The following is a 72,089-nucleotide window of genomic DNA, read 5'->3' as shown; positions in this document are numbered from 1 at the left end:
AAGTTGCTATAAAGTCTTGAGAAGCAGGATACAGATGGTTTTTCTAGTAATTGAGAAAATAGAGATAGGGCTTAATAAATGATAAGAGAAAAGGAACTGAAATTCATAATGGTAATTAATTTTGTTTGTAGGTGTGGTTTCGGCTAGATTTATTTTGGTTTATTCGGTCTTTCTTTGGCCAGAAAGGAGCTCGATATTACAAGAAAATGAATTTAGGGTATTCATCGTTATCCTTCTTAGACTCACAACCATCTTTCAAAATTTGTATTTTGGTCATATTCTTTTTTTTTTTTTAATATTTTTATTTTTTTATTGCATTTTAGGTTTTGGGGTACATGTGCAGAGCATGCAATACAGTTGCATAGATACACACGTGGCAGTGTGTTTTGTTTGCTTTCTCCCCTTCACCCACACTTGGCATTTCTCCCCAGGCTATCCCTCCCCACCTCCCCCTCCCACTGGCCCTCCCCTTTTCCCCCCAATAGACCCCAGTGTTTAGTACTCCCCTCTCTGTGTCCATGTGTTCTCATTTTTCATCACCCTCCTATGAGTGAGAATATGCGGTGTTTCATTTTCTGTTCTTGTGTCAGTTTGCTGAGAATAATGTTCTCCAGATTCATCCATGTCCCTACAAATGACACTAACTCATCATTTCTGATTGCTGCATAATATTCCATGGTGTATATGTGCCACATTTTCCCGATCCAGTCTATCATCAATGGGCATTTGGGTTGATTCCAGGTCTTTGCTATTGTAAACAGTGCTGCAATTAACATTCGTGTGCATGTGTCCTTATAGTAGAACGATTTATAGTCCTTTGGGTATATACCCAGTAAGGGGATTGCTGGGTCAAATGGAATTTCTATTTCTAAGGCCTTGAGGAATCGCCACACTGTCTTCCACAATGGTTGGACTAATTTACACTCCCACCAACAGTGTAAAAGTGTTCCTTTTTCTCCACATCCTCTCCAGCATCTGTTGTCTCCAGATTTTTTAATGATCGCCATTCTAACTGGCGTGAGATGGTATCTCAATGTGGTTTTGATTTGCATCTCTCTGATGACCAGTGACGATGAGCATTTTTTCATATGATTGTTGGCCTCATATATTCCTTCTTTCGTAAAGTGTCTGTTCATATCCTTTGCCCACTTTTGAATGGGCTTGTTTTTTTCCTGTAAATCTGTTTGAGTTCTTTGTAAATTCTGGATATCAGCCCTTTGTCAGATGGGCAAACTGCAAACATTTTTTCCCATTCTGTTGGTTGCCGATTCACTCTAGTGACTGTTTCTTTTGCTGTGCAGAAGCTGTGGAGTTTCATTAGGTCCCATTTGTCTATTTTGGCTTTTGTTACCAATGCTTTTGGTGTTTTGTTCATGAAGTCCTTGCCTACTCCTATGTCCTGGATAGTTTTGCCTAGATTTCCTTCTAGGGTTTTTATCGTGCCAGGTCTTATGTTTAAGTCTTTAATCCATGTGGAGTTAATTTTAGTGTAAGGTGTCAGGAAGGGGTCCAGTTTCTGCTTTCTGCACATGGCTAGCCAGTTTTCCCAACACCATTTGTTAAATAGGGAATCCTTTCCCCATTGCTTGTTTTTGTCAGGTTTATCAAAGATTGTATAGTTGTAGATATGTTGTGTTGCCTCCAGTGCCTCTGTTTTGTTCCATTGGTCTATATCTGTTTTGGTACCAGTACCATGCTGTTTTGATTACTGTAGCCTTGTAGTATGTTTGAAATCCAGTAGTGTGATGCCCCCTTCTGTGTTCTTTTTGCTTAGAATTGATTTGGCTATGCAGTCTCTCTTTTGGTTCCATATGAAGTTCATGGTGGTTTTTTCCAGTCTGTGAAGAAAGTCAATGGTAGCTTGATGGGGATAGCATTGATTCTGTAAATTACTTTGGGCAGTATAGCCATTTTATTGGTCATATTCTTAAAGAAAACAAGGGAGAAAGTAACACCTAAACAGGTCAACAACAATCGCTACACTATTATTACAGTATAGCAATGTCTCCTAGTATCTAGAAAAGTAATTTTCCTAATTTCTCTCTCTTCCCCGCTTCTCCCCGCCAAGAGGGGGTTTTGCTCTTATGCCCAGGCTGGAGTGAAGTGGTACGATCTCAGCTCACTGCAACCTACACAACCCCCTCCCACACCTCCGCTTTTCAAACAATTCTCCTGCGTCACCCTCAGAGTTGCTGGGATTACAGGCACCCGCCACAATGCCCACCTAATTTTTGTGTTTTTAGTAGAGACGAGGTTTTGCCATGTTGGCCAGGCTAGTGTCAAACTCCTGACCTCAGGCGATCCACCTGTCTCGGCCTTCCAAAGTGCTGGATTACAGGCATGAGCCACCACACCCAGCCCGCCATTCTCTTTAACTCTGTTTTTCTATTTTATTGGAACCATTCACTGCCCTGATGCAGTTTTATTCCTTCAAGAAGCGAAGTTCTCTCACACATTTTCTTTGAAGTTCATGATCTACACCAAGTTGCCTAACCTTCTTAGATCAACTGTTAGGTGTCTAGTTGCCATGACAATATGTATAATCCGTTGTGCAGGAAAATAAATCACATACATTAATAACAATATGCAAGCAAACCTCTGAGTGGTCTTGGTACACCAGTGTTCCATGACACACCAGTTGAAGACCACTGCAATAAGCCAGAGATACAATATTGGCCAATATATTACTCAAGTTCCTTGCGGTGTTATTTACATAACACATACCACGTTTGCTGTGTACAAAAGACATGCATGAATTCTCATTCCTTATCACTTTGTATGTCATGCTCTTAGGTGCTTGGGTTTTTATAATGTAAGTATAACATACCATGTACCATATGTTAATAGGACCTGATACATACTCAGTGCTCAATAAATGATAGTTTGTTGTTAGTTTCTTCAGGAAAACAATCTTGTCTCTGATTAATCCAAAACCTTTTTTAACTAGATTCTCCACAACTTCCTAGCAAATTGAATGCAATAATATAAAGACAGAATAAACCTAAGGTCATGAGGATGGAATCAGTAAATGGACACAGGGTATAATGAAGATAAAATGAAATTACTGTATATCTAATTCCCACATTTGGGCATTCCACCATAGTGTGGATACTTGACAACTGAATAATATCCCATCTAATATTGTATAACTAATTTTACTTTCATAAATATGTTAAAGCAAATCCCTAGGATTGCAAACTAAAACAAGTGCTTTTGTCTAAATTCATCAAGACAGTATCATATGATATTTAAAGAAACTAAAAGGTTGTATTATAGGGTTATTACAGTGACCTCACTCTAGCATAACACTTCATATTATCTCTGATTTTATATCCTTTTTATTCAGACATACTTTATCCAGTTTACATAGAATCAGGGTCTCTAATATCATAAAGAATACTAAATGCATTTCATGAAGCAAATTTATTTTTAGCAGAAATAGTTGTTTTCTAAAAAAAGTTCATTGCAGACATGCTAATGCCTACATGATGTTTCCTTGTATTAATCCAGTGTGTTATTCTCCTATTGTTGGACATTGAGAAAAATGAAAATATAGTCTCACTATAGGTAACTCAATAATAAATCAATTTGCAAACATATTTTTAAGTATTTATATATATCATAGGTTTCTTATAAGTTATCTAATTAAATTAGCTGACTTTTAGAGCAATGCCTATATTTTTCTTTGCATTTTCTCTTTTAGTCCTGTCCCATAGGCCACATTCTAAAGACTTGAATATATTTACTTTTAACTTAGAAAAAGTTTATCAAGTTTTTCATTATATCCAACTAAGATTTGGATTAGAATTATATATTGATTTCTTACTGTTTTAGCTGTGTCTCACAAGCACTGATCTATAGTGTTTTTATTAATCACTTCAAAAAAAACTTTTTTAATTTCATTAGAAATTTTTTTAGCAAATGTGTTATTTCCTCGCTTAAAAACATATGGAATATTTTAGTTATCTTTTTGCTTTAATATGTAAGTTTATAGTATTTTGCAAGAAAGCTCTGTTACTTATAATTTGAAGTTAATTGAAACTTCTTTTGTGGTTTAACAATAAATAGGTTTTTGTTAATATATTAATTCTGCTAAAAATGTTTACTTTCTCTTAAATGTAGAATTTGACATACATCTAATATATTAAACTTATAAATTAGAATCCTGGTATTAATGCTTAAGTTTAATCTTCTTGTACCTAGATTCCAAGGTAATTACTAACATGGCATATATTTCTACTTGCAACTGTATCATTTGATGCTTACTATGACTTGAGGAATTTGTGCATATATCTTGTGATATTTATTTCTAATTTTTCTCTCTTTATGTATATAATATCCTTTCATTATATACTGTATTTATATTGTATTTTGCTTTAAATTTTACTTCATCATATAAGATTGTTACCCCAGCTGTCTTTGTTTATATTTATATTTACCTGGTATAATTTTTCAATATTTGATTTTCAACCATTATTATGCCTTTTTTATCTAAATGCATCCCATAGATATTATTGTATTTTGTGTAGTTTAAATAAAACCAAATAATCACTGTCTTTGAATTGATGTTTAACCCATTTATATTATTATTTTAAAAATGATTCTTGCTATTTTAGTTCATACTTTTCATCTATTGTGTCTTCCTATTCCTCTTTTTCCTTCATTATCACTTTCTATTGATTGATCAAGTTTTCTTTTGTTGGACATATGTATATAAAATAGAAAAAATATTAGTTATATGGTTTGTTTTATTTGTATTTGGTGATTTTTTAAACATCATTATTCATTTTCTTCCTATAGTAGCAAGCATTTAAAGGATTTTGGGTATAGATCCAATATAATAAGCATACCTTTGCACCAAAAAAATATGTATGAGAAAATTTTAGCAACTTTTTTTTGGCATAGTAGCAAAAACTAGAAACAACTAGAAACCATTAAGAGTATAATAAAAAATTGATATATTTATATGTAATATTCCATAAACTATTATATGCAATAAAATAATAAATAATGTATAATAAGTAATACATATCTTAGTCTGTCCAGAATACTAAAATAAAATACGTTACACTGGGTAATTTATAAACAACAGAAATTTATTTCTTGCAGGTCTAGGTGCTGGGAAGTCCAAGATCAAACTGCCAGCAGATTTGTTGTCTAGTAAGCCTTCTGCTTATAGGTGGTGCTACATGCTGCATCCTCTCATGGCAAAGGAGCCAAAGAGCAAAAGAGGGCCTAAAGGACTTCCTCAAGTCCTCTTATAAGGGCGCTAATTATATTCCTGAGGACAGAGCCCTCATGACCTAATCATCTAGTAAAGTCCCTACCTCTTAATATTATTGCATTGGGGATTAAGTTTCAATAGGAATTTTAAAGGGATGCAAACCTTCAAACAATAGAAATATGTAAATAATAAATATGATATAACAAACAAAATATTAATAATAAAGATACAAATCAATAATTTTTAAAACTACTGATGCATAATAATTTTTAGAACGAATGTCTGAATCCTTCCATGTAACTTTGAGCTAAACATACCACATACAAAAGGGTATGACTCTACCTAGATAGGGAAGTTCAAAACAGTCAAAAGTTAGTTACTGACTTCTCTGGGGAGAGTAGCCCAGGATGGGGAAGGGAACGCCCATAAATAATACCCTGAGTGTTGGTATTATTTATGCTGTCTGGACCTTGATGCTGGCAATGTTCCCTGTCTTGAACTGAAAAGTACTTACCTTGGTGATTGCTAAGTTGCATACTTAGTATGTTTTATAATACGCATGCAATTTTTCAGTAAAAAGTTAAGAATAAAAGCTTACCTCTGGGCCAGACACAGTGGCTTACACCTTGTAATGCTAGCACTTTGAGAGGCCGAGGTGGGTGGATCACAGGGTCAGGAGCTCAAGACCAGTCTGGCCAACATGGTGAAATGCTGCCTCTAATAAAAATACAAAAATTAGCTGGGTGTGGTAGTGTGCATGTGTAATCTCAGCTACTAAGGAGGCTGAGGCAGGAGAATCGCTGGAACGTGGGAGGCAGAGGTTGCAGAGAGCCAAGATTGCGCCACAGCTCTCCAGCCTGGGCAACAGAGCAAGATTGTCTCAAAAAAAAAAAAACAAAGGCTTACCTCTGGTTAGCCCTATCCCTGCTGTTTCCCTCTCCCTCTTCTTTTGCTGCCTTCAGCCACTCACATTCCAGACATAAACTGCTCAAAACACATTCCATGCTCTGAAGAGCTTGCTTAGATTTTTTGTTTCTTGATGGCATTTGAATTTCCCTTTTGTTTCCCCAGTTGCTCCAGGATTGGATTTAATGAAGGAAATCAATAGCTAGTCCTTGTTTATCATCACAGAACTAACCAACAGCTTCCTCAAGTGAGTCTTATAAACATTTGTAATGGCCTTTGATGTGCCAGATTGCTTTTGAAAATGGCCATTCTACAATCAGTACAGCAGCACTAAAGATTTAATGTGCTATCACTAGCTTTTGGTAACATATGTCATTTTAAATTGCATGCCTTGTAAATTATACCTCAATTTTGCTTTAATTTGCATTCATCGCAATAGTAGCAAAATTAAACAATGTCTGTTATTTGCATTTGCTTTTCAGTCATTTTGCTGTTCGTGTTTTTGCATATGCATTTATTAACATCATGATGTTGGTCTTATGACTGGGGTTAAACATTTCACACTATTTAGATATTCTGTTTTTTACTTGTGATAGAATAAATGAAAACATTTTGAAATGTTATGAACTCAAATATAAGATTAAGTAAACCAGACCACCTGTCTGTCAGGAGCAGGGAGTAAGGAATGTGATATTTTAATCATTGAAATCACACATGCCTCTACATCTGCAAACTGCAGTTATCATATATAGTTTATTCAGCTCAGAACCCCATTTTTGAGTTAATGGTACTTTTTGTTCAGAAAGGAGGTAAGACAGTGGGAGTTCCAAATTTCTATGTAGTCTCACTTTACTTGATTCAATTTTGGCACTGGGGCATCTGTCAAGTACAACAGATGTGTCAGGAGCAGAATATTCTCTATTACCAAGTTTCAATCTGTTATTTACATGTGCTGCTCAGCACACAGATAGCAGTTTCATTTCGACAGAAGGAAGACAATGTATTTTACCTGCAAGTGTATTTCCCCTTTAGCTCCTTGAGAGAGAATAGCAGTTGATTTTCTTCTTGCTATTCAAAAAAAATAGAGAGAATAATTTCCAAAAGAAATTCATAGCTCTGATTGTTTCCTACTAAGATATAATGTTGAAGTGAATTTTTTAAACCTAGGCAATGTTGAATAGAAAAAATTATCTTCTTCGGTTGCATTGTAAGATTAGGTATATGAGGTGCTAATCTTATTGAGCAGGTTTTTTTAGAATCTTAGAGTTAACTTGTATAATAACATGGTTTGTCATTACATGGTTTTATAGTGACTTAAGTAAAATATAGGCAGACTTCATTTTGCTGTTCTTCACTTTCTTGCTCTTGGCAGATATTGAGATTTTTACAAATTGAAAGCTTGTAGCAACCCTGGATCAAGCAAGACCAATGGTACCATTTTTATCAACATTATGTGCTCACTTGGTGTCTCTGTGTCACATTTGAGAATTATCTCAATAGTTCAAATTATTCATGATTATTGTATCTGTTGTAATCTGTGATCAGGGACCTTTGATGTTACTATTGTAATTGTTTTGAGCATCACAAACCACACCCACATAACATGGCAAACTTAATATGTTATGTGTGTTCTGACTGCTCCACCATTTCCCACCTCTCTCCCTCTCCTTGGGCCTCCCTATTCACTGTGACCCAACAATATTGAAATTAGACCAATTAATAACCCTACAGGGGTATCTAAGTATTCAAGTGAAAGAAAGAGTGGAGTGTAATATACTTTAAATCAAAAGCTGAAAATAATTAAGCTGGGTGAGGAAGGCATGTCAAAAGGTGAGAAAGGCTAAAAGCTAGGCCTCTTGAACCAAACCACCAAGTTGTAAATGCAAAGGAAAAGTTATTGATGGAAATTAAAAGTGCTTCTCCAATGAATATATGAATGATAAGAAAGCGAAACAGCCTTATTGCTCATATGGAGAAAGTTTCAGTTGACTGGATAGAAGATCAAACCAACCACAACATTTACTTAAGCCAAAGCCTAATTTAGGGCCAGGCTCTAACTCTATTTAATTCTGTGAAGACTGAGAGAGGTAATAAAGTTATAGAATAAAAGTTTAAATCTAGTAGAGGTTGGTTCATGAGGTTTAGGAAAAGAAACTGCCTCCATAACACAGAGCACCAGGTGCTCTACACTAAACCAAAGTTTTTTATGTGGACGAAGCAGCATTATATAAGAAGAAAATGCCACCTAAGACTTTCACAGCTAGAGAGATGTCAATGCCTGGCTCAAAAGTTCAAAGGGCAAGCTGATTTTCTTGTTAGGAGCTAATGCAGCTGGTAACTTTAAGCTGAAGACAATGCTTATTTACTATTCTGAAAATCCCCTAGGGCCCTTAAATGTTATGCTAAATCTACTCTGCTTGTGTTCTATAAATGGAACAATAAATACTAGATATCAGCACCTCTGTTTACAACATGGTTTACTAAATATTTTAAGCTTCTGTTGAGACCTACTGCTCAGAAAAAGAAATTTCTTTCAAAATATTACCACTCATTTACAATGCACCTGGTCATACAAGAGCATTGATGAAGATGTACTAGAAGATTAATGTTTTCAAGCCTGTTAACACAAGGTTCATTCTATAGGCCACAGATCTAGGAATAATTTTTACTTTAAAGTCTTATTATTCAAAAAACACATTTAATGAGGCTATTGCTGCCATGGTGATTCCTCTGAAGAAATCTGGAGAAAACCTTCTAAAAAGTATTCACCATTCTGGATGCCATAGTGACCATTCATGATTCATGGGAAGAGGCTGAACTATCAACATGAAGAGGAGTTTGGAAGAAGTTGATTCCGACTTTCACGGATGATTTGAGGGATTCAAATTTTGGTGAAGAAAATAACAGAGTAATTAGTGGAAATAGCAAGCAAAGAAAAATTAGAAGTGGAGCCTAAAGATGTGAGGAATTGATGCAATCTTCTGACAAAAATTGAATGAATGAGGAGATGTTTCTTATAGATAACAAAGAAAGTGGTTTCTTGATATAAAATCTACTCCTGGTGAAGATGCTATGAATGTTATTGAAAAGACAACAAAGAATTTAGAATACTACATAAATTTAGTTGATAAAGCAGTGGCAAAATTAGTGAGGCTTTTGACTCCAATTTTGAAGGAAGTTCTACTGTGAGTAAAATATGGTATATACATACAATAATGTTTTTCAGCATTAAAAAGGAATAAAGTTCTGATATATGTAACAACATGGAATAACCTTGATACTTCTATGCTAAAAGAACCTACAGAATGTTGTACAAAAGGACAGATACTTTATGGTTCCATTTATGTGAAATATCTTGAATAGACAAATTCACCTGTTGATTATCCATTCACCTGCTGATGGACACTAGGGTATTTTCCACCTTCTGACTACAAGGAATAATGAAACCATAAACACTGGCAAGAAAGTACCTATTTAAGTCCTTGTTTTCAATCATTTTGAATATACAGTCATACACTACATGATGACACTTTGGTCAATGACCAATGGATAGCATGAAAGACAGTAGTCCTATAAGATTATAATGGAGCTGCTCTATACAGGTGCATCTTTCTCATCTTTTATGGCTGTATGTTACCATATCTTTTCTATTTTTTGATACATAGATACCTACCATTGTGTTACAATTACCTACAATATTCAGTACAGTAACACTGCACAGGTTTGTAGACTAGAAGCAATAGGCCATACTATCTATAGTAGGTCATAATGTCTAGGTTTGGGTAAGTGCACTCTATAATGTTCATATAATGACAAAATCACTTAATAGTGCATTTCTGTGAAGGTATTCTCATCATTAAGCAACACATGACTGTATGTCTATAAGCAGAATTGCTGGGTCATATGGTAATTCTATGTTTAGCCCTTTGAGGAGCCATTTCTTTTCCCTCAGGTTTTAAGGTAGCATGTGGCTTATTTTATACAACATGGGGACAAAAAGGTTGACTTTGCACCTCCAATATACTTATCTCCCATTATGTCATTGCAATGTCTTTGTGAATCTTGATGAGGACAAAAGATGGAAAGATGAAAATTGTGTTAGACTATTTAATTGTCTTCAAGTGCTATTTAATATGAGGGTGCAAGTGTTAGTGTTTATGAGGGCTTCCTATTTGGGCCTCCTAACTAGAGATCAAATGTAATGTCTTTTTCGTCCACTTCCTGGGCCCATCTTTTTTATTCCTTTCCACCCATGACTACAGAAGAAAGAAAATAAGCCAGCCAGGTTTCCAGTGATCCACACATTTTCCATATGTGTGTGTGTTTGGGGCAGGAGGAGCATTTTATGGTATAAAAAATCCATATTTTTTATACACACACACACACACACACAAATGATAGTGTAAGTGAATTTCTTATTCTATATTTTTGCAAAACATGCTTCTCATGCCACACCAAGTTTAGGCTAAAATGAGGGTCTAAGGCCGGATGCGGTGACTCAAGCCTGTAATCCCAGCACTTTGGGAGGCCGAGGCGGGTGGATCACGAGGTCAAGACATTGAGACCATCCTGGTCAACATGGTGAAACCCCGTCTCTACTAAAAATACAAAAATTAGCTGGGCATGGTGGCATGTGCTTGTAATCCCAGCTACTCAGGAGGCTGAGGCAGGAGAATTGTCTGAACCCAGGAGGCGGAGGTTGCGGTGAACCAAGATCATGCCATTGCACTCCAGCCTGGGTAACAAACACAAAACTCCATCTCAAAAAAAAAAAAAAATGAGGGTCTAGTAGAATATTTTTCTGTGACACTTCCTCTGTTTTCTGGATACACTAGACTTTATTCTTTCAAAATAGTTTTGGTCTTCCCTAAGACCCTCACTGTTATTTTGGAATTGGTTTGCTTAAAAATTAGCAAACTCTGCCATCTTCCTTTTCCACTTTTCTAGATCACCATGATGGTTTCTTTAGTCACAAGCAGGAGCTATTGAGACCCACAGAAATCACCACCATTATGACCAGTGCTCAAGCTTGAGTCACTTAAGTCTTCTCTAATGTTATTGGTATGAATGTTGGTGATAGCACAGCATGTCCAGTTAGAAGCTGCTAGCTGTGGCTAATGTTTTATGTGAAGAAACATTTTCTTTTATTATTATTATTATTATACTTTAAGTTCTAAGATATATGCGCAGACATGCAGGTTTGTTACATAGGCATATGTGTCATGGTGGTTTGCTGCACTGATCAACTCATCAATCTATATTAGGTATTTCTCCTAATGCTATCCCTCCCTTAACCTCCCACCACCCACACCGACAGGTCTCGGTGTGTGATGTTTCCCTTCCTATGTCCATGTGTTTTCATTTTTCAACTCCCACTTATGAGTGAGAACATGCAGTATTTGGTTTCCTGTTCTTGTGTCAGTTTGCTGAGAATGATGGTTTCCAGCTTCATCCATCTCCCTGCAAAGGACATGAATTCATCCTTTCTAATGGCTGCATAGTATTTGATGTAGTATATATGCCACACTTTCTTTATCCAGTCTAACACTGATGGGCATTTGGGTTGGTTCAAAGTCTGCTATTGTGAACAGTGCTGTAATAAACATACATGTGCATGTATCTTTATAGTAGAATTATTTATAATTCCTTGAGTATATACCCAGTAATGGGACTGCTAGGTCAAATGGTATTTCTTGCTCTGGATCCTTGAGGAATCACCACACTGTCTTCTGCAGTGGTTGAATTGTTTTACACCCCCACCAACAGTGTAACAGATTTCCCATTTCTTCACACCCTCTTCAGCATCTGATATTTCCTGACATTTTAATGATCACCATTCTAAGTGGCATGAGATGGCATCTCATTGTGGTTTTGATTTGCATTTCTATACCAGTGATGATGAGCTAATTTTTGTATGTTGGCTGGCCACATAAATGTCTTCTTTTGAGAAGTGTCTATTCATCTCCTTTGTCCACTTTTTGATGGGGCTGTTTTTTTCTTGTAAATTTGTTTAAGTTCTTTATAGATTCTGGATATTAGCCCTTTGTCAGATGGGTAGATTGCAAAAATTTTCTCTCATTCTCTAGGTTGCTTGTTCACTCTGATGATAGTTTCTTTTGCTGTGCAGAAGCTCTTTAGTTTAATTAGATCCCATTTGTCTATTTTGGCTTTTGTTGCCATGGCTTTTGGTGTTTTAGTCATGAAGTCTTTGCCCATGCCTGTGTTCTGGATGATACCGCCTAGGTTTTCTTCTAGGGTTTTTATGGTTTTAGGCCTTACATTTAAGTCTTTAATCCATCTTGAGTTAATTTTTGTATAAGGTATAAAGAAGGGGTCCAGTTTCAGTTTTCTGGATATGACTAGCCAGTTTTCCCAACACCATTTATTAAATAGAGAATCCTTTCCCCGTTGCTTGTTTTTGTCACCTCAGTGGACAAGCCAAGGTCTTGCTCCTCCTGGGTTAGTCCTTGATCATTACAAGATAGTGGTACACGACCCTAGAGATATCTATCAATCTATCTGTCTTTCTATCTGTCTGTCTATCTATCTATCTATCTATCTATCTATCTATCTATCTATAGATCAGGTGACCCTGCTTCCATCCACTGCTAGAACTCCACAAACAGTTCTACCATTGGTAAGTGTTTGACTTTGGATTACGTAGGTAGACACAAAGCAATACAGGACTAAACTGCTAACTCCACATGCTATTTCTTAATTATCATTTCTGACTTTTTCTTTTTATATCATAGAACTTGAGTTTTCTAGTCAGCCCTCTTTTATTCCTCTAGACTAACCAATAAAATTTAAGTTCTTACCCTTGAAAGTATGTCTAATTGCTAGTTTAAAAGAAAAGCTACAGAAGGTAAGAAAAAACATTCTCTCTTAATCTGCATCAAAGAATGTCTTTAAAAAATGCTAAATCCAATAATGAGACATTGTTAAAAAAAAAAAACACACTTCTGATATTATTGTTGCATCTTATTAAATTAACCTTCAAACTCTGAGGTAATTCCAATAGCTTGCTTTACTTAATAACATAGTGTCCTAAAATGATATTTAAATGAAGATCTCTATTTTCTCAAAAGTATAAATACTTTTCTTTTCTCAAGGTATAAATAATTTTCTTTGAAGAGGCATAAGTTAGTCATTGGGTTTTCTTTTTTCTCACATGCATAGAGAGAAGGAAATGAAATGACACATTGTTTTTGTTATTTAAACAGATTTTGAGAGTCTTGTCTAAAATTTTATCATCTATAAACTGAGAAAATTATTAGCTTCCACATAGACCAATTAGATGATAAAATTATTAATTGATAGACTGCTCATGAAGCACCTGACTCTTAGCCTTGTGATAGATGCTACTTCATCCCCAGACTCAATGCTATATCTTTCTCCTCTGACTTGTAGGTCATTACTTTTTTCTAGCTCTTTCCTTGTTCCTGATAATTGATGTGCCTTTTGTTTTTGCAGAAACCTCTCTTTCTTTCTTCCCCTAAATTGTATGTGTCTTTTGAAAGATGGTATTCTTTTAGGCATACTTTTTTTTTCTCTTATCTCTCCCTCAGAAAGATAATATATTCAAAGCTATAGTACAAGGTTGTTAGAAGGAATAAATGAAAGCTCTTAATCTGTGTGTGTTATAAGCATTTGTATCATTTGTACCTGACACTCTATTTGCTTATTTACATGATATTGCCCAAAGAAGTGCCTTAAACAGATAAGTATTCAGTAATGTAATTTAACTCATAACACAGTCTTTCAGTGAAGCAGCTTTCTTTGTCAACTGATATACAAAATATCCAATAAGGATAAAAGGAAAAGAAGTCATTTTTGTTTTCAGATGAAGTGTAACAAGGTATAATATTCCATCACCTTAGTTTTTTACCTTCATGATGAAAACTGCTTCTGGATTGAGCTGTAAGATCTTTTGAAGCTTTGTGAATGCAGACAGTTGTGAAATGGACAACGGTAGTCCTCCCTTTGGTGATTCTAAATAATTAATATGTATTTAAAATGTAGTTTCTATTCTCTAATTTTTTTCTAAGTTGGGGATGTGAAGTAAATATTTTGAGGCTTAAATGTATTCACCTTCTGGAGAGGTTACTGATTACTTTTCCCATAAATTATGTATCAGTACTTTATTACTGACTCTGAAATTAAAATCTGTAAAATTAAAAACAAATCTATCAATCACTATATGACACTAAAAATGACAAAATCTTAATATTTAATAAATCAATAGCTATATTATCAAACTGAGTTTCTATTTGCCAAACAACTCTTTAATTAACTCTAAAGGATACCTATTCTTGGGTGAAACAGTCTCAGAAGTATATTCTATTCACATTTGATATGTAAAAACACAAGGAACTAGAATGTAGGGAAAAGAACAAAAGTTTAAATAGAATGTATTGAACTTATCCAGGCTCTTTATCTTTCTAGACATGTCTTTTTACATAGTCATGGCATTGACTGTAGCAAAAAAAAAAAAAAAAATCTCTCCTGAAATACACACAAAGGCAATTTTAAATGTAGATAATCCAATTTTGCTTAATTGTATGTTGATAGCATTAATCAATTGTTTGCAATTGGGAATTCACTTTAGAAAGAGCTGAAGAATGTTTTTAACATATTCATCATTAGAATTGATATCTAGGGTTTCCAGTAGTATTTAGGCAAGAAGATTTTGAGAAAGCTTCCCATATGTTCAATTTTGTACCAAAGATTAAAAAAAGTATATAAAATTATTATATCAGAACATATGTCACTTCTATTCACTTTCTGATAAAACAGTTTGCTTTGAAAGGGAGCAGTGAATATTGGGTTAGATAACTGTGAGTGTGTTCTTGTGTTCTTCAAGGGCAGTACTAATACCCATCTGGATCAGCCACACAGAAGGAATATTAGCCCAGTAAAAAGATTGAAGTGGAAGGATCACTTGATCCCAGAAGGTCGAGGGTGAAGTGAATAGTGATTGTGCCACTGCAACCCCAGCCTGGGTGACAGAGACAGACCCTGTCTCAAAAAAAAAAAAAAAAAAAAAAGAATACTTTGCTTAAAACTTCTCCTGTAGTTATAGTTCAAAATCTCGACACATAAAAATGTAGTAAATGTAATATTGGCTTTGCCTCTTTAAATAAAAAAATCAACAAATCAATATTTTTTGCTTAACTGATTTATTGGCCTTCATGTCTTTAATACTCAAGCATATGATTATTGTAGTGATCTGAGAAATGGCACGTTTCAGATGGAATTTCTTGAATCTACATCTCTAATTCAATTCTTCTTCCTCTTTCAAAGAGGTAAAGAGTATAATAATTTAAAGATTTTCTCATACTTTTTAGTATGTTTACTACATATGCATGAATCTATAATCAATATATAGTAATGTTTTTTATACTTTAAACATCACTTAAAAGCAACTGTCTATGCAGCTTTTTGAAATTTACAGATATATACACATATATATACACACATACACACACACACACACACACACACACACACACACACACATATATATATATATATACACTATTTTTTTTTTTGAAACAGAGTCTTGCTCTTTTGCCCAGGCTGGAGTTCAGTGGCCCAAGCTCAACTCACTGCAACCTCCACTTCCCAGATTCAAGCGATTCTCCTGTCTCAGCCTCCTGAATAGCTGAGACTACAGGTGTGCACCACCTCACCCAGCTAACTTTTTGTATTTTTAGTACAGATAGAGTTTCATCTTGTTGACCAGGCTGGTCTTGAACTCCTGACATCAAGTGATTCCCACACCTTGGCCTTCCAAAGTACTGGGATTACAGGAGTGAGCTGCCACATCTGGCCTGCAATTTATACTTTTATCCCAAATTATGTTTGTGAGATTCATCTTCACTGATAGAGCTCTAGGTCATCATTGTCACTGCTATTTACTATTCACTAAATGGATAATCTTCGATGTGTATATCCATCTTTCTGTTAACAGATAATTAGGTTTTTTTTCTATTTTTCCTATTAGAAACAATGTTGCAGTAAGCATTTTTGTACATATCTCTAGGCTATCCATATGGAATTGGATTTGTTGAGTCCTGTGGTATGGGTGGCTTTGCCTTTATTAAATATGAGCAATCTGCTCTTTCCTGAGTAATGTACAATTTATACTCATAGCAGTGTGTAAAAGTTTATATTGCTCCTCATCTACTCAAACACTTGTACTGGTTGACTTTAAGTCTTACCAATTGGATAAAAATGAAATAGTACCTCATGTTGCTTTGATTGCCAAGGCCCCTGACTACTAGTGAAGTAAAGTGTGTTCTATATATTTAATCATTATTTGTGTCTCCTCTTTTATGAATCAATTGCCTGTTCCCATGGTTTGTAAATTTTTTAAGGCTTATTTTTTTTCTAATTGACTTACAAGAGCTCTTGATACATTCATATCTTTATATATCATGAGACTGAATGACTTCTGTTAAGTCTGAGTTTTCCCAAGATTACTTTTATTTTAGAGAATTACCATAGCATGAGCTTAAGGTTTGTAGGTTTAGATTCTATTGACGTCAGGATCCAGCTGGATCCAGCTGTCAAGGATGACCTCATATATATCCAGCTTGTAATCTGTAAAGTGATATGGAAACAAGCTATAGAGTGAGTGGAAATAGATCCAAATGCTGATCTTGCCACATACCAGCTATAAGATTAGGAGGTAAGCTTTTTGTGGGCAAGAATTTTTCACTCTTACATTAACTGCTGTATCCTCAGAACTCTGAATGACTGGCCCATAACAAATAACATGCCTGTGTATAGAATCTCAGAGTGCAGATAGTTTCTCCCAATGTGCAGATGATTTTTCACTCATGGTACCTCTTTTAACCTACACAAACTTTCAATTTTAATGTAACAAACTTCATTTCTAATATATTTTATATTTTTGGTATCCTTTAAAATCATTAGTGAGACTAAGTTCATAAGGATATTTTCCCCTATTTCCTTCCATTAATTTCACTTTTCTCACAATTGCCTCTTACATCCATCTGGAATTAATTATTCATTTATGGAAGATCCACATTTCCAATTAATTATTTTCCATGTGATAACCCCTTCCCCTAGTGCCATATTTTGAGTTTATTCTTTTCCATTTTACTTCTACCAATGTTTTCCATCTCTATAATTTATCCAATTTCTCTATATATACATGTATCTCTTTGCAGGTTTTAACATTTGATTTTGCAGGTCTAATTTCCCCATAGTTATATTAATACCACAAAATTTTAATTATTTTAAATTTAAATTAGACTAGATATTTTCTTGGAAGTACAAACCCTACCACCTCCCACCACATACACATTCACATCCCTGCCTTCCTCATATGCAGGTTCATTTGAAACTTTTCCTGAATATTCATGGTCTTTTATCCTTCCACAAAAAATTCAGATTAAGCCTGAATCTTCCACAAAATTCTCTCAGAATAATTATTATAATTTTAACCCTGCATCTTACTATTTCTGAACTTGTATGTATCTATTCATGCATTATAGATCAGGTTTAAATTCATTAAAATAACATTTTGTAATTTTAAGATTTTTAATAACCATTATTAAAATAATTTCTAGAAATCTTATACTTTTAATGGCTATTGTAAATGATATATAGTCATGTGTTGCTTAAGAATATGTTCTGAGAAATGCATTAGGCAATTTCATTGTTGTACCATCACAGAGAATACTCATGGAAATCTAGTGATATAGCCGACTGCACATCTAGGCTATATGGTATGACCTATTGCTCTAAGGCTACAAAGGTGTATGGCATGTAACTGTACTGAATGCTATAGGTAATTTAACACAGTAGTAAGTATTTGTGTATCTAACACATATGCAAACATTAAAAAGGTACAGTAAAAATACCATATAAAAGATATAAAGTGGTTAACCTTTATAGGGGGCTTACCATGAATGGAGCTTGCAGGACTGAAAGTTGTGGATGTATTAGTGAGTGGTGAGTGAACATAAAGGTCTAGGGCATTACTGAACATTACTGTTGACTTTATAGGCACTGTACACAGGCTAGATCAAACAAAGTGCTTTCTTAAAAAATTTCTTTCTTTAGTAATAAATTAACCTTATCTATGAAACGTACTTGCTTTATAACTAAAAATTTGCATATGAATCAAGACAAATTTGGTAAGTCTTTATTTTACCCAGCAATAAAGATGTGCCAAAATATCTGAAAAATATTTTTTGAAACATTTGACATTAATCAAGATAGGCTCTTTTGTAATCTCCAGACAAAACCACATATATAGGATGCAGAAATAGATTTTATCATAATGGGGTTTTTCACTAGCATTATAATATCTGACATTTTCTATGAGCAAAATCAGGGTAAAGTTGACACTGTGAAACACTGGGTGGAAGGAAGTGGAAAAGACCTTTCATCCAGGTGGTGCCTCTGGAAGCATTGAACATGTTAGGGCTTACTTTATGGTGATGAGGATCAGACTTGCTGACTCTAATATCTTGAGTCACTTCCCAGATGTCTGGCTCCTACAATAGAATAAATCCCATAATGCATGTAACTTTGACTAGTCATCTTTTATGATTCACCATTCCCTAAATATGTCATTAATTCTGAGATATTTTAGGAACAGGTATTTGTGCCATTAAAGATTGTGCAACAAGGATTCTACATATACATTATTGGCTTCAGCTAGTGGATAACGAATTAGTTATTCTCCAGTTATCACATGAACAACCTCCTATAAGCTTTTCCTAATTGGGTTAGAAAATAAAACTCATTTGCACAACTTGGAACAAGGCAATTTGATTGAATTAAATCAGGATGAAAAAAATCAATAAAACTCACCAATTCAAATAAATCAGTTCCAACAAACAGACTGAATCAGGTTAAAGAAAAAATAGCAAAGCTGTTAAAACCATAGAATTTTTTTAACTTCCCTGTGCTGCTTTATTCAAAATTTCAAAACCCAGGAATGTACATAGAGGAAAAGACAAGGAAAGTTGCATATGTGTTTCATTTTGGCATGAATAGTAACAAAAATACTTCAGATGCATGTGTTGTTGGAAATAACCATCATTTGTCTATATTGTTGCGTTTTCAGAAGCTGACAAATGATTTATGTCAGAAGGTTGGATCGTGGGTATGGTCAATGTGGCAGGTCCTATACATAAATTGGGTCAGCTAAGGCAAGCAAAGCTGTTACTTTTGTTGAAACCAATCTCCATTAATGCCCCATATTATCAGATTTGATTGCTTGTACAAATCAATAAAGAAGCAAACAGTTTTTGTAAAACTGATTATTCATCTGTATCAATATTTGGTAATTTTCAGCTATGCATTTTCATTTCAAAGGCCCTTTATTAGGATGAAAATTGACAGGAGAAAATTGTGTTTATAATTGCTGAAAGGCACTTAGCAGAGATGGTTAAGACTACACTGATAATCTTTCCAACTCCCAGATGTCAGATGGGCAAAGGCATTTTGCAGAGGTCCTTGCACAGCTTCACATACATGTGACAGACAGCACCTGAGCAAAGCCTTCTCATTGGCCACCCCTCTACACTCTCATTCCCTTCCAGCTCCTATTGTCCTTTTCTGCTGTTCATTCCTCGTGAGACACAGTTAATTTCATCACTAAAGCTATCTCGTTTACCAGAAAGCTATGTCTTTTTGACAGTAAGTGTAAAAGAAGGTTTGATCCACCTGATTATCCAAATAGCAAAGGAAATATTTAACTCTGAGTCTGAGGACAGGGTTCAACCCCAGGAGAAGCTTAGCTCCAGAGCAGTCAGTGCAGCTGTTCCCTTTACCACATACTCAGTCCCCAGCTGTACATGATTTAAACTTCTCAAGTTGCCTTGGGATCGAAGAAAACAAACATGAATCAAAGCTTTGTTTTTCAAAGACAGGACACTAAACATTTCTTAGCAAGGAAGAAAAAGCAATCTGGAAATGAAGATCAGAGAACTAATAGCCAGAAGCAAAGCGTTAAAGATTGTCATTCATTCTCCTGCAGTCAATAAAAGATGTTCCGGGCAGAGATTAGAGAATCCACATGTATGGGCAACCTACAATGTGACCCATCAGCACTCTACTACATGGTTGCATTTAACACTCTCTACTAGGTACATGTTAATATCCCTCATTATGGGTACAAAAATCATAGGCTTATAGACAGTACTCTGCTCAAAATCATACAGTTGCAAGATATTGGTTCCACTAAAATAGTTTTCTTCTGTTTTACACCATAGCAATAGATCTCATTTATTTAGATGCTGAGTGCATTTTTGAATTTTGCAGAGGTATATTAACAACTTAGTACATAGAGTGTTCATATTAATACCTGAGAAGATTAACTCTTAGAACTACTACAATCTTTACCACGTGGCTCTAAATGGAAATTGTCCTACATGGAAATTTTCACAAAGGACAGAAATTAACAGACTTAAGATTTAGTTCTAAGTATGCCTGTTATAACCTATAAGAATGGCAAACCTAGAAAATCAGATAAGAAGTCCTCATAAAATGTGGACGGACAAAGAGCATCATGCACTTATATATAAGGTACAATTGTCTGTTTAGAGAGCAGTCTAACACGACTTAGAAAATTCAAATATTCATATACCTGAAGTGATCATATAACTTATCATCAAGCCCAAAACACTTTCTTAGAGGGAAAAAAGTAAGAATAATAAAAAATAATAGCTGTTACAGACTGAGTGTTTGTGTCTTTCCAAAAATGTATATGTTCAAGTCTTACTTCCCAGTGTGATCTAATTTGAATAGGAGGCCTCTAAAGAGGCAATTAAGGTTAAATGAGCTCAGACAGGTGGTGCTCTGATCCAATAGGATTCATATCCTTGTAAAAAGACACAAGAGAGCACACTCACTCTCTCAGTGCATGCCCCAAAGAGGAGGTTGCATAAGCACATAGAAGGTGGCTTTCTCTAAACCAAGAACAGGGTCTTTACTAGAAACCAACACTGGTAGCTCCTTGATCTTGAACTTCTGAATCTCCAAACCTGTTAGAAAATAAATTTCTGTTGTTTAGGCCACATTTCCTTACAGTACCCTGAGAAGACTAAGACAATAATGAAAAATAGGAGTGAACATGACCCTCGCACTCAAATCAGGACATATGATCATCCCATATATATTGTACTACCATCAATCACAGCCTTGGGTATGTACTTCTGTTAAAAGTTTTGCCCTAGTCCATCAGGAAACGTTATTCATTACTCATGGCTTTGAGGTAAGCTGTCAGAAATTCTGAGTTAAATTTACATATAGAAACATGAAGAAATCTCAAAAACAAAATGATGAGTAAGAAAAGAAACATAATACAATTTATCGTGTAGCATTACTTATATAAATTTTAAAATATTCCGAAAATATCAGCAAGCTGGAGATAGTCAGGAAATCATTAGGAATATAGTATCTATCTATCATCTATCTATGCATACACACATATACACACAATTTCATATTACAGTAGTGAATAAAAAATTATAAAATAATAGCCTAATATGTTTAACGTCTGTGTGACCAGAACAATGATTCACTCAGTTTTAAGCACCTTAGTCCCATTTCCACATTCAAAAAATAAGAAATTATTGGTTATACACAAAGTGTTAAATATTATCACAGATATGAAAAATGAAGTAAAAGAGTAAGCTTTTAATAAAATGTGTTGATCTGTTTTTGAGGTATCTATTACTCCCTTGCAATGAATTCCAGAGAATGAAATCAATATATTAATAATTATTATTTATTGGTTGTAATTTTAAAATTTAAATAAGATACACCCTCATGAGAGCATATTTATGAAGAAAAGTCATGAAAAATGTGAGCAGCAAGCAGAATAGATTACTGAAACTATTCATTAAGCCAAGATAGCTAGGTCTCAAAACACATCTAGAACCTGGGTTTGGGAATTGTCTCAACTATAGGCAATAGAAGATGAGTACATAAGCCATAACCACAGGCAGTTGATTTGTTTGCTTTTAATTTTGAAAGGTAGTATCCAAATTTACTAACATATTAATCACACGTACCTCTAAATAGTGTTTTGATAATTCCTAAAATTCAAATCCTCTGTTGTAGATTGATTACAAAAATGCCCCAATTTTTCAATTCTTCTGGTGTTCATAGTCTTTGAAATATAAATTTGCAGCTTTTTCTACAAAGAGGTGGAATCTATTTCTCCGGCCCTTAAGACTGGGGTTGGTTTATGACTTTTTGAGCCAATAGAAAGCAGTGGAAGTAGCACTGTGCTGGTTTCAAGTCTAGATTTCAAGAGCATTGCTTTATACCTTGGAATCCTGCCATCTTAATGTTAACAAGCCTGGCTGGCTTGCTTGCACATGTAAGGCCACATGGAACAGAGAAAAGCCATCTCAGTTGCAGTCATCCCAGGCCAGCCAGATCTCTGGTTTATGAGGTAAAGATGATATTGACAGTAGGACACAACACAGTGGCTCTTGGATAAATGAAAGGCAGAATTGTTTTGTTACTTACAGCTCCAAAGAAGAGAAGGCTGCCAGGCAGAGCCACACAGAGGGCTGCACAGAGGAACAGAGTTAACAGAAAACTGAAGTTGCAGGGGGCAGTTTATTTAGGGCAAGTGGAGTGAAGTTAGCTAGGTCTAGCAGGCTTACTGTAGATTGGCTAATTTGATTAATTTCATGGGCTCCAGGGAGTAGGGGCTGGCCTATTGTCTGCTACATGACCCTTCAGCAATTAGGGCTGGTATATAATGGCTTGGAGTATGAGAGTCCTGGTAAGGGAAGTGTTTGGGATATAGACTTAATTAGCTGATCAATGAAGAGAACTTACCAGCTTCTAGCAAGAGCTTCAAAACTGGGTCAAGACGGTATTAAAACACACACACACACACACACACACAGACACACACACACACAACTATAATTCAATCCCAGTCAAGCCAGACACTGACTGTAAACATGGAAGTACATCAAAAGAAGATTAAATACAATAATAGACACCAGGGACTACTAGACTCAGGAGGTGGCAGGGGCGGGGTGGTGACAGAGGCAAGGGTTGAAAAACTAACTGTTGGGTACTATGCTATTTCCTGGGTGATGGGTTGAATTGTACCCCAAACCTCAGCATCATGCAATATATCCATGTAGCAAACCTGCATGTGTACCCCAGAATCTAATGTAAAGGTTGGGGCCGGGCATGGTGGCTCACATCTGCAATCCCAGCACTTTGGGAGACCAAGGCAGGTGGATTGCCTGAGGTCAGGAGTTTGAGATCAGCCTGACCAACATGGTAAAACCCTGTCTCTACCAAAAATACAAAAAATTATGGGCATGGTGGTGCATACCTCTAATCCCAGCTACTCAGGAGGCTGAGGCAAGAGAATCGCTTGAACTCAGGAAGCAGAGGTGGCAGTGAACCGAGATCATGCCATTGCACTTCAGCCTAGGCAACAAGAACAAAGCTCCATCTCAGGAAAAAAAAAATCAAAATTAAGGTTGAAATTATAAAAAATTAAAAATTAAAATCCAAGAAAAGAAGGAAAATAATATTAACAAATACAAGCAAACAAGATCAGAATCACTGCTCACTGAATGTAGCCCACAATTCTGACCTACAAAATTATAGCTATTGTTTAAGACTGCTAAGTTTTGGGGCGATCTGTTGTTAAAAAAAAAAAAAAAAGCAAAATGATACTATCAGAAGAGAGAAATTTGTCACCACAAAGAATATTCAGGAAAATATGCCACAGCTCCAAAAGGTCAACAAGAAAAGACATAGTCTCTCAAGGACACTGCTTAGAAGGGGTTGCCATGGACTTGAATAGTTACATATAAAAAGTAGTTGTGTAAACATTACAATCACATTATTTTAGAGTACTGATTTATATCTACAACAATTTAGCAAATACATCTTCCTCTTTCTAAACACAATGGTGCATTGGCTCAACATGCAATTCAAAACTAATTTAGAAAGAAAATGGCTAAAGAAAAGTAATAACCAAAGATTTCAGTGTACAGTTTACTGCCATCTATGTATCTGAAGGCCTGTAAAATACTTTACGGAAGGTTCTCCAACTAATAAAATAATTTTTTTATGTCTATTATTATTATTTTTTTTGAAAGGAGAGAAGGAAAGAAAAAGAAGGAGTGAAGGAGAGGAAGAAAGAGGAAGAAAAAGGGGGAGAGAGAACGGAAATGTTGCTTTATTCTAAAAATGGGTATTAATAATGGCCGATCACTATTTCATTTAAACCTATGAGTAGGTGTGATGTGGTATTGACGAGAATGTATATTTTGTGTATTTAAAATGGAGAGCTCTATAAATATTTATTAAGTTTACTTTTTCCAGATCTGAGTTCAAGTCCTGGATATCCTTATTAATTTTCTGTCTCGTTGAGTCTAAATCTTTTTGTAGGTCTTATGTATCTGGGTGTTAGGATCGTTAGCTCTTATTGTTGCATTGATCCTTTTACCACTATATCTTTGTTGCTTTAAAATCTATTTTATCAGATGTGAGAATTGCAACTCCTGCTTTTTATTTATTTATTTTTGCTCTCCATTTAGTTGGTTAATCTTTCCCCATCCCTTTGTTTTGAGTCTGTGTATCTTTGCATGTGAAATGGGTCTGGATATAGCATACCATTGGGTTTTGGCTGTATCTTTTGATTGGGGGATTTAGTCGATTTAAATTTAGGATTACTGTCATTTGATGTTAACTGGCTGTTTTGTCCATTAGTTGATGTAAATTCTTCTTTATGTTGATGCTCTTCACTTTTTGGTATATTTTTAGAAAGGCTAATATTTGTTGTTTCTTTCTATGTGTAATGCTTCTTTCAGAAGCTCTTGTAAAGCAGGCCTGATGGTAATAAAATCTCTGAGTACTTGCTTGTTCATAAAATATTTTATTTTTCCTCCAGTTGTGAAGCTTAGTTTGGCTGTATATGAAATTCTGGGCTGAAAGTTCTGTTCTTTAAGGATGTTGAATATTGGCCCCCACTCACTCTCTTCTGGCTTGTAGGGTTTCTGCTGAGAGATCTGCTGTAAGCCTGATAGGCTTCCCTTTGTGGGTAACCTGACCTTTATCTCCGGCTGCCCTTAGTATTTTCTCCTTCATTTCAACCCTGGTGAATCTAAAGATTATATGCCTTGGGGTTGCTCTTCTTGAGGAATATCTTTGTGGTGTTCTCTTTATTACCTGGGGTTGAATATTGTCCTGCTTTGCTAGGTTGGGAAAGTTTTCCTGAATAATATCCAAGGAGTATTTTCCAGCTTGAATTCATTCTCTCTGTCACATTCAGGTACACCTATCAAATGTAAATTAGGTCTTTTCACATAGTCCCATATTTCTTGGAGACTTTCCTCATTCCTTTTTATCCTTTTTTCTCTATCCTTTTCTTCTCATTTTATTTCATTAAGTTGGTCTTTGACCTCTGATATCCTTTCTTCTGCTTGATCAATTCGAGTGTTTAAACCTGTGCATACTTCTCAGAGTTCCCATATTGTATTCTTCAGTTCCATTAATTCACTTATATTCCTCTCTAAATTGTCTATTCTCATTAGGATTTCGTCAAACCTTTTTTCAAAGTTCTTAGTTTCTTTACATTGGGCTACAACATGTTCTTTTAACTCACAGAAGTTTCTTATTATCCACCTTCTGAAGCCTGATTCTGTTAATGGAATGCACTCATTCTCCATCAAGCCTTGTTCCCTTGTTGATGAAGAACTGTGATCCTCTTTAGAGGGAGAGGCATTCTGATTTTGAGTATTCTCAGTCTTTTTATGCTGGTTTCTTCCCATCATTGTAAATTTATCCACCTGTCATCTTTGTAATTACCAACTTTCAGATTAGGTCTCTGAGTGGACGTCCAAGTTGCTAATTCCCAGGGCCAAAATCTGAGCCACCCTCTGCACCAGCCAAAACAGCGGCATTAAGACTGATGGTGCTTTTCTGCCCAGGAATCTCCAGTCTGGCTTCCTTCTTGAGTCCGTAATAGGCAACTCTGCCTTCCCAGAGCTCCAAACGTCTGTCAGAAGGGGAACCAGTCCCATTTATTCTGCATCAAGAGCTGCCGTGCCGAGGTGCCAGCAAAACCGCTGCACCAGCCACAAGAGTCTCGCTGGCGACCCGTGGGGCTCCTCCACTGGGATTCTTCTGGTCCATGAGCGACAAAAATTTGTCTGAAAGTGTGGCATCCTCTCATTCTCTGTGCTTTCACTGAGAGCTGCAATCCCGAGATGTTAGTGATCAGCCATCTTGGATTGCTAATCCTAGTTAGTGATCAGCCATCTTGGATTGCTAATCTAGAGTAATTAGTACCACCATTGATGTTGCCAAAAGCTGTATGATAATTGGATGAGACTTGTGGGGTACAAGGCTTAGGACAGTGTGAGTCTGTTTTACATGTGCAAATACAAATTATTTTTTAATAGAGAATAAAGTGGTAGAATAATGATGGCTGCAAATTCCTTGCTACCTCTCCCACTGAGGGGTGGAGTCTCATTTTTTTTCCCCCTATGAATTTATGATGGTCTTTGTGACTTTTTTGAGTAAAAGAATTTAGAAGAAAAAATATTCTGGAACTTTATGTATTAGATCTGGAGATGCCTCACAAATTCCACCTTGGCCTGTTAGAATGCTTGCCCTTGGAATGCTTTTTCTCAGAACACAGCCGCCATGATGAGAGAAGCCTAAGCCACCTGGAGAACATACCATGTGTAGGTTCTCTGATCAGCAGATTCAACTGAGCTGGCACTCACCAGGCAGCATTAACTGCCATCAAGTGAGAGTACCACCTCAGATGTTTAGCCCAGTGAGTCCTTCAGATGACTTGAGCCATGGCTGCCTTAGGACAGCAACTACATAAAAATCCCAACTGAACACTACTCAGTTGAGCCCAGTAAACCAACAGAGCTATAAGAAATAATAAATTGACAGAGAAGATCCAAGATGGCTGAATAGGAACAGCTCTGGAGTGCAGTTCCCAGCAAGAACAACGCAGAGGGTGAGAGCTCAGTGCATTTCCAAACAAGTTTTCACTGCCCACAGACCAGGATATTCCTGGGCCAAAAAAAGCCATGAGTTGTCAGCACAGCTGGTGCTGTGGGTTGGCACTCAGAAACTCACACAAATCTGGGTGGCCATTTCAACTGGTACCTGGAAAGCCTGGGTGACAGAGCTGCCCGTTCAACTGAAAGAGAGGGGGCTGAGACAGGGATCCAGGTGATCTGGCATGGCGGGTACCACCCCCACAAAACAAGCAATCTGAAATGCTCTGGATTGAGAGTTTCACAGCAAGTGCAGTTGGACCCAGGATGGTCCAGCTCAGTGGGGTGAAGGGTGTTCGCTGCTACCAAGGCAGTCCGCCAATACCAAGGCAGTTAACATAGCAGCTAAGCAGAGCCTGCAGCAGCTCAGCAACACCTTTGCTGGCAGACTGTAACTAGACTACTCTGTGCAGGGCAGGGCATATCTGAAAAAAGGCAGCAGCATAACAGGAACTTATAAATAAAGCCGACCTTCTTAGGTCAGAGCACCTGGAAAAAGAGGCAGTTATGAGTTCCAGTGCAGCAGATTTAAAAGTACCTGCCCAGCAGCTCTGCACGGAACAATAGAGCTCCCAGCAGAGCACTTGAACTCCTGTAAGGGACAGACTGTCTCCTCAAGTAGCTCTCTGGCCACCGTATACCCAAACAGATACCTCATAAAGGAAAGCACAGGATGACATCTGGTGGGTACCCTACAAGGACAAAGATAACATAAAGAGAAACCAGCAACAACCCTTACCCAGGCAAGCAGGGTCTGAAGTGGACCTCCAGCAGTCCTAAAGCACAGGGGCCAGACTGGTAGAAGGAAAACTAAGAAATGAAAGAAATAGTTTCAATGTCAACAAAATGGATGTCCACTCAGAGACTCCATCTGAAAGCCACCAACTACAATGACCACAGGTACATAAAACTACTAAGATGGCAGGAAACCAGAGCAAAAAGGATGAAAACTCAAAAAACCAGAATGCCTCTCCTCCTCCAAGGGATCACAACTCCTCACCAGCTAGGGTTCAAAGATGGATAGAGAATGAATATAGTGAATAGACAAAAACAGGCTTCAGAAGGTGGGTAATAACAAACTTCTCAGAGCTTTGTGCTCTGAGTATGTGCTAAAAGAGTATGTGCTAAGCCAATGCAAAGAAACTAAGAACCTAGAAAAAAGGTTAGATAAGATGCTAACTAGAATAAATGACTTAGAGAAGAATATAAATGACTTGATGGAGCTGAAAAACACATCACAAGAACTTTGTGACACACACACAAGTTTCAATAGCTGAATTAACCAAGCAGAAGAAAGGATAACTGAGACTGAAGATCAACTCAATGAAATAAAATGAGAAGGCAAGAATAGAGAAAAAAGAGTGAAATAAAATGAACAAAGCCTCCAAGAAATATGGGATTATGTGAAAGGACCTAATCTACATTTGATAGGTGTACCTAAATGTGATGGAGAGAATGAATCCAAGCTGGAAAACACTCTTTGGGATGCTATCCAGGAGAACTTCCCCAACCTAGCATGGCATGCCACCATACAAGTCCAGGAGATACAGAGAACAGCACAAAGATATTCCACAAGAGTAACCCCAAGGCACATAACCATCAGATTCACCAGGGTTGAAATGAAGGAAAAAATGCTAATGGCAGCCAGAGAGAAAGGTCAAGTCATCCACAAAGGGAAGCCCATCAAACTCACAGTGGGTCTCTCAGAAGAAACCCTAAAAGCCAGAAGAGAGTGGGGGCCAATACTCAACATCCACAAAGAAAAGAACTTTCAACCTAGAATTTCATATCCAGCCAAACTGAGCTTCATAAGTGAGGGAGAAATAAAATCCTTTTTGGACAAGCAATTGCTGAGAGATCTCATCACCACCAGGTCTGTCTTACAAGAGCTCCTGAAAGAAGCACCAAACAAGGAAAGGAACAACCAGTACCAGCCACTCCAAAAACATACCAAATTGTAAAGACCATCAACATAATGAAGAAAATGCATCAACTAATGGGCAAAACATCCAGCTAGCATCAAAAGGGCAGGATCAAATTCACACACAACAATATTAACCTTACATGTAAATGGACTAAATGCCCCAATGAAAAGACACAGACTGGCATATTGGATAAAAAGTCAAGACCCATCAGTGTGCTGTATTCAGGAAACTCATCTCACATGCAAGGACACACCTAGGCTAAAAATAAAGGGATGGAGGATGATTTATGAAGCAAATGGAGAGCAAAAAAAAGCAGGAGTTGCAAACCTAGTCTCTAATAAGATGGACTTTAAACCAACAAAGATCAAAAGAGACAAAGAAGCGCATTTCATAATGGTAAAAGGATCAATGCACGAGAAGAGCAAATGATTCTAAATATACACACACCCAATACAGGAGCATCCAGGTACATAAAGCTAATTCTCAACCTACAAAGAGACTTAGACTCCCATACAATAACAGTGGGAGACTTTAACACTCCATTTCAATATTAGACAGATCAAACAAGACTGAAAATTAACAAGGATATCCAGGACTTGAACTCAAAACTGGGCCAAGCAGACTTAATAGACATCTACAGAACTCTCCATTCCAAATCCACAATATGCATTCTTCTCAGCGCCACATCACACCTACTCTAAAATTGACCACATAATTGGAAGTAAATCACTCCTCAGCAAATGCAAAGTAACCGAAATTGTAATAAACAGTCTCTCGGACCACAGGGCAATCAAATTAGAACTCAGAATTAAGAAACTAACTTAGAACTGCACAACTTCATGGAAACTGAACAACCTGCTCCTGAATGTCGACTGGATAAACAATGAAATGAAAGCAGAAATAAAAATGTTCTTTGAAACCAATGAGAACGAAGACACCACATACCAGAATCTCTGGGACATATTTAAAGCAATGTCTATAGGAAAATTTATAGCAATAAATGCCCACCAGAGAAGTGAGGAAAGATCTAAAATCAACACCCTATCATCGAAATTAAAAGAGCTAGAGGAGCAAGATCAACAAAACTCAAAAACTAGCAGAAGACAAGAAATAACTAAGATCAGAGCAGAACTGAAGGAGATAGAAACACAAAAAAAACTTTGAAAAATAAATGAATCCAGGAGCTGGCTTTCTGAAAAGATCAACAAAATAGACCACTAGCCAGATTAATAAAAAAGAAAAGAGAGAAGGTTCAAATAGATGCAATAAAAAACAAAAAAGGGAATATCACCACCAATTCCACAGAAATAAAAACTACCATCAGAGATTGCTACAAACAACTCCATGCACATAAACCAGTAAACCTGAAAGGATGGATCAATTCCTGGACACCTACACCCTCCCAAGCCTAAACCAGGAAGAAGTTGAAACCTTGAAAAGACCAATAACAAGTGCTGAAGTTGAGGAAGCAATTAAGAGCCTACCACACAAAAAAGCCCAGGTCCTGATGGATTCACAGCTGAATTCTATCACATATACCAAGAGGAGCTGGTACCATTCCTTCCAAAACTATTCCAAACAATCCAAAAAGAGGGAATCCTTCCTAAATTATTTTATGAGACCAACATCATCCTGATACCAAAACCTGGCAGAGACTTAACAAAAAAAGAAGACTTTAGGTCAATATCCATGATGAACCTAGATGCAAAAATCTTCAATAAAATACTGGCAAACTGATTGGAACAGCATATCAAAAAGCTCACCCATTATGATCAAATAGGCTTCATCCCAGGGATGCAAGGCTGGTTCAACATACACAAGTGTATAAACATAATTCACCACATAAGCAGAATCAAAGACAAAAACCACATGATTATCTCAATAGATGCAGAGAAGGCCTTCAACAAAATTCAACAGCCCTTTATGCTAAAAACTCTCCATAAACTAGGTATCAATGTAATATATCTCAAAATAATAAAAGCTGCTAACAACAAACCTATAGCCAATATCATACCGAATGTGCAAAAGCTGAAAGCATCCCCTTTGAAATCCGTCACTAGACAAGAATGCCCTGTCACTACGCCTATTCAGTATAGTATTGGAAGCTCTAGCAAGAGCAATTAAGCAAGTAAAAAAAAACATAAAGGGTATTCAGTTAGTAAAGGAGGAAGTCAAATTATCTGTATTTGCAGATGACATGATTGTACATTTAGAAGACCCCACTGTATCAGCCCAAAATCTCCTGAAACTGATAAGCAACTTCAGCAAAGTCTCAGGATACAAAATCAATGTGCAGAAATCACAAGCATTTCTATACAACAATAACAGACTAACAGAAAGCCAAATCATGAGCAAACTCCCATTCACAATTGCTACAAAGAGAATAAAATACCTAGGAATACAACTAACTAAGGATGTAAAGAATCTCTTCAAGGAGAACTACAAACCACTGCTCAAGGAAATAATAGAGGACACAAACAGATTGAGAAACATTCCAGGCTTATGTTTAGGAAGAATCAATATCATGAAAATGGCCAGATTGCTGAAAGTAATTTACAGATTCAATGCTATCCCCATCAAGCTACCAATGACCTTCTTCACAAAACTGGAAAAAAACACCTTAAACTTTGTATGGAACCAAATGAGAGCTGGCATAGCCAAGACAATCTTAAGCAAAAACATCAAAGCTGGAGTCATCAGGCTACCTGATTTTAAACTATACTACAAGGCTATAGTAATCAAAACAGCATGGTACTGGTACCAAAACAGAGACATAAATCAATGTAACAGAACAGAGGCCTTGGAAGCAATGCCACACATCTACAATCATCTGATCTTTGACAAGCCTCACAAAAACAAGCAATGGGGAAAGGATTCCCTGTTTAATAAATGGTGTTGGGAAAACTGGCTAGCCATGTGCAGAAAGCAGAAGCTGGACCCCTTCCTGACCCCTTACACTATAATTAACTCCAGATGGATTAAAGACTTAAACATAAGACCTAACACTATAAAAACCCTAGAAGAAAATCTAGGCAATACCATTCAGGACATAGGCATAGGCAAGGACTTTGTGACTAAAACACCAAAAGCATTGGCAACAAAAGCCAAAAAAGACAAATGAAACCTAGTTAAACTCCAGAGCTTCTGCATGGCAAAAGAAACAATCATTAGAGTGAACTGGCAACCAACAGGGTGGGAAGAAATATTTGAAATCTACCCATCATCTGACAAAGGGCTGATATCCAGAATCTATAAAAAACTAAAACAGATTTACAAGAAAAAAATGAACCCAAACAAAAGTGGGCAAAGGATATGAACAGACACTTTTCAAAAGAAGACATTTATGAAGCCAACAAACATATGAAAAAATGCTCATCATTACTGATTAATAGAGAAATGCAAATCACAATCACACTGAGATACCACCTCAAGACAGTTAAAATGACGATCATTAAAAAAATCTGGAGAGAACAGATGCTGGAGAGGATGTGGAGAAATAGGAACACTTTTACACTGTTGGTGGGAGTGTAAACTAGCTCAACCATTGTAAAAGACAGTGTGGCAATTCCTCAAGGACCTGGAAATAGAAATTCCATTTGACCTAGCAATTCCATTACTGGGTATATATCCAAAGGATTATAAATGATTCTGTTACAAAGACACATGCACATGTATGTTCACTGTGGCACTGTTTACAATAGCAAAGACCTGGAACCAACCCAAATGCCCATTGATGACAGACTTGACAGGGAAAATATGGCACATATACACCACAGAATACTATGCAGCCATAAAAAATGATGAGTTTGTGTCCTTTGTAGGGACATGGATGAATCTGGAAACCATCATTCTCAGCAAACTGACACAAGAACAGAAAATCGAACACCGCATGTTCTCACTTATAGGTGGGTGTTGAACAATGAGAACACATGGATACAGGATGGGGAGCATCACACACTGGGGTCTGTTCAGCAGGGCCAAGGGAGGGACAGTGGGGAGGTGGGGAGGTCGGGAAGGGATAACATGGGGAGAAATGCCAGATGTAGGTGATGGACGGAATGGAGGCAGCAAACCATATTGCCTTGTGTGTACCTATGCAACAATCCTGCATGATCTGCACATGGACCCCAGAACCTAATTTACAATTTAAAAAATGAAATAATATATTACTGTTTTAGTTCACTAAATTTTGGTATTGTGATAGATCAGCAGATAGATTACAGAAATACAGAATTGTATCATTTACACATTGAGTTTGTTTTTTTAAGGAAAATCTTTCAAAACATAGGACAATGGGAAGACGGATTAGAAAGGTTGGCAACTTGTGTATCTCTGTGACCTGTAATGAAGAAAACATACATGCAGATCACAGATTCTAAGACACCAGTGGTGTCTTAAGAAACTTAGGAAAACATGCTGCTGATGAAGCTTGGGAAAATATTGTGGGAAACTACTAATACCTATGACTTTGCATTGGAAAGTGATTCAGAAGCCTAAGCTGACCATACATGTTTTAGAAAAAAGTTAAACAATTTATTTTGCTTAGATTAACATTTTTTTATATGTAAAGTGATATATGATGAACCACTGTATGTCTAAATCAGTATAAAACCTTTTTGTTAGTATAAAATACAATTCTAATTCATAAGAAATTAGTGTCAGAGTGTGAAGCATGATTTTCTTTGTGGTGTATAAAAGGACTTAGTTTCTTCATCTGGAACTCAAATCTGGATTGATGGTTCCCTAAAATTCTTTCCAAATCAAAGATACTAGAAATCTTTGATTAGTATGTTTTCTGAACACTTCCTAAATTATTGTTTTGAGGATTTCTGTTAATGTTTATGTATCCTCTGAGAGCAATATCAGCAACAATAGTTTTTAATATGTGGATATTTGTACATGTATATATAGTATTCACATATTAAATATGTGTATATAGTACATGTATATTTAAATATCTACAAATATATACTATACCTCATCATTTTAAGATGCACATTTTCTCACAGAAATCTAAATGTGCAACAAAAACAACTTATAATCACTGATAGGGGCTAGTCACACTAATAAATTTTATTCCTTACACATGTGCAAACTTGGTCACAGCTGTTCACATAACCAGCAATTCAAATGAATAATAGACATTGTTCTCATAAGTAAAACCTTAGTCCTAAAGAGAAGGGAATTTATAGGCATTGCAGACCCTCTCAAACATAATTTACCTCGAACTAGAAATAGTTTCTTCCAATAGTTGGGAACAGAAAAAAACGGAACTGGCTATGCTACTTGAGATAGCCAGAAGACTAACGTAATTCCCAAGGATGTTGTTTATATTATATTTTGTGAGCATTTATTTGAGCAACCGGAGAATAAACCTGCATAAAAAATATGGTCATGTGGTTGATAATTATGATGGACAATTCCAACATCTTGATACTTCAGTCAATAAAACTATTTTAGATTTGTTTGAAAAAGGGATATAGTTATAGTTATTATATAGAAAATCTTCTATTGATAACTTGTGGTAAAAGTCAAGGTTCTACAGCAAAACATGTCAAATGAAGAAAAGCAACACAAGAAATTCCTGGAAACACTAGATGAGAATGTTTATAGAAATGTTGCTGCACCAGCAAACATATAAAAAAGTGTTCAACATCATGAATCATCAGAGAAACGCAAATCAAAACCTGAATGAGATGCCATCTCACACGAGTCAGAATGGCTATTACTAAAAAGCCAACAAACAAACAAACAAACAAATAAATAAATAAATAACAGAGGCTGGTGAGGTTTCAGAGAAAATGGAATGCTTATACACTGTGGTGGAAATGAAACTTAGTTCAGCCACTACAAAAAGAAGTTTGAAGATTTCTGGAAGAACTAAGAATAGAACTATCATTTGACCCAGCAATCCCACTAGTGGGTATATACCCAAAGGAAGATAAATCATTCTACTGAAAAGATACATGCACTCCTATGTTCATCACAGAGCTATTCACAATAGCAAAGACACACAATCAACCTAAGTGACCATCAATGGTGGGATGGATTATTAAATGTGAGATATATATGTCATGGAATACTACACAGCCACAAAAAATGAAATCATCCATGTAGCAACATGGATGTAGCAGGAGGCCAGTAGCCTAAGTGAATTAATGGAGAAACAGAAAACCAACATGGTAACATGTTCTCACTTATAAATGGGAGCTAAACACTGTATACACACAGACACAAAGATAGGAATAATAAGCACAGGGGATTTCAAAAGCAGGGAAGGAAGGAGGAGAGCAAAGCTTGAAAAACTACTTGGTACTATATTTACTGCTTGGGTGACAGTATTATTAGAAGTGCAAACCTCAGCATCTCCCACTTCATCCTCTAGTAAAAAATAATTCATATTTGCATATGCAAAACACACTCACACTGTCCCAAGCCCTGTCCCCCACAAGTCTCATCCACTTACTGCATCAGCCCAAAGTCCAAAATTATGTCATCCAGAGTCTAGACAAAGCTGATCTCTCCAGGGGAGGTTCTCAGATGAAGTTCCTCAAGTATAAGTTTTCTTCCTACAAATAATCTGTGAAGTGAAAAGATAAATTATCTCCCCCTCCAGACACACATGCAAAGCCAACATACAAAGGTGATACCTGGATAGGTACAGTCAGCTCTCTATATCCATGGGTCCTGCATGCATGGATTCAACAAACAGCAAATTAAAAATATTTGAGAAAAAAAAGGATGGTTGTGTCTGTGCTGAACATGTACAGGCTTTTTTCCCCCTTGTGATTATTCTATAAATAATATAGTATAACAACTATTTACACAGCGTTTATACTGCATTAGGTATTATAAACAGTCTAGAGATGATTTAAAGTATAATCTTTAAATGTGACATAAATGGGGATCTAACCTAAAATGACATAGGTCATATGCAAATATGATGTCATTTATATCAGGGACTTGAGCATCTGTGGATTTTTGCATCTGCAGTGGGTACTTAAACCAATTCCCCATGAATATGAAGGGACTACTGTACTCCAGTTAAAAAATATCACAAAAAATAAACGTAACTGTCACTGATCCATGTAGTTTTGAAATCCAGAAGAGAACATATTGCCAGTTGCTTCATTGGGACCCAGTCTTCCTGATATCATTCGGATTTGTGTCCCTGCCCAAATCTCATCTCATAACCCCCAATGTTATAGGAGGGGCCTGGTGGAGGCGACTGGATCATGGAGGCAGATTTCCCCCTTACTGTTTTCGTGATAGCTTTCCCTTCCACCGTAACTGAAAGTTACTTGAGGCCTCCCCAGCCATTCTTTATAGCCTAGAGAATCATGAGCCAATTAAACCTCTTTCTTAAAATAAATTATCCAGTTTCAGGTATTTTATTCTAGCAATATTAGAACAAATTAATGCACTCCCTGAAAGTGCTTCTCCATCGCCTTTGCTTTGGGTTCCATTCTGTAGACTTTCCCTGCATTCTGTGTCATCTTTCTTTTCTATATAAACTATAGCTGTATTTGAATTTAAGTAATAGTCTCAGCTTCTTCCTGTAAGAACCAGAGGATTCTGACAATTCTTTGTATTTAAAAATGTTTCTAAATTGTTTTAATTTTAATCAATGGTGCTTCTCCCAATATAATTCTAATAAAATATTTTGGAGTTTTAGAATGCATCTTATTGCATTACATTCTGTTAGACAAATGCCACCCCCACAAATAATCTTCAAGACAAGTCCTTCTCTGGATTATGCTGATAGAGTCTTGTGGAACAAATCATTAAGATTCTTAGAAACCTCTTTGTCTATTCTAAAATATGTATAATCAAAACTCTTAATATTTTTTGTAAATCTCTTCTTCTCTGTGACAGAGGGCATACAAGGCTCATACTTACGCTTAAAAGCCCAAATAAGCATGATTTAAATCTTTCAGAAAGCTCAATAAATAGTCTTTTATCCACAGCCTTGAAATCTTTTTCCTGAGGCTATGCTTTACTGATGGCGTCCTAGGCCATTTTTAAATTCGAGATTCTTTACTGGAAGGGTCTAGGGATAAGAAACTATTCTATTTTGAACCCAGCTCACTTGAATATCCTATACATTTTGCTTAAAATTTGAATAATTGTTTCTTTAGGATATCTTTCTCTCTACATATTTAAGTATAGACAGCTAGTGGAAGCATTTGGGACTTTTAACATTCTACCTGGAAATCTTCTTAGCTAAAACTGTGATCCCTTTCAATTTTCCATATTACTGCAGGCAATAGTCTGGCAGAACTTTCTGCCTCAATATAACAAGTGTTGCTTTCTTGCTAGCCTCAACAAATTATAGCTTCTCCTTCTTCCATCTTACATTAATATTCTCCAAGTTCTGTTCACTGCTAGGTTCTGAGACAAGGACATGTTTTAGGTGTGTCTTATTACTACAACCCACTTCTAAGTATAAATTTCTTTTCCAGTTATCTGATACCACATAATAAATTTGTAGGCTAATAAACTATTTCTTTTAAGGTGTTTAAACTTTGAAGACAGTTGATGGAGTCCCACAAGACTAACACTGAAACCACTGTGGTCTGGAAAAGCAGTTTGGAAAATATCATCCTATACCTAGATTAGTAGACAGAAAGTAAAGATTCTATTGTTTCCTATTAAATTGTCTTTTGTTCAGAATTATTATAGCTGAGGTTGTATGTGTGTAGGATGAACATTTTTTCCTCTTTTTCTCTTCTTTGCTTGAAATTTATCACAGAATTTCTCTTTAAGTATGTTTTACAAAAATAAATGAACTGTTCTTTCCTCCCTGGTAAATAATTTACAGAAATGCTCTCGATGACATTTGATCAATAGAAAAAGATTTTAAAGAATATCTTTTCTAACATAATGGATACATAACAGTCTGGAAGACCAAATAAGCTTCAGCTTTGAGAAGGTCTGCCTATTGAATTCCCTATTGCTCTTTATCTGATCATACATTCCTCAGGTATCGAGCAGAGCAGGAAGATACCAGGTGACTATTAACATAATCTCTGTAACTTATTTCTACTAATATTCAGTCTATGAAAGCATTTGAAATTTCACATTACCATAATATTTGAAATTGCTTATTTTTCAACCATTAATTTTTTAGTATCAGTCAGAATTTAATAGATGGTGTCTATAAATTAGTCTAAGGAGGTAGCAAAGATACACTTTAGCGAAGAAATAAAGTCAGAACTGTTGACCTCCACAGCAATGAGGATGAACTGAAATAACAGACAAGAAAGTGAGATACAAAGAAACAAATGCATTGTCCAACCCACACTCACATGTGACCCAAAATGGCTTTGAATGCGGCCCAACACAAACTTGTAAAGTTTCTTAAAATATAAGCTTTTGGTTGTGATTTTTTTAGTTCATCAGTTATCGTTACTGTTAGTATATTTTTTATATGGCCCAAGACAATTATTCTTCTTCCAGTGCAGCCCAAAGAAACCAAACTATTGGATATCCCTGGTTTAGACTGAGCTGTCATCTGAATTAATAAAGGAAAGCAGATGATTTTAAAGAATTTGAATCATACTGAAAATTTACGCATCATTAGGGAAATTAAGTGTTCATTTTAGTGTAATAAAAGGAAAGATCATAGTAGCTTTAGAGACTACAGATCAGAGTGTGGAACTCTAGGCTTATCCCTAAAATTTGAGCTTCCTTTTTATGCATCAAAGTGGGAACGATATATAATTTTATGGTGAAAAAAAGATGTCAATAAATTCCATTAAGGGAATTGCTGCAAAAACAAAATGAATGCTGAACTCTGAAACGATTGGTCACAGGAATGTAATAGTATTGTGAGCCTTGGGAACTCTTATAGCATGAGGTAAGATGCACCCTTGGCTCTAGACATTTGATCTATTTGCCCTTTTACAGAGAATGCAATTATACTGTAATACCAATCTGCTCTTGACTTACAATTCGCTGAGCACCTTCATTTGGGAGAAACTCATGTGACCTAAGGGTGGACCTGCCAGACCTTCTGAGTCAAGAGCAAAAGGGGTAAAATATGCCCGAGTTGTTTTGGTTCCATTTGAAATGCATACAGTCGTAGTGTGTGGGGAAAGGGACTGGTACATAATTTATATATCAGTGTGGTCATAGTACTGTAGTAAGTGCAAAGGTATAGGATGCTACATAGGATGACCAGAAGCACAAGGACCCAGGGCTAGAAGCAACAGAGTTGTTAAAATTATAGGTCTAAATGGACAAGGAAAAGGAATAGTCATCAAAACCCAGCAGGGGAGAAAACACAGTAGACAAGGCAGTTTCCCAAAGATAGAAGCAGGCAATAAGTTTTCTGACCAAACGCTCTTCCCTCCCTCCAGTTTTCTGTAAGGTTTTCTGTCTTTGTTAGGGTTCTCCAGAGAAACAGAACCAGAAGAATGTAGGAAGATATATACCTATGAAGAGATGTTTCATAGAAACTGGGGCATGTGATCACAGAGGCTGAGAAGTCCCACAATCTCCCATTGACAAGCTGGAGAAGCAGGGAAGGTTCTGAGAATCGGGGACTGATGGACTAAGTCTCAGTCTGAACTTGAAAGCGCATGAACCAGGAGCACTGATATCTGAGAACTGAAGAAGAAAGATAATTGAAGAAGATGGAGAGAACAAATTCACCCTTCCTCCATGTTTTTGTTCACCTCAGGCCCTTAAGGGATTAGAGTCCACTCGTATTAGTGAAAGCAGATCTTTCTTGATGACTGAAATGCTAATTTCTTCCCTAGACACCCTCACAGACAGACCCAGAGATGATGCTGTATCAGCTTTATGGGCATCCCCTTAACCCACTCAAGTTAATGCATTAAAATAACCATTTCACTGCCCAACTCAAAGTTAGAGAACATAGGCATTCAGTGCTATAAATCAGACAGCTCAGCCTCCTGGGGCAGAGAACAGGGTTGCGGAGCAATCGGGAGGCATCCAAAAAGAAAAGACATCCGGCTTAAATCCTGTCTGCCTTTCTATCCTACACCTTCCACCAATGATCCATTCTACATCCCCCATTATCTCTGGCAGCCACAGTGTCAATCTTCTCTCAATTCCCTTCTCCATTGCCATGTACCTCCCCGCTCTCTTTCCTTTAAGGTACCTCTTTCTAGTAGGAGATGATATGTGTAGAAAAGATATTTCCTAGCTAAGTATATAAGCAAATCCTGGCTATTAAAATCTTACTCAATGTGATTTAAAGTATATATTACCAGAAGATTCTTAAGGTCAACAGGTTGGTCAGTTATTATTTCTGGGTATGACAAGTTTTTCAGTTCTTTCATAGCTCTCCAAATACCTCCAGCTATATTCACGCATTAATTTAATTAGCACTGAGCATCTACAAACATTTTGATATGTACTGGAGATAATGAGATTTAAATACAGTATGCACATTCCACTATCCTATAGTCCATCAAGAAAACAGGAAAGTAAAAAGGAAATTTTTAGCCTGGTGTAATAGGGATGTGCGTGCTATAGACATAAAGTACCTGAATCCATTTTCAAGAAGGAGTGTGTGTTCATCAGTGAGGAATGAATTTGGCACGGAACCTCCAGCTACAGAGATGTTAGGGGCTGTTTCTACTCAGTCTGAGGCCACCACACCCTTTCCAGGCAACCACCAGTACCTGAGCACAGAGCTGGAGGTAGGGTGTTAGTGAGTAATAGGGTCTTCTATTTCTACCCAACATGGGATTCCTCTAATGTTTGTTTTGGAACTTTCATTTGAGTTGGCTGAGACTGTCAGATCTTCACCACCTGAGACTCTTTCTGCTCATTTTTCTTTTCTCTCTTTTATTTCCAGAGATTTACATTGTTGGCTAACAGTTTTATATCCTCAATCTTGCTTACTCCTCCTGGAGCTTTCACAGGCCCCACTCTCTGATAAAATTCTTGCACTCCTATTTTTATTTCATCACCTCCTTCTTCTCAGAAGATTTGAACGATTCTAGGATTATGCATAACTATAATATGCTATGAGAGCAAGAATCACTACTCCATGACAATCTGATCATAATTTGGAAGTGCCAGACTTGGTCACATATGCACATTTCTACTGTTTCGGAGAAACATAGCATCTCAGATCCAGAAGAGGACCTAGTTCTACCATATGCCTGATACTTGAATTTCCTTGTCCATCCAAGAAGTCACCAATGATGTGCTCTTGTAATATCATCTTTCATCCTTAGTGGATTTAACGGATATAAAGTTCAAACTTCTATTGCCTGCTTGAGTAGGGTTTCAACAGCTTATATCTAAATATCCCTCCTAGGACCACAAGGGGTAAATCCTTCACATAACTGCTCCTACAGCTGTTTGAAGGAATCAATGATATTCACTCATAGGAGGCTTTGAGACTTACCAACCTTTGCTACAACAATATGCCTCAGGAGACAGTCTTGAGTACTGTGCCTACAATATATTTTGTTATCATTGCATAATTAATTGATATTGTATTTGAATTCTTTTTTCAGTATCAAAGGCTCTCCCTTAGGCATCTCAAATTTATCTTAAGACTTTTTCAACTATAAATTTAAGAGCAAAATGAAAAACCTCTGACACGTCAAAGTAGTATAAGAAAAGGAAGGTTTTGAGGCCTCCTTTTGCTCTGAAATATAAATATGTCAGTGTGGCACAGGATTTAGCTACCATTTATTGTGCACTTATAATGTACTTGGAACTATGCTAAATACATTACATATTACCTCATTTAATTTTCACTCTTTTTTGTGAGATGGAAGATATTTATTTATTTATTATTGTTAGAAACTGAAGCCAGAGAAACAAAACAATTTGCTCAAGGTCATTCAGTCAGTTAATGAGGTAACAAGATTGGAAACCAAGTTTGCCTAATCTCAAAGTTCAGACTTTTAACCATTATTTTATTACTGCCTTGGCAACCACATTAAAGCATTGACACATGTTGAATCTACTGTCAATTATATTTGCCTATTTCACATGATTCACACTGCCTCTTTATCTTTACAGTTATTTTGTTTTTGTTAAACATAACTTACATGTTAGTGAGAAAAAATGATTGAATCCACTTAGCCTCAGTACACTTGCTCTGATAACTTTAATTTACAGAATATCTTTTACCTTGCCTCTTCATGCAAAAACTGGAAAAAATAGTATTGGAACACACCTCTTGGCCTACTCAAGGGCTAAGGTATTCATCTGTTTTGTCCACTGATATATCTCAAGCATCTAGTACAGTGTTTGGCTCACAGTAAGTATTCAACATGTGTCTATTACATTTGGATCATTCCCATAATTCAGCATATTGAGATTTTATGGATTTTGATTCTCTCTTGAAACTTATTTATCTTTGATTCTAGTTTAATCTTATCAGAACATGCCTTCTAAATGTTAGTCTCGGTTACTTATTAAAATATAGTACTGAACATATCTTATAAACAGAAAGTTTTAGAATAGAATTTCCCCTCTAGGCTTCACCCTGATTTTTTATCTAGATTTTTTTTATTCATTTAGACTCTTGGAGATTTATAACAGACAAGGGTCTGATAAATCACCAATATCTCAAACCAAATCACCAAACAACTTTTAGCAAATGATTCTCATTCCCTCACTGGCTCCCTCCTCATCATTCTCACCAGCTTTCCGAGTGTCAAATTGCATCTGGTGAAGACTGAAGACTTCTCTCCTGGGATGCCTTTGACCTCACTTGCCATTTGCAGTAAAGATTTATCAGCTCCAAATGGAAAGGAATGAAAATTGATTGTGAAGGCAAACATGAGGCTTTTATCCTGAAAGAGAAGCAAAACAGACCAACTTCCAAGAGAAAATGTTGCCCAAATGTTGTAAAGTGCAAAGAAAAATACCCAGATTGTTTCCTTTTTATATTGCTCATTCCAAATCAGTGATAAAACTGAAAATGTCTTTCTTTTACCTTTCCTATTTAACTGACAATATTACTGACTATACTATTCACAAAAATCTAATGACTTTTTAATATATCTCATTTAATATTATCTCATCATTAAAAGTTTTGGAAACATTGGAAATGGCACTAGAATCTCATTTAAAAAATGAATACAGACACATTGTTAAATAAGATAAACTGACTACATGAATTTATCTTATCTTCAAACTCAATAAAATGTCACAAAAGAATTTTAAAAACTAACTTCCCAGGAAAAAGACAATTAGACATGAATAAGAGCATAGGAAAATTCGAATAATCTTTGGAAGGCAGAGAGTGGAGAAAATAATCATTTGAAAATCATGTAGCAGAAAAAATTAGTCTACTTCTTTGCCAAAGAATTCCAATGAGAGTCAAGCCATCAGAGTCCCTGAAAAAAAGGAATGGGGATGGGGATTGAACAAAATAGTAGCATTGGCTGTAAATTCCTACATAAAATGCTGAGACAGAGTTCCATCTGCATCCCAGGAAGCCAGGCAACTGTGATGCCATCCCCTAAGGTTAGAGCAAGATGTTTATAGAATTTGAACCAATCAGGCCCTGGATACTGGGAAATCAGGTTTTAGTCGGGTATAGCTATGAGGAACTGGATTGTAAACCCAAGAAATTAGAAGTGAAGTTATTCCTGATTAGATTGCCTGATAATTTGGTGGCTGATGGTTAAATCCACTCTCTGCTGAGGCCAGAATCAAACCTAAGCTTTATTTCAAAAGGAGAGTATTTATCCTCAGAGAATGGCAGAAATTTGCCCCCAGATTCGAAGAGTCTGCACTGTGATTCACTGAAAGGCCTGCTAAAAATCTCCAAACCGCATCTGTATCTGGCACTGACACTTCACACATCATCGAATCTGATGGATAACATGATGCAAGTGGTAGTCTTCTCTTATTTGGGCCCCTATTCAACAGTAGCTTTGGGGATCACTTGGAAATGGACCAAAGTAGAACACCAATGAGGAATAAGTTGCCTTCAAAATCTAAAGGGGTCCACCAGGAATTGTTCCTTATTTTTTTTTTCACAGGAGGGGCCAGATGTGACATGCTCTGTCCCAATTGACCCCTAGACATTTAACTGGATGAATGTTCTCTGACATTTTGTTGTGTTCATTGCCTAGACTCTGGCACACAAATATCATTCCAATAAATCTAGAGTAGTTACTATTTCTTGTTCACTATGTCTAATCCACATAATATCATCAATGTAATGGACCAGTGTGATGTCTTGGGGAAGAGAACTATAGTCAAGACTGCTGAGGACTGGACTCATGCCACAGGGCTGGAGAGTTGCCATATCCATGGGGTAAGGCAACAAAGGTGGGTTCCTAGACTTGCCAGCTGAAAGCAAACTACTCTGGTGATCTTTACTAACAAGTATCAGGGAACAAAAAGAAGCAGAGAGAGAGAGTTATTTATTGAAGTGAGTTGGCTTACGAGTTTATTGTAAATTGGCTTACAAGACTGGCAAGGCAAGTCTGACATCTGCAGGGCAGGCCAGGAGGCTGGAAACATTTGGGCAGGATCTAAAGCTGCCAATCAAGGTGGAATTTCTCCTTACCCAGGGAAATCTCCCTTTTGTTTTTAAGGTCTATTAACTAATTAGGTAGGGCCCATCCAGATTATCAAGGAAAGTCTCCTTTAAGTGACGTCAACCATTGTAAATGTGAATTGTTTTTGTGAATTACCTTCACAGAAACACCTAAGTTGGTGTTTTATTGAGTAACAGTAGCTATAGCCTAGCTAAGTTGGCACAGGAAACCAATAATCACAAGAAGTGCATGATGATATTACAGAAAAGGTGAGACAGTGGGGAATGGAGTTAAAGTACCCACACATCCCAGCATTCATTTGGATGTGGTAAACCTAAACAATGGAGTAAGTGAAGGATTCTTAAATCCTAGTAATATACAGTAACCCTTAACAGAACAGTTAAAGAAGGTATAACTCAGACACTATTCTATGCCATGGAATAAACACCTGTGAGGTCATAGCTCAAAGACATAAACCCACTTTTAAAAAGCTCAAATTTAGTCACAAGACAATAGAAAGTTTCCACTCCCACACACTTTATCAGCACCCCAACAACAAAGACATGATATAACAATAGTGAGCTGCAGCTGAAAGAGATACAAGGCACAGAGTCTCTCTGAAAGTACTGAGGGATAAGCAAAGTCAAGAGGAGAAACCAAAGCAACCATCCACCAAAGGATTTGAAGGCTCTGGTAAGGATGGTCACAACAAACATTAAACACAGTTCAATTCTGTTTTTCTCAACATAAATCCTCCCACAAAAGACCTGTTCACCTCAGTGTCTATTCACCAATACATATTTAAGTTTAAAAAGAATTACAAGGTATGCCAAAGGGTAAGACAAAATACAGACTAAAGAGAAAAAACAACCATCAGAACCAGAGTCAGATATGACACAGGTGTTAGAATTATCAGACAGAAAGCCTAAAATAACTATAATTAATATGTTGAGAGCTCTAATGTAAAAGTAGATACCAAGGAAGAGCATATGGTTACTGTAAGCAAAGAGATGGAAATTCTAAAAAAGAATTTAGCAACAGAAATAAAGAATGCCTTCACAGAGCTCACCAGTAAATGGGAAATAGCTAAAGAAAATACCAATTATCTTGAAGGTGGGTCAATAGAAACTTCCCCAACTGAAATACCAAAAAAAAGAATGAAGTGAACAAACAGAAAAATAAAAATTCAAAAAATGTGACAATCTCAAAAGGTTTAACACATATATAATCGGAATCCCACAAATAATGCAAGGGAGAATATAACAGAAAAAAATTGTTAAAGTATAACAGCTGACAACTTTCCAAAATTAATGTAGACACCAAAGCACAGATTCTAAACACACACACACACAGACACACACACACACACACACAGCAAATGCTCTAGGCATATCATGTCCAAAATACACAAAACCAAAGATGAAAAGAATATCTTGAAAGAAGTCATAAACAACAAAAAATACTTCCTGTAACTTCAGAGTGGCAAAGATAAGAACACAACAGCCTTCTCATCAGAAACCATGCAAGTAAAAGGCATTCTGTTTCTTCTACCTGAAATGCTTCTACCTCTTATCCATAGGCATAGTCCTTACTCACTCTTGTCCCCATTGGATTGTTGCTTCAATAATACAGTATTAATAAGTCCTTCCCTGACAATTCCACTTAAAAACACAACCTTTGGAAATGCCAAAGGAGAACAAGATGGTGAAATAGAAGACCCCACGGATTGTCCCCTCCATAGGAACACCATATTTAAAGACTATCTATACCAAGAAAAAAAAAAAAGCACCTTCATAAGAACCAAAAATTATGTGATCACTCATAGTACCTGGTTTTGATTTCATATTGCTGAAAAAGGCACTAAAGGGGGTAGGAAAGACAGCTGTAAAGCACCAGTGCCACCCCTTCCCCCACCCTTCCATAGCAGCTCTGTAGTGTTGGGGAGAATCTATACACTTGGGTGAGGAAGAGTGCAGCAATTGCAAAACTTTGCATAACCCTATCATAGCAGAAATTAAACCTGGGCTGAACTCAGCTGACACCCTCCTGCAGAGGAAGTAACCAGACAATCCCTAGCCACAGATGATTCGCCCATTACATTGGTCGGAGCTTGAGTTTATGCAAGCCTCGCCATTGTGGGCCAAAGTGCTCTGGAATCCAAAATAAAATTCAGAGGCCACAAGGACTGCAACTTGGACTTGGGAGGCATGTGACTTAGTACAACACCAGCTAGGGCAGCTAAGGGAGAGCCTGTGCCACTCCTCCTCCAACTCCTGGCAGCACAGCTCACAGCTCCAAAAGATGCTTTTTCTTCCACTTGAGGGGAGGAAAGGGAACAGTAAGGAGGAGTTTTGATCTGCATCTTGTATGCCAGCTCAGCTACAGTAGGATAGGAGACTGATTGAGTAATGAGGCCCCCATTCTATATCCTTGCCCCCAGATTACATTTTTAGACACACCCTGGACCAAAAGAGAACCCCATGCCTTGCAAAGAAGGTTCCAGTCCTGGAAGAATACTTCACTTGCTGACTAAAGAGCCCCTGGGTCCTGAATAACTAGTAGCAATCCCCAGGGGTACACCATAGACCTTGAGTGAGACTCTGAGATGTGCTGACTTTAAGTGAGATCTAGCGTATTCCCAGCTACGACAGCTATGGTGAAAGACTCCTTCTGCTTGAGACAAGCAGAGGGAAAAGTAAACTAATCCCATTTACAATAGCTACAAATAAAATAAAATATCTAGGAATTAATCAATGTTGTGAAAAATCTTCTCAAAGAAAACTGTGAAACATTAGAATTTAAAGAGGACACCAATGAAAAGATATTCCATGTTCATTTGGAATGGTCAATATTATTAAAATGTCCATACTACCCAAAGAAGTCTACAGATTTAATGCAATTCTTACCCAAATACCAATACATTCTTCACAGAAAAAGAAGAAAGAAGAACCTAAAATGTATGTGAAACCACAAAAGACACTGAATATCCAAAGCTGTGCTGAGCAAAAAGAACAAATCTGGAGGAATCACATTCCCTGACTTCAAATTATACTACAGAGCTATAGTAACCAAAATGCATGGTGCTGGCTTAAAAAACAGACACATAGGCCCACGGAACAGAATAGAGAACTCAGAAAAAAATCCATGCATCTTCCTCATTTTGAGGAAAGGTGAAAAGCACATACAATAAACAGCTGGTGCTGGAAAAACTGTATATTCATATGCAGAACAAATAAACTAGACTCCTATCTCTTGCCATATAAAAAAAATCAAATAAAAATGGATTAAAGACTTAAATATAAGACCTCAAAGTATGCAACTACTAAAATAAAACACTGGAGAAACTCTCCAGGACACTGGAATAGGCAAACATTCCTCAAGTAATACTCCACAAACATAGGTAACTAAAGCAACAATCAGCAAATGGACTCACATCAAGTTAAAAGCTTAGGCACAGCAAAAGAAGCAATCAACAAAGTGAAAGGACAAGACACAGAATGGGAGAAAATATTTGCAAACTTCCCATTTGACAAGGGATTAATAACTACAATATATAAAGAGCACAAACAACTCTATAGGAAAAAAGTCTAATAATCCTATTAAAAAGTGGGCAAAAGATCTGAATAGAAATTTCTCAAAAGAAGACATACAAATGGCAAATAGTATATCAAAAAAACTCAACATTGTTGATCATCAAAGAAATGCAAATCAAAACTACAATGAAATGCCATCTCACTCCAGTTCGAATGGCCTTTGTGCAAAAAGCAGGCAATAACAAACTTTGATAAGGATAAGATGTGGAGAAAAAGGGAACCTTCATTCTCTTTTGGTGATAATGTAAATTAGTACAACCACTGTAGAGAACAGTTGGAAGGTTCCTAAAAAAAACTAAAAATGGAGCTACCATATGAAGAAGAAACCTGACTTGTTATATATCCAAAGGTGTATATCCAAGGAATATATCCAAAAGAAAGGAAAGGAAATCAGTGTATTGAAGAGACACTTCCATGTTTATTGCAGGGCTATTCACAATATCTAAGATTTGAAAGCAACCCATATGTTCATGAACAGATGAATAGATAATGTGGTACATATACACAATGGAGTACTATTCAGTCATAAAAAAAGAATCAGATTCTGTCATTTGCAACAACGTGAATGGAACTGGAGGTCACTATGTTAAGTGAAATAAACCAGGCACAGAAAAACTTTGGATGTTCTCATTTATTTGTGGGAGCTAAAAATTAAAATGATTGAACTTGTGGAGAATGGTTACCAGAGGCTGAGAAGGGTAGCTATGAGATGATGGTGGGAAGTGGGGATGGTTAAGGGGTACAAAAAATAGTTAGAAAGAATGATTCCCAGCATTTCCTAGCACAACAGAGTGACTATAGTCAAAAATAATTTACTCGTACATTTAAAAATAACTAAAAGAATATAATTGGATTGTTTGTTACACAAAGGATAAATGCTTGAGGGAATGGAAACCCTATGTATCCTGATGTGATTGTTACATATTACATGCCTTTATCAAAATATCCCACATACCCCACAAATATATAAATCTACTATGTACCCACACAAATTAAAATTTAGTAATACAAAAATCAACACTTTATCTCTCCCTGATCTAAGCTCAAGCACTCTGTGTTTCCTTTCCAAGGTATAATTTTCTCATTTGAACTCATCTCTACTTATCATTTTCTATATTTCATTTACCACATTGTTTATTGTCTTTGTCACTAAATTGAAGTTCCATAAGAACAAGGATTTTTGTGTTTTTTTCACTGCCATAGACTGCAAGATCACCTGGCCCACAGTGTTTACATTTATTACATAAATTAATAAATTGGCACAATCTGAAATAATTACATACTCAATACTAACAACAATAATTATAATACCTTAGTTACAAAGGTGGGGGAACTGGCCAATGTACCATATAGCATGGACTAGAGTCTCTGTTACTCTTCTTAATCAAAATATGTCCCTAGGATTTATTCTTTTAACAACCTATGGTTGTTAATTCTCTAATCCCTTGATCCAATGAGCACTTAAAATGCTGTACAACTATAAAGGCAATAGCACAGAAACAGAAAACACCTTTAAAGGTCTGGTTTTTTTGAACAATAAACAATAAAACCTCTTGAGAATATTTTTGTAATACAATGCTCCCCAAAAGTTGAAGCACACAAAATTTTGTTGAAAATTATAAATATTTGGTACTAAAAAGCAATACCACAAAATCAAAAGTGATACACAAATAGTAATTTATTCATTGCTTAAGGTAGAGAGTAAATTATTATAATCTATTTTGTTAATTTTTCATCACAAAATGATAAGTGAGAAAATTGCTATTAAGCAATCTCTTCAGTTACACAAACGAAAATACTGCCAGGTGATAAATTTGTGCAGGTGAGAATCTTGAGCAGAACACTGTAGGAACTGAGCCATTGAACTATATATCAAAACAACTGAATTCTTACAGTAATCAAGCATGCAGCGCTGTTTATCATTACTTCACTGCTACTAATTCACAGAACACCAAATTATACTTGTATGCTATTACCTTTGGTGACTTTAAGCAAGTGACTTCTTTCCCCACTGCCTCAGTTTCTTCACCTATATCACAGAGATAATAATACCAATCTCTCTTTCTCTATTGGACTATCAATACAAGATCATAAATGTAAAGACTGAATGTTTTCTAACAATAAAGAAATGTAAAATGATAATAAGAGTACTATTTTAAGTACTTATAATGTTAATAGCAGGAAAACTATTGCAAAGCTAGGAAATAATTTTTCAATTAGGAAACATTTGAGTCATATTTGATGTTGGGTGAATTATTTTACCTTTTTTTCATAAGTAAAATGAACAGGTATATCTATGTCACAAAACTATGATGAAAAGATAATACCAGTGAGAAGCACTTTCTCATCTAAAAATACTGCACAGGTGTAAAGAGATCATTACCATCACTGTTTCAATCACAATATCACGCAATCACCATTATTATCACCAACCATGGTATTTTCAAGATGAATTTTAAACATGTAGGACAAGATCTGAAAAATAGTGATCTTATTCAAATTTTAAGATAATTACCAATATTATATTTAAAGTAATTAGAAGTTTCAAGATATGACCATAAAAATGTTGATAAATACAAGTCAGTAGACTTCATCCTTTGTAACCTCTTTATCTTCTAAGAGAGTATCTAGTTTTTTATCTTTAGAAAGAGACTAACCTTCTGTCAATGACATTTCCATTACCACTTTAATGAGATTTCTCAAGATTCTCAGAAATTTTTCTCAATGTTTGATGGGCCAAAATATTTATTATAAACGAGCTTTGGGTCCTTATCTCAAATGCAAGTCATAAACACATTGGTCCCAGTACTTCTGAGAGTTGCTGTATCCAAAAGATGATCAATCTCCCTCAACTATATCTGGTAGCAAGTTTCCAAGGTGGCTCTCACTGCAAATGCCATATTGAATTGGCATTATAGGTTGGTGCAAAACTATGGTTTCTGTTATTATTTTTTTAAAGGCAAAGGAAAAACTTGTAATAATTTTTGCACCAACTTTCTTTTTCCTATGGCCAGGTGTGGTGGCTCACGCCTGTAATCCCAGAGGTTCGGGAGGCAAGGCAGGTGGATTACTTGAGGCCATAATTCCAAACCAGCCTGGCCAACATGAGGAAACCCTGTCTCTACCATAAATACAAAAAAAATTAGCTGGGTATGGTGGCGTACGCCTGTAATCCTGGCTACTCAGGAAGCTGAGGCACGAGAATCACTTGAACCCAAGAGGCGGAAGTTGTGGTGACTCAAGAAGCCACTGCACTCCAGGTGGGGTGACAGAGTGAGAAAGAAAAGAAAGGAAGGAAAGAAGGAAGGAAGGGAGGGAGGGAAGGAGGGAGGGAGGAAGGGAAGGAAGGAGAGAGACATATGGCATTATTTCTCTCTTTGTAACCAATAGATATGGCATAAGGAAGGGTATGTGGTTCCTGAGGGTAAGTTCTAAAAGACATTGCACTGAAGCTTCTGCTTGAACCTCTTGGATATCTCATGCTGGAGGCAGCCTGCCATTGGGCCATTAGGATTCCCAAGCAGTCCCACAGAGAGGCCAAGATGGAGCAGAGCAAATATCCTCAGTCAACAGCCAGTACCAACTTATCACCCATGTGAGTGAGGCGACTTAGAATTGGATCCTGCAGACACAGCCAGGTCTTCAGATGCTGCCTCTCCAGCCACTGTCTAATTGCAAATGCTTAGGAGATCCCGGGTAATAAATTCCTACTCTGCCTTTTATGAGTTCTTGACCCAGTGAATCCAAAATCACAATATATGATAATGTTATACCACTAATTTGATGGGGAAGGGGAATTTCTTGTACAGAATAAACAATAAAACCTTTTGGGAATATTTTTGTAATACAATGCTCCCCAAAAGTTGAAGCACACAAAAACCAGGATACCCTTTCCAATTCCAAAAGAAAACGTTACATCATTTTATTGCTTTGCTTGCAAAGAGTTAGCATCTATTATGAGTGTGTGTGTGTGTGTGTGTGTGTGAGAGAGAGAGAGAGAGAGAGAGAGAGATAAATCTGTTTATAAGGGGGGTTGTGAAGAATCTGACATCTCTACCCTAAAAAGTAAGTATAAAACAAAATAAAACAAAAACCTTTGAGAGATTAGAGCATTTGACCAGGCAGAAGTGGCTAGTTGTGCAATAAAATTGATTTTCCCCTTTCATAGAATGTGGTTCCAGCTAGGATGTGGATGTGGATGTGGATTCAGATATTACCTGTCCAACAACCCCACCTCCCACCCTAGTCTCAGTGGTTTACTATTACCACTGCCATTTCTTTTTTTTGAGACGGAGTTTCGCTCTTGTTACCCAGGCTGGAGTGCAATGGTGCGATCTCGGCTCACCGCAACCTCTGCCTCCTGGGTTCAGGCAATTCTCCTGCCTCAGCCTCCTGAGTAGCTGGGATTACAGGCACACGCCACCATGCCCAGCTAATTTTTTATATTTTTAGTAGAGACAGGGTTTCACCTTGTTGACCAGGATGGTCTCGATCCCTTGACCTCGTGATCCACCCACTTTGGCCTCCCAAAGTGCTGGGATTACAGGCTTGAGCCACCGTGCCGGGCCCATCACTGTCATTTCCATAGCTTACCCCAGAGGGAAGAGCTATTCAACAGCCAGGAATGAACACTTACGACATACCTGGTGAGAGAAGAAGGTCATTGTGTGAATTTCATTACATATGCGGGGCAACTCTTTGTTAGACAAATTCAGAACAAATGTATTTGAATTCATAAAAATAAATAATGTTTTGCTTTATTTTCTGTGCTTTTAAACCATTTACTATTTTGATACAGCTTGACTGTCCCTTAAGGAACCCATTTCCTTAATAAAGCCTAATGCTTGTCATTTATTGGTGACGCACTATGTATACTTTGCTGTTAGATGAAGACGTTTTGATAACTAGGGTGCATAGTCATTTAAAATGCAAATAAATAATATTTTAGAAGCCTAAAGAAGCTTCGACATAAACACCAAATTTTACCTGATTCTTCTTAAGATTTATTTTGTGTGTCAATATAAAATGTTTATATTGGAAAAGTAGAACTGAATACTCCATATGTGCATTTCACTATGATTAAAAGCATAGACTTTTTTTCCTTAGAAGAATTTATATATCAAAGCATTAGATATTTTTGTAATTTTTTCATGTAGTAATGCAAACTTTGGATTTCAGATTTATGAAGCATTGCAAAATTCAAATACCTCAACTAATAAGAACCTCTCTCCAATGATATACACACAAAGAAAACTGAAGAAAAATAAAACACACCACCACAGACTGAATATGCGTACTCAAACAAATGCTCAGAGTTTTTGAAAAATTACTTTGAATTGAAAATTCAAAAAGTAAGAAGGAAAAGAAATATAAAGAGAATAAGATTAGAATCAGGAGAAAAATATATAAGAAAAAAACACAAATTTTCACAATACTAAGATTTCCAAGGTAGAATATCCTTAAACTTGAATTTAATGTGGGACATTAAAAAAAGGTAATCAAATAAGAACAATAATGATATCAAAACAGTTAAGGAAAAGCAGTGAAGTTGAAGACAGGCAAAGAAGCATTTCTATGATTTTATATATATAGAAACATTTACATAATAACATTTATATAATTTCTGTTCCAGAAGAAAGAAAACAAAACAAAGGAACAGAATTAACCTTTGAAGTTATAGGTTTAAACATATTTCCAGAAATAAGAGGAGACCTGTATCTATATATTGAAGGGGAACATCTGATTCCTGAGAAACTAAAAAGTTGGGTCCCCCAAATTAACCTAAATTAAATGTAATCCCAAGCAGATATAAATCTGGATCTTTTGTAGTAGTTTATTAAACTCTTACTAACATTTATGTGGAAGATAAAAGATCAGTGGAGCACTGATTAACCTCTGAAAATAAAAGCAAACGTCAAGGACTGAACGTTTATATTACAAAGACACAGCAATATAAAACTGTATGGTTCTTTGGGGAAAAAACAGACAAATATCCCAATGGAGCATCATACCTTTCAAAACAGTAGGTAAATCTAATACATGAAAAGTATAACATCTCAATTAGCAGAGAAATGAGGTTGAGCAATTTATACTTGCTGGAAATATAGTTTCCCTTCATAGAAAAAACAAAACTGCATCCTAACTAATGCCACATAGAAAAGTGGAATCCAGATAGATTGAAGACCTGATTATTTCATACAGAAGACTATCTTTGAAACATAGTCTTAATTAAAACTCCCAAAATATGAACTATATGGCAAAAATAATTAAGGGTAAAAATCATAAAAAGTACTTCTTTTCAATGAATGATGCAATGGGCAAAATTTTAAAAGAAATTACACATTAAAAATATATTCCCCTTACGTAAAATAGGGCATGATATTTAGGAGTTAGAAGAAATTTCTAGAAATGAACATGAAAAGACAAGAACCCACAACAGAAAAATAAGCAAATGATATCAATAGATTATTCACAAAAGATGTATTCCAAAAGACTAACAACATATGATTGGATACTTACGCTCATTGGTAATTAAATAAATGCAAATTAAAATAATTATGAGATATTAATTTACACCCATCAGATTTGGGGAAAAGTCGAATGTTTGATATTGCCAAGTATTGACAGTCCAAAGTGATATTAAATATGTGTATATGCTATAATTCACCTTTCTACTCCTGAATATTTACATCTTTGAGAAATTCTCACACCAATTCAATGGGATAATTATGATGGTTTTTTGTAATAGTAAGAAATTGGAGGCAATGTTGTTAGCTACCACTTAGCAAATAAAGATAAGTAAATTTTAGTGACTTTATAGTGTAGAGTATTGGGTCAACCTTGGAAGCAACAAACTAAATATTTAACATATATGAATCTTGAAATATATTTCTGAGTTTACAAGTAAGAAAAAGAGAATGCATTCTATAGCATAATTATATTTACAATAATTAAAAGTAATTAATATTAACATTCAAAGCAAAGTTTACAATACAAAGAAATAAAACACATTAAATAATGGTTGCCTATGGAAAGCAAAAGAATGGACCTGGGAAATGGGGATAAAAGGGAATACAAACATTCATGCCCACTAGTGTAAACTCATACATGCATAATACATATGCCTTCATATGAAGTACACATGCAAATACATGCACAGAACGAGAGAGATCTGCATGGACTAATGATGATAATGTGCTATGAATTGAGGAGTTGATGAATGCACACTCTACATGTAAGCATAAAAGCTAAACAAATTGGCTGGGTGCGGTGGCTCATACCTGTAATCCCAGCAGTTTGGGAGGCCAAGGTGGGTGGATCACCTGAGGTCAGGAGTTTGAGACCAGCCTGGCCAACATGATGGCCAGGTGAAATCCCATCTCTACGAAGGATACAAAAAATTAGCAGGGCATGGTGGCACATACAAGTAATCCCAGCTACTCGGGAGACTGAGGTAGGAGAATTCCTTGAACCTGGGAGGAGGAGGCTGCAGTGAGCCGAGATCGCTCCACTGCACTCCAGCCTGGGTGACAGGGTGAAATTCTGTCTCAAAAAAAAAAAAAAGATATACATGAGGCCAACAAACATACGGAAAAATGCTCATCATCACTGGTCATTAGAGAAATGCAAATCAAAACTACGTTGAGATACCATCTCACGCCAGTTAGAATGGCGATCATTAAAAAATTTGGAGACAACAGATGCTGGAGAGCATGTGGAGAAATAGGAACACTTTTACACTGTTGGTGGGAGTGTAAATTAGTTCAACCATTGTGGAAGATGGTGTGGCAATTCCTCAAGGACCTAGAAATAGAAATTCCATTTGATTCAGCAATCCCATTACTGGGCATATATCCAAAGGATTATAAATTGTTCTACCATAAGGACACATACACGTGAATGTTCATTGTAGCACCGTTTACAATATAAAAGACCTGGAACCAACCCAAATGCCCATCAATGATAGACTGGACAGGGAAAATGTGGCACATATACACCATGGAATATTATGCAGCCATTAAAAACGATGAGTTTGTGTCCTTTGTAGGGACATGGATGAACCTGGAAACCATTATTTTCAGCAAACTGACACAAGAACAGAAAATCAAACACCACATGTTCACTCATAGGTGGGTGTTGAACAATGAGAACACATGGACACAGGGAGGGGAGCATCACACACTGGGGTCTGTTGGGGGGAAATCAGGGAGGGACAGTGGGGGCTGGGGAGTTGGGAGGAGATAGCATTGGGGGAAATGCCAGATATAGGTGATGGGGAGGAAGGCAGCAAATCACACTGCCACGTGGGTACCTATGCAACAATCTTGCGTGTTCTTCACATGTACCCCAAACCTAAAATGCAAAAAAAAAAAAAATCCAAATTTTCAAATTTAAAATTATGTATGTGATAAAGGTAAAAATCTAAAATGTATTACATTCACTCTAAATTCAGATGAAACTTACCTTTGATCATTTCTTTGAAATATTCAATATAAAATATTAACATCTGTCTTTAAATTAATTTGTCAAACCAACTTGCAGTTTCTTGGCAGGGTGATGGCCATAGTGGTGCAGATCTCTTTAAGAGAAATATATTTTGGAATTCAAAACATTGGAAGAATCTTTACATCATAGACAAATTTTCATAAGACACAAACATTTCACATCTCATTAACACATTAATAATCATTATTTTTTCCAAATTGTATATATGATCATAGGGTGGTATCATAATGTGTGTGTGTATGTGTGTCTGTCTGTGTGTGTGCCTTTGGTAAGCATAGGCTTTCATCAATGCAATAGTCAGTCATTTTGTTTACTGCTTCCTCTCACCATGTAAGAAAAGCATTATCTGCTTAAATGTAGAGAGATACATTTATGTATAGTAAGATTTATTGTGGAATAAATAGCACGTTTTCCTTTAGTGATTTTCTAACAGAGACAAAATGATAAGAGTATATGACAAATTTCACTTATCATTTTAAAAAAAGTACACATCCTTGCAGACAGCTCTGCTTCTTGGTCTTCATTTGACTAGCTGATTCTTATATAGCTCTCAGTCCTAAGGCTGGATCCTTAGTGAACCCTTCTCTGGTCACCAAATCTAAAACAGCATTTTTATCATCCTAACCTTATTTGCTTTTCTTGACAGCATGTTGGCAAATTATTTGAAATCCCCTCTCTCTTTCATGGCCTTGCTTGCTTATTCTCTTCAGAATATAAACCCCATGGAAGCAGAAACCTTATTATCTTGTTTCATTAGTTTTATTTTTTCCAATATTCTCAGCTCCTGAAATACTTAGTATACAGTACGCATTCAAAATCCATTTGTGGAGTGAATGATGAAATAATGAAGAAATTACTAAATAACTTATATTTAACACAATTCTTTAAAATTGACCATTTTGCACCTATTTATAATTGACATATATGTACCATTCGATGTTTCAAAAATTAAACTAATACACATAATTGATTAAAATTCACCAGCTTAGATAATGAAAAAAAAATAGTCCTCCGTCTTACTACTCCACTCGGCTAGTCCTAAATCTCAACAGCAGAAATTTTGGTTATTGCCATTTAACTTCTTTAAATATTTTTATATCTTCCAGTACTGTGCTTGCACTGCTATATGTTGGTCAAATTTGACATTACCTATTGATTGTCTCCTGAGATAGACAAGGATCTAGATCACTTACACCTACTATATCTTGCCTCTTCAAACCCCACATCTAACTGGTAAAATTCCATCGCAGCACCATTCCTGTAACCAGTGAGTGCTGGAATTTCACAAATGATTCTTAAACCTTTATTCTATTTTCCCATCATCTATGGAACAACATCTTTGATGCTCCATTTGATAATCTTCCTTCCGTGTCTTCTACCATCTCTTGCACTCACAACCCATTATCTATGCATTGATTTGGCATGATTGCTAATATCTGCATTTTGTTACTTAAGCATAAGTTGATTCTAAGAAAAAGAATAAACAGTGTTTGCATTTTTATGATGATATACTATTTACTACAGAGTCAAGCCACATACAAAGATTACAACCCCTTCTATAGGTCCAATGCCACACAGCGTCAGGTTGGAAAATAGTCATATATTATTATTTTTTTACCCTCCAACACGTCTTCAATACTTCTGCATGTTTGCAGTCATTTTGTTTATTCTATTTTCTTTATTCAATACTTTCACCAAGAGGGGTCCACTTTCAAGTGCTGGCCTAAAGTGGGTATTTCTAGACCTACTACACACCTGTCTTATTAGGACAGGCACACTTGCCTTATGGGGACAGGACTTAGGTACTCTCTTGGATTGATCTAATAATGTACATTTGGATCACATGATGGCCTCTGCTCTTAATTTATTCTTCCATTCCCAGGACTTTATTAGTTTTAGTTTTACCATGTCTGGAATGCTATGTTCCCCTTCACATTTGTCTAGACATAAACCTCAAGTTCAGTGTTTTTCTCCTTAGAACTTGTAGAGTCCATTTCCTTCGTAATCCTGATGATAATGACAAGCCAAACAATAGTCTGATTCTTAATTCTTTATAATGTATCTTTTTTCTTCCTAGAAGCTTTTTGGAACTTTTTACTTTTTCTCTGGGTGAGTTTTTCTACTCTACCTCTTTTGTAATTCTCCTTTTATTCTCTGTGATCTCTCTTTATTAGTGAGGTGTGGGATTGCCTAATTCTTCTACTGTGCTATACAATTGCTTATTTTGCAAATGTACTTTTAATTTTCAGTGTTTTTGGTATTTGATTTTTCCTTTTATATAGAATTACATTTTTAAAAATACAAAAGGTTCTTGAATCTTTCCAAGGATACATTTTAGTGCTTTCTTTTTTATTTCTCTTCTATTGTCTAAATTAAATTGTTAATTCGTAGGTTTTTTCTCACCCTCTGCTAATTTACGTTTGTCTTTCTCATTTATATTCTTTGCTCCCTATAACTATCTGGGGATCCTTGACTGTATTTTTATATTTTAAAAATATACTTTTCCATTCTATGTAGCTGAGTGGGGTTTGCGTTATGGGGAACGCATGGAAAGCCAGCCATCCCCAAAAGCCAAGGTAAGTCTCTACACTGGAGTACCAATGATCATGCCAGCCATTGCAGTTACAGTTTGATATTATTTTAGAAATTGCTGTTTGAAATATGATCATTTTTATTTGTCACATTTTTTTTACTGTCCTAAGCAAGCTTTCAAAAATATGCTCTATTTGCGACTTCTTTTTAAAATCACAATAGAAGATCATTATGTAAATTATGTGTACACATTGAACATCAGAGTTAGACACATTGTTCTGTGCACACTAAAAACAAGTGCTCTTATTGGAAGAGTGCAACAAAACAAAATGTCAAAGCGAAAGATCAGTTTCTTATTTGTAGAATGGTAAATTTAAGATGTGTGTTATACATTAACATGCCATATAGCTAATGAAGAATTACCAAATTGTCCTTCAAAAACTTGGCATCTGTTTTATCTTACAGCAAAGTAGGTGAAAAATACCCATTTTTCTATCATTGTGCATATCAGATTTTTAATCTCTGCACTTATTAGGTAGAAAATATTATCTCAGTCATATTTTTATGCTTCTAAGTCACTGTTATTCATTCAAGAAATGGTTGCACCTTTTTCAATTTTTGTCTTGTTGTTGGAATTACTTTTTAAATTACTTACAAGAGATCTGGCTTTTAAGGAAAATTGTGATTGTGTTGCAAATATTATTTCCTGTCATAGTTTATCTTCTAACTTTGTGATATTTTTAATCCTAGAGAAATTCTCATTGCTTTTGGCCAAACTAATCAATCTAACTAAACATACTCGTTATTTACAACTAATAATGAATTATTTTATTTTTTATTACTGTCAATCATTAGAAAAGAATGGAAAGAGAGAGATAAGAATAGCTAAAATAATTTAATTTCTCCACTTCCAAAAATGTTATTTAATGTTCACATTTTAACTAAAAACACTTCTCCGCAACTTCTTTGTCAAATTTGATAACTTCATTCTCTTCTGAGTTCAAAAGCATACCAAAATAACCTCTCCATTACCATGTGCGTACTTTGAGAGAGAGAAAAAAAATCTTAAAGTTTGGGTAGGATGAATGTTAAAAAGGTTCTAATAAAAATATCTCTTTTTCAGGAAGCTATTCACTTAAAACTGACTTTTCCCCCCTTATTCTGTATTATCCCTCAGCCTTTGCTAAGAAAACATTTTTCTTTCTCTTTCTCTGCCAGGTTCGGAGCACAATGAGAATTGCACTGATTAGATCCATGGGCAGAAACTCAGCCTTGAGATGTGGAGCAGAAAGGTCATTTTTGAATTTCTTTGAAATATTTTGTTAAATCAGCAACAGGAAAGGTCAGTTGGGCTGTGAGTGGGGTTTTTGCCTTTATTATTTTTCTGCCAGCCTCAAGACGGTCCATGTTTGTAAAACTCTATTTAAATTGGTCTGACTCCAATTTCAAATAATGTATGTGTTTAACACAGAGACATAAGAGATATGAGATTATTGAATAGTCATTAGTAAATATCAGTGCTGTTTAGTATATGATGGTAAAATTCAGTGAGGAAACAGACAGCCAGGCTATTTCCTCACTGAATTCACTAATTCCTCACTGAAAATTCAGTGAGGAAATAGACTTGAATATTTTAATGTAAATATTTTGTGAAAGGGTGTGATACTAAAAAAAATGGTGAAAATAATCTCACAAAAAAGAATACAATTTATTGATGCAAATATTAGAAAGTACCCAGTGGCCATTAAGTCCAATTTCTTCACTGTGTTTATAAAATAATCCATCCATTGATGCTAAGTAACTCTATATTTATGTCACTTTCTCATAATCTACAAGAGCAGCAGCGCTCTATTTAGCACATTAGTAGTAAATCTCCTGACTCTTTAAGAGGCCATTCTTTGATCACATTTGTATTTACAGTAGCATGCTGCATGAAGTCTACTTCATTTCCTTATATTATTTTAAAATAGTACTTGCTCAAAAATAAATTTCCACTTGTGGCCAATATGGAATGAAAGAGTCCTCAAATTTATCCTATTTCATGGAAGCAAACCAGTGAATGGGAGAGGACAAAGATAAAGAGATAGGAATAATGAGAGAGACAGAGAAAGACAGTAAGATAAATATACAAACCAGTGGTTTTCAAAACACTGAATATCAGGCAACAAAAGGCTGTGATCTCTGAGAAATGGGAAACAAATGGAGTCTGTCCTACAATTTTTAGAGCTTCATGCCTTGGGAGAATTTGTTGGCCACAACAGAGTGAAAAAGAATCCAGGTAGAGCCCAGTAGACTTTCAGAGTTAAGTAGATGAAACTGAAAGTCCAGCTGGACCAAGGCAGGTACAATTTGCAATCCAGAAAAGTGGAGAGGAGAAACCTATACAAAGAGATAACTCCGAACATCTGCAGAGCATCCTGTTGGTATTCTTCAGTGTCCTGACTGGCTGATGCATGTATGGAAACAAATAGAGACTGAGGAAAGAACCGTCCAACAGGATTAGAGAGTGCAGTGCCAGCACTCACACAGGGCTGAGATAGTACCTTCTACCACCAGCCAGTTAGGAAAACCTAGTAATTCATGAGGTGTTGGTTAGATAATTTATGAAGGTCTGTCTCAGTAGGAGTAAAAAATTATTCCCAGGCAAAAATGCTGCTCTGCTCTGGCTTAAGAACCCTTATCAGCAAGACACAAACTGCTCTGTAAGTTACTATATAGCATCTGAAAACTTAAGAATATTTAGAGAAGCACAAGAATATATAGCAACCAGAAAGATGAAATTCATAATATCAGGCATCCAATCAAACATTAACATGTAACCAAAGACCCATAATCAGGAGAGAAATGAAACTAACCCAGTAGTGACACCAATATTAGAATTAGGAGACAAGAGCATTAAAATAGGTATTATAGCTGTTAAGGATGTTCAGAAAGTTAAATATACATGGAAAATATACCAAACCCTCAAATCAAATGTCTAGAGATTGAAACTACACATTAAGATGAAAACTGGCTGGGCATGGTGGCTCACGCCTGTAATCCCAGCATTCTGTGAGGCCGAGGAGGGTGGATCACGAGGTCAGCAGTTCAAGACCAGTGTGATCAACATGGTGAAACCCCATCTCTACTAAAAATACAAAAATTAGCTAGGAGTGATGGTGTGCACTTGTAATCACAGCTACTCAGGAGGCTGAGACAGAATAATCACTTGAACTCAGGAGGCAGAGGTTGCAGGGAGGCAGAGGTTGCAGTGAGCCAAGATCGCACCTCTGCACTCCAGCCAGGATGACAGAGACTCTGTCTCAAAAAAAAAAAAAAAAGAAAACTACACTGAAATGGATTAACAGATTAAACATTGCAGAAGAAAATATTAATAAAGAAATAGGAACTGAAACTACCCAAAGCAAAATACAGAGAGAAAAAAGAATGAAACAAAATTAGGTCAGTGAGCTGTGGGACAACTTAAGGCAGCTGATATACATGTAATTGAATTCCGTGAAGAAAAGGAGAAAGCGGAGGGGACAAAACTGTTTAATGAAATAATGACCGAATAATCGAAGATTTGCCAAGACAGGTGAACTTATAGGCCAGAAAACAAGCCTCCTTAAATTCAAAAGGAATCAAGTCATATGCAGTATATTCTCAAACACAAAGGAATTAAATCAGAAAGAAGTAATAGGAATGGGAGTCTTGGAAAATATGGCAGATAGAGGCAGGACTAACTTACAGTGTGCACTGAGAGAGAGAGGAGCAGCATGTGGAGACTGACAGTGTGAATTTTTGATCCAAGAACTACCACGGGAACATACCAGGAAAGCCAAGAGAATCCAAAGACCCTCTGAAGACGGTGGATTGCTGCTGCAGGTTCAGTGGGACAGCCAAGGAACTGTGAGTCAGCTTGTTTTCTCAGCTAGAAGGCGTGTAGCCTTGGGTAAGTTCTCAGCCCTGCTTACCCACTGCCTGGAAATAAACTTGGTGCTGTTGTGGGGTCACTGTGGAAGTGAGACTGGCCTTTAAGGCTGCAGGCTGCGTAGGAGCTGGGGAAGGCCTGTGCTGCCAGCTTTCCCCACTTCCCTGGTGACCTGTGTGACACAGCAGAGGTAGCCACAGTCTCCCTTGGTACATAACTCCACTGGCCTAGGAACAACCCTCCCATCTCTCACAGCAGCTGCAGCAAGCAGCTGCCCAAGGAGAGTCTGAGCTCAGACATATCTAACCCCTCCCCCACCTGATACTCCTCTACCTGCCCTGGTAGCCAAAGACAAAGGATATAACCAATCTCCTGAGGGCCCTGTGGCTCTGTCTACCTCCTGATCCTCCGTATACCACTGCAGCTGATATGCTCTTGAAAAACCCACCTACTGGCTGGAGGCCAGTAGCCAGCCAACACAAAACTAGTGCACTTAACAAAAATACAACCAAGGACCCTCAAAGAGTTCACTTCACTTCCCTGCTACCTCCCCTGGAGAAGGTGCTGGTATCCATGGCCAAGAGACCTGAAGATGGGTCATATCACAATACTCTTTGCAGACACTTCCCAGTACCAGCACAGAGCCTGGTAGCTCTACTGGGTGGCTAGATCCAAAAAAGAAATAACAATCACTGCAGCTCAGCTTTCAGGAAGCCTTATCCCTAGGGGACGGGGGAGCACCAATCAAGGGCACCCCATGGGATAAAAGAATCTGAACAGCAGCCTTTGAGTCCCAGACCTTTCCTGACATGGTCTACCCAAATGAGAAGGAACCAGAAAAACAATTCTGGTAATATGACAAAACAAGGTTTTTTAACACCCCCGAAAGATAACACTGGTTCACCAGCAATGGATCTAAACCAAGGTGAAATCTCTGAATTGCCAGAACAATATTTCAGAAGGTTTATTATTAAACTAATCAAGAAGGCATCAAAGAAAGGTGAAGTCTAACTTAAAGAAATAAAAAAAAAGATACAGGATACGAATGGAAAAATCTCCAGTGAAATAGCATAAATAAAAAGCAATTACAACTTCTGGAATAGAAGGACACATTTAGAGAATTGCAAAATCCACTGGAAAGTCTCAGCAGTAGAATCAAACTAATAGAAGAAAAAAAGTTCAGATACCAAAGATAAGATTTTCAAATTAACCCAATTCAGCAAAGACAAAGAAAAAAAATTTTTAAGGAATAGGCTGGGTGTGGTGGCTTATGCCTATAGTCCCAGAACTTTGGAAGGCTGAGGCAGGCAGATCATGAGGTCAAGAGATTGAGACCATCCTGGCCAACATGGTGAAACCTTATGTCTCTACTAATAATACAAAAACTAGCTGAGCATGGTGGCACACACCTGTAGTCCCAGCTACTTAGGAGGTTGAAGCAGGAGAATCACTTAAACCCAGGAGGTGGAGGTTGCAGTAAGCTGAGATTGCACCACTGCACTCCAGCCTGGTGAGAGAGTGACTCAGTCTCAAAAACTAAATAAATAAAAATGAAAAAAGCCTCCAAGAAGTTTGGAATTATGTTAAAAAACCAAATCTAAGAATAATTGGTATTCCCAAGGAAGAAGAGAAATCTAAAAGTTTGGAAAATAAATTTGTGGGAATAATCAAGGAAAACTTCCCTGGCCTTGTTAGAGATCTAGACATCCAAATACAAGAAGCTCAAAGAACACCTGGAAGTTCGTCACAAAAAGATTGTCGCATCAGCACACTGTCATCAGTTATCTAAAGTCAAGACAAAGGAAAAATTCTTGAGGGTTGTGAGGCACAGACATTTTATAGATAACCTATAAAAGAAAACCTATCAGATTAACAGCACATTTCTCAGCAGAAACCCTACAAGTTGGAGGGCACTGGGGTCCTATCTTTAGCCTCCTTAAACAAAACAATTATCAGGCAAGAATTTTGCATCCAGCAAAACTAAGCTGCATAAATGAAAAGATACAGCCTTTTTCAAACAAATGCTGAGATAATTTGCCATTACGAAGGCAGCACAGCAAAAACTGCTGAAAGAAACTCAAAATCTTGAAACAAATCCTTGAAATGTACCAAAAAAGCATAAATCTCACAGGACCTATAAGAGAATAATACAACAAAAAAGTAACAAAAAGTATTCAGGCAACAAATAGTGCATTGAATAGAATAGTACCTCATATCTCAATACTAACATTGAATGTAAATGGCCTAAATGCTCACTTAAAAGATATGGAATGGTAGAATGGATAAGAATTCACTCACCAAATATCTGCTGCTTTCAAGAGGCTCATGTAATCTTAAGGTAAAATGGTGCAAAAAGACATTCCATGCAAATTGACACTAAAAGTGAGCAGGAGTGGCTATTCTTAGACAAAAGAAACTTTAAAACAACAGCAGTTTTTAAAAAAGACGAAAAGGACATTATACAATGATAAAAATACCAGTACAACAGGAAAATATCACAACCTAAATATATACACACCTAACACTGGACTGTCCAAATTTACAAAACAGTTACTACTAGACCTAAGAAATGAGACAGACAGCAACACAATAACAGTAGGAGACTTCGATACTTCACTGACAGCTCTCGGCAGGTCATCATGATAGAAAGTCAACAAAAAAACAATGGATTTAAATTATAACCTATAACAAATGGACCTAACAGATATTTACAGAACATTCTACCCAAAAACTGCAGAATGTACATGCTATTCATCAGCATTTGAAACATTATCTAAGGTTGATTATATCATAGGGCGTGAAACAAGTCTCAAAAAATTTTTAAAAATTGAAATTTAAGAAAACTGAAATTATAGCAAGTACTCTCTTAGACCACAGTGGAATAAAATTAGAAATTGCCTCCAAAAGGAACCCTCAAAACCATGCAAATACAAGGAAACTGAATAACCTGAATGATCATTGGATCAATAACAAAATCAAGAAGGAGATTAAAAGATTATTTAAACTGAATGATAATAGTGACACAACCCAGTACAACCACTATGGAAAATAGTATGGGGATTCCTTAAAGAAATAAAAGTAGAACCACTATTTGATCCAGCAATCTCACTATAGTGTATTTACCCATAAATAAGTCATTATGCAAAAAAAGATACTTGCACATGCAGGTTTATAGCAGCACAATTTGCAGTTCCAAAAATATGGAACCAGTCCAAATGCCCATCAATCAACAAGTGGATAAAGAAAATGTGATATATATATCTGATAAATGAGTTGTATACCAAATATATAAAGAACACTTACTACTCAATAAAAACACAAACCAATAAAAACATAGGCAAAAGATTCCAGCAGACATTTGAATAAATATGAAATGCAGATGTCAAAGAAACATGCTTTATTGAGAAATAGTACTGAGAAATTCTTGTTCAAGCTACTCCCATCTTATTCCTTATGTTGTTTGTTAGAGATCTTGTCTTCAGACTTCTGACTAAATACAAATGCAGAATAAAGAATTTATTCTAACAAGTTCTCAAACACATTTCGCTAGAGCTGTGATTCTTATAACAGCATAACGATCCAAGAAAATGAAACTCAAGCCTGTGGCCTTTCAATATTATTTGCTTCCAGAATGATGGCTATTTATATTTGAAAGATTCTGCAGTAGAGATAAATCAACATATTCATATAAACTTCCAAAAAGATAACTGAGGTCAAAGTTATGGGGCTTTGTAAACCACTGTGAGAAAAAATTATCTGGAACTCCAAAAACAGGAAAAGATTACTGAGTATTCTCTCAGCACCAACCTTGTGCTTTTGATTGACTTTATGATGACAGGTATTTTATAATTCCCTTGGGCATAGGTTGATTTATAGATTTTTCTGGTAAAGATGCAAATAATTTCAGTATCATGGAAGAAAGCACCCCAAAATTATAGTCACTGTAACCATTTTTGTATCAAATTTAGTTATCTTATTTTGACAATTCTTTATTACTCTGAATAAATAAATATTTAGCTTCTGAAATGCTTTTTAGGCTGGTTTTACCATCTAACTGGTTCATTAATATTAATGAGTTAAATACAATCTTTGACATATATGCATATATATTTGTATGGAAATCACTTTTTTTAACATTTTGAAAAATTGCATTTTAATAATTGGACTTTTTAATTCATTACCCTTTCTCATTAATAATTCTACAATTCCTTTAAAGGGGGCAGCAGGTGGGTAAGGGCATAATTGAATAAATTTTGTACTCCAAGCTTAGTCTTGCCACCAACTGGTTATGTAACAATAAAGTAATTCAGAATTCCTCACCTATAAATGGTTGTACTAGTTAGTCTGTATGTGAATTCTAAAGAGTAAGCTTTAAATAGTCTTCCATAGGTACAATTTGAGACTTACTTCTTACTTAAATTTTAGAACATCAGTTGGAGAGTATAAACATAACCTTTCATTGTATTTTTTTATTATACTTTAAGTTCTGGGATACATGTGAAGAATGTACAGGTTTGTTACATAGGTAGACACGTGCCATGGTGATTTGTTGCACCCATCAAATTTCTCCTAATGCTATCACTCCCCTACCCTCTGACCCCTCAGAAGGCCCCAGTGTGTGATGTTCCCCTCCCTGTCTCCATGTGTTCTCATTGTTCAACTCCCACATATGAGTGAGAACTTGCAGTATTTGGTTTCCCATGTTACTTTGCAGAGAATGATGGTTTCCAGTTTCATCCATGTCCCTACAAAGGACCTGAACTCATCCCTTCTTATGACTGTGTCTGCATAATATTCCATGGTGTATATGTGCCACATTTTCTTTACCCAGTCTATCATCGATAAGCATTTGGGTTGCTTCCAAGTTTGTTATTGTGAATAGTGCTGCAATAAACATATGTGTGCATGTGTCTTTATAGTAAAATAATTTTTTACTATATAAAAGTAGTAAATGTTCCAGTATATATCCAGTAATGGGATTGCTGGGTATATATCCAGTAATGGGATTGCTGGGTATATATCCAGTAATGGGATTGCTGGGTCAAATGGTATTTATGGTTCTTTCATTGTATTTTAAGGCTTCGCTTCCTCAGCACATACACTGATACTGAAGCAATTGAAAAGTATATTGGCATGTGCCCTACACAAATGAGTTTCATGTTTATGAATCAGTGTGTGTATATACTTTAAAGATGGGGTCTCACTGTGTTGCCTAGGCTGGTCTCCAACTCCTAAGCTCAAGGGATCCTCCTACCTCAGCCTCCCAAAGTGTTGGAATTACAGACATGAGCAACCACACCTGGCCTAGTCCATATCTTTATGCTTCCTTTTCCACAAAGCTTACTACTGAGCACTAAACTCTGACCTTTCTCAGTCTTGCCCAAATTCCTATTAAGGGGCCTGGGGAGTTACACTTTACAAACTATGAAGTCTCATCGAGAGGTTTTATTTAACCCTATATAATGTGACTTATTTTCCAACCTGATTCTGGCAAAACATCACTAGACAAAGAAGGAAATCAAGATATTCTATCCCAAAATATGTCTCTTTACTATTATTTTGAAGTGGCCCTGCAAAGCTGTCTTTTGCGAGGGCAAATCAATATCTGTAAAGAATATCTATTAACATAATTAGATCTTTTTCTTTCCAGGCCCTCCCAATCCTGAGGAAATTAACTGATCTGAAAGTCTAGCACCTTTTAAAGGTCTAAATAGGAAACACTTGCCATATATTTTTCTAAGCCCTCTGCCCTGACTACTTTCTTAAGATGTCCCGCCCTCCCAGGCCAAACCAACATAAACCTTATATGTATTGATTTAGGTATTTGCCTGTCACTTCTGTCTCCTTAAAACATATAAAATCAAGCTGTAGCAAAACTACTTTGGGCAAATGATCTCAGAACCTCTTGAGACTATGCCTCAGGCTGTGGTCACTCATATTTGGCTGAGAATAAATCTCCACAAATATTTTACAGACATTGGCTCTTTTCACTGACATCCTGATTTCCCCAGCTTGAAGCAGTGGAAATCACAATTATACTTTAAAATCACAATTATACTTTATCTCTTTACATATTACATGATATTGTATTTGCAAAGAATGAGTAGCATGTAACTGAAAATTGTAACTGTTACATTCTTTGCATAAGATTATATCATTGAATACTGTATAAATTTCATATTTTTATGTAGTTATCTACATTTATATGTATAGCACTATAATATTATAATTTGTCTCACATAACAGAAAAACAACCTTTCATGCCTACACTCATGCTTTTAAAAGATTTTGTAGAAGTTAATTTCAGAAATTAGCTATCATTTATTTAATTGACCATCTACTAATGAACAGTCAGGTTGTTTTTATTTTCCTGCTACTTTAAACAGTGATGCACTGAATAGCTTTATAACTTTGCATATGCTCAAAGTATTCTGTAGAATAATTTCCCAGAAGTAAAATTGCTGAGTCAATTGGAGAAGTTGATAGCTTTCTTTATTTCTGTTGCATCAGTGATAGGGCTTGGCTGACCCAGCCCTGAATTTATCTTACTTCTCCATTCAGTGAACAGAATATGTAAATTCCCTGAGCTCAGCTTCCACATTCTGAGGAGAGGAGATCTGAGCATGGATCGAGTGTTTACTCCTGTCCACTCAACTATAAAAAGGAAGCAGTAAGACTAAGCAGTTCCACCATGGCTACATTTCTCAGAGAGGGGAAGCTATATACTTGTCTTTCTATATAAATTCATATACATTCTAGGAAATATAAACCTATGTCAGCAGTGGCTCTTTCTGGGACATAATGTATATAAGTTACTCTCATGCTCATTACAAAAATATTTTTATTTGTATAAAAATAAAACTAAAATAAATAAAATTTGAGGGGTCTCCCTTGTTATACAAGACAAAATCTGAACTCTATTGATGACATAAAATGCCCGTCACAATCTGGCTCCAGACTCCTCTCTGTCACCTTTTCCAATAAATTCCATTCCTCATTCACACAGGAAACCACAGAAACCTTGTGGTTTCCTGAGCATATCAGGGACTTTCATACCTCTGTAACTTTGATTATGTTGTTCTCTTGACCTAAAAACATTTTTCATCATCCTTCACTTCAAAAAATCAAATCAAATCAACATGAAAATCAAAGCCAAACTAAAATCCTGTTTTCTTTGTGAATCTATTTTCTGTTTCCAACTTAAAAAATCTAGCACAGCCTGAAGGTTAATTGTGTATTTCTTTTTAACTATATAGCTTCAAGAGTAAGGAATGTTGTATTTCTTCATGTTTTCTAGTATTAAAATAACATATAATAATAATAGTAATAATAACGAATGAATGAGTGAATTGTGACAGATGGGAAAGTCCTTCTTCAAAGTTTATATATTAGACTACATTATGAGGAGTTACAATGCCTTGTTCTATGGCCATTATCCATTATTAGCATAAACATATATACCCATGTATATATATTCTCTAAATCAGCTACATCTTAAATCAGCTAACTTGACTTGCTCCAGCATGTCTGAACAGAACAGGACAAGCTCCAAACCCATGCCATTCCTTATTTGGAAATCCTCCTAACCTTCTCCTGACTAGCTTCCTCTTCTTTCTTGTCTTTTTTTCCCCCTTATCTATTCAGGAAATTTCCAAGATTTTAGCCAATCGAGTCAAGCATAGAATGTGAGGTCCCTGTTCTGGCCAATGGAAACGACATAGCAGTAGGGCAATTGCATCAGGTTATGAAAGCTATAAATGTCTCTGTCTCCTTTGTTCAGGTGCACTCTCGTGGCAAGACTGGTAGCAAGTTGCACCCTTCCTTCAGGAAGCAAACTAGTTTTGCTGAGTGATCCATTGTCTCAGTATGGATTTTTCCTGATGTTATAAACCCATTTCCAACAGAATGAAAGTAAAGCATGCCACACACTTTTTCACTAAGGATTGGCTACCAACTGAGTTTCCCATAGCAGGGGTTTCCAACCCCTGGTACCAGTCAGAGGCCTGTGAGGAATGAGGCTGCACAGCAGAAGGTGAGCAGTAGGCAAGCCAGTATTACCACCTGAACAGCACCTCCTGTCAGGTCAGCAGAGGCATTAGATTCTCATAGGAATGTGAAACCTATTGTGAACTGTGCATGCCAGGGATCTGGGTTGTGTGATCCTTATGAGACTCTAACACCTGATGATCTGAGGTGGAACAGTTTTATCCCAAAATCATTCCCCAGTCATCCATGGAAAAATAGTCTTCCATGGAACCAGTCCCTAGTGCCAAAAAGTTGGATACTGCCATCCTACGGCCTGTTAGTAGATTATGATTTTACCACGCATACAGTCGCAGTCACAAGCTTTCTTATTCCTTCAGGGTTTCATCCTTTTTTCATTTTTCACAAATTTCTACCAAATCAATCTGTTCTCAAATAGTACTCTCATTGTTTCATGAAGATCCTGTTTCTCTGAGGTCTTACACCATCTCCCAGTTCTCTCCATTCCAAGAGTTTCCTTTCTCTGTAGTACCTCCTTTCCCAGACACTATCTGCCTGATTGTGGAATGTGCAGTATTCTGGACATAAAAGATCTTCATATCTCAATGCTATGAAGCTATAGGAGCAGACTCAATCAGTACTTTCTGCCCATTCAATTTCCCGATAGCATAAGTCTAAGTTTGTTAAACCTTCTTCTGTGTAAGAGTGATAATCCTCAATGACCAAGAAAGATAAAGGATATGAGATGGTCTTCTTCAAGGGAAGACATCTCAATATTTTCAAACCTGCCAGATTTACTGACATGTCTTATGTGTTCGTTTTTCCCTTTCCCAGGGGAAGAAGTAGTCCCTAGCAACTATTAGAAAATTAATATGAGAGAAGGTTCAGATATACACAGTCTTTGGGAAGAGAGTAAGCAATCCTTTCAGATTGGAAGAAAAAAATGACAAGTCAATCAGAA

This window comes from Callithrix jacchus, chromosome 13 (genome assembly GCF_049354715.1).
Source record: "Callithrix jacchus isolate 240 chromosome 13, calJac240_pri, whole genome shotgun sequence".
Taxonomy (NCBI): domain Eukaryota; kingdom Metazoa; phylum Chordata; class Mammalia; order Primates; family Cebidae; genus Callithrix; species Callithrix jacchus.
Note: the sequence above shows the minus strand (reverse complement) of the source record.